Below are 72,089 nucleotides of genomic sequence, written 5' to 3' on the forward strand. Positions count from 1 at the left end.
GACTAAGAAGGACTGAAACTATTCAAATATGAGACCCTTATAATTACTCTCCTGGAACTATGATAATATAAAAATAAAAACAAAGTTTCAAAAAATAAATAATTTCAATGTATATTAATTTCCCAGTCACATAGTCACCATACCTGTTAATGGACAATCTGATTGTTGCAGAAATCTAATGTTTGACCTTTAGATGTACTGTACTTATTTCTCTTTTTTTGTGGCTTTCACCTTTATGGGGAGAGAGATGGGGGGAGGGGTGACATGCAGTAAGGGCCGTCGGGATCAGGAGTCGAACCTGTGGCACACTGCCAGACTGGATTGCCAGCCAAGGTGCCTGGACCGCTGAGCCACGGCCCAGGCCTTGATGTACTGTATTAAAGGGACATTTTCTGATTGCTGTATTTATCTATCATAGATAGAGTTAATTGTCTGGCTAATGATGATGATAGATCAATAAGTAACCAACCGCACAAAGCTTTCACTGTTTCATGTGTGTCACGCGTGCCTCAACGTTCCTGAGGTCATAAATACGATATCAACCAGCTTGTTGATTGGCCCAATGGTTAGGAGAAGTTAGGTTGGTTAGTCAGACAGACATTTGTTTTTCAAAAGATTCAGAATGTTGGCATTTTTAGAGTGAGGATAGATGGATTGTCTGGAGCAGGTTTTGTGTCCTTCAGATTCGCTGCATAGGAGTTGACTTTTCAAAGTTAAAATGTTGACCTTTAATTATAGCAGACTCATCAGGCTGATTGGGGTCATATTTGTTGTGCAAGTCATGAACACAACTTCCAATCATTGATGAAAATGTCATCCCTCCCCATTTATCATCTGACAGGAATTTGCTAAACCATGGCAGGATGAGAGAAATTATAATCCGGCACAATACAAAAACAATAGGTTTTGAGTCCTTCGGGGCTAAATAAAATAAAATCAGGCAGTAACGGTCGGAGATATAGGCGTAGTTAGGCTTTTCTAGTTAATTTTCTATTCAAGAGTCTAAATGTTTATGCGTTTCTTAATGTGCACGTTTGAATTTATGTAGGTGTGAGATGTAACAACTTCACTGGATATGCAAGTATTATGCAAACCAGGGTTATTGCTGTAATCACACTAATGATATGCATGCAAAAGCTTCAATTGAATTATAGACATAACCTGATTGTTCCCAGTAATCAGGCTATTTGTGTGTATGTAAATGCATGGCATGTGACAATGACCTTGGCTATAGACCTTGGATGAGGAAATATTCGGTTGAAAGGAGTTCTTGGTAATAGTCACATCACATTATTCACAGTAAGAAGAATAATCACCCTTTAGTTTACACATCTATATTTAAATAATTATGCATCATTAATCGTTCCAATCATTAACCACATTCTCACAGTCCCTATTGTGGGGGAAAACATTTGGCAAAAATGTCAGATCCATATGAACTTGTAGATCGGCTATTTTGACGAACAGGTTAGGAATAGAGGGGAAAGGAAGGGGCCTATTATAGACTATTGTGGAACTTCAGTCAATGAAGTATATGGTTTAGGTGTTTAACAGATTTGATGGTGTGACCTGCCACATGTTGCAAGGGTTCATAATACTATTTGGAGCGAGAGCCATTTGAAGGTAGTTGTCTAAAGTCCAACAACAACAAATGTGGAACATCGGCATAATCAAAAATTACATGTTTATCAGATCCACAAGAGAAGTAGTCCTTATCTGTGCTGTGCTTACCTGTACTTTGACTTTCAGGATAGGTAGGGTAGAGGTCGTCAGTGCCAGCTGGGAGGACCCGGGCCTACTGCTCAAGAACAAGCTCCACTCCACTTCTCTCTCTTTTTGTTTGTGTGTGTTTGCCTATAGGTAAGCAGACTATTGTTATTGCACTCAAGCGCTTAAATCGTTGAAAACGCTCTATTCTCCCCTCCAATTGGTCAGCAATTCAGAACTCTTCCCAAGGCATTTGTGCGCTTTGCCAACTGAAGTCTTCTTATTGAACAATATTCCTATAGAGATACGCAACCACACTCTTTCTAGTTATTTTGTGTTACTGTTACACCATGCACATAACACTCTTATGTCACCTATTTATCACCTAGGACAATGGAAGGAAACACAACATACACACATTTAAAAGATAAGTAAAACAATGTAGAAAAATATGTGCATTGTGGGGAGATGGAATTATCAATACCATCAGTAATGTAGAAGATGCATGATGAGATGAAAATGTGAATCATGTGGGTGTTGTATGGTATTACACAAAATAAGGATAATAAAAGCCAATACAACTAAACCCAAAGATAATGTCTTGCTGTGTCCCAAACAGAAACAAATCTGCCTCCAAGGACAGCATTTGAATGCAGGAAGGCATCAAGGCCTGTCCCATTCAGAATTAATTCAAGTCAACATAAAATGCTGACTGCTAAGGTGCCAATTCTGAAGACAGCACTGGAGTACAGTTCTCAGGGTAGGATGTCCACCGTTACATGTAAAATATTATTTGATTTAGTTTTTTAGCTGTTGTAAATGACTCAATTATTGCAGACATAACCTAATGTTAGTTTTGTTGTACTATCATTAATCAAAACGTTTTATTCTTGCTTATACCTGCTTGTGCTTGTAGAAACTAGTTTATTTTTTTAATTAAACTTTACATTTAATATTGTATTATAGTGAAAATGGGATGGCATATTAACATGGATACAGTACAGTACAGTAACTGTATCTAACATTGGCCTTTAAGACGATGGCTTATTATGTAAAGAAAACAGCTTTGACTGGATGTAAACCATGACAAGGTTCATGATGAGCTTCACTTCTTGGAAGCCTGCCTCAATCACAATCATTCCCATGCACCTCCACACAAAAATGCTACACTCTGAGGATGGCAGAAGCTAGCCTTCTGTAGTAAGGCAAACATTGCTTAAAGTCTGAGAGCACTGTGCCCATGCAGCACCTCAGTTGGCACTGAAAAAACCCTACTGTAGGGGATCAATCTTTTTTATGTCTTATCCTGCTTACCTCTTTCTACAACTTTCTCTTTTTTTGGAGTCCTGATGCCAAATGTCTGGAAGTCTTCTTGTGATTATGTTATGTTAATAATAACACATTTCCTTTGCTAGCTTGTTTATTTTGGTATGAGTCATTATTTTACTCACTACCAGAATGGGATTGTAAAAAGCAGCACAGATAAAAATATAACCATTTTTCAGGACAAGCTTGATACCTTCCTATACCTTAGTGACATTTGTAGCATTTGTGGTTCCCCCTATTGGTGAAAGTGAAATATATTTACCTTTTACATTGTTTAGAGGCCCCTCAATAAGTGTGATTAAAATTTGGGCCTGACTGACGCCAACTCACTTGGGGTCACTACCCCTGTCACTAAGGGTTTCTCCTGTAACACATAAAATAAATGTAGAATAAACGATACAACATAGAACAACGCAACACATGAATGAATCCCCTCCAATATACTGTACATGTATTTACCATATTAGAAATCACAACTAAACCAGAATTCAGTTGGACACTTCAGCTCAGGACTAACCATTTACCATTTATTGCAATGTTATTGCATTCAGATTGGTGGTGTGACTCTGCTCCTGTGATACTATAGATTATCTGCACGAGCATGACACAGAATGAGTTCACAAACCCCCCAAGCAGAAACTAAAATACAGTTATTACACGAACATAAAATGGAACCTTTTACCAGTCTGGACTGTCTGGTAACCACGGAGCAAAGAGGTGACCATGCTGAGCATCTAGTCTAGAATGAACTGCTTAAAGATGGAGTGCCATGATTTTTGTACTGTTTCTGTTTTGTATGTGTCTTCCCTGTATATTTTTGTTTTTTTCCTGAAAGCTGAAAGCCTTTGAGTCAAAAGGCCCAATCAAAAATACACAATTTCTGTGAGATTATTACCCTAACCCCTCCCCTAACCCCCCACAATTCTAACACTTTCTTCCACACTTTCTTCCTCCTAGTATAATCATACCTGATTATCATGTTTTATGGGGGGAAAAATCACGGCACTCCATCTTTAAAGACCACTTGAGTTGCAATGTGGGAATTAATGAGGCCTTGTGTGAGTTAGCTTGTAGCGAATGAGAATGAAGAAAGGAGAGTGAGGTTGAACGTGGAGACACAGACTGATTTATAAATATTTCGGTTTGGCGATTCTTTCTTTGCCAAACCGAGTGTGCATGGTCGGGCGAGTGTGCACGGTCCAGTGGTGCCTGGGATTAGCTGCTCACAGACACAAACGGGGCAAAAATGTAATCCCCGCCACCTGGCTGTTCCGGCCTGGCGGAGATAATAATATAGGATTTTCAAACCTGCCATTTGAGCGCTGCCTAAAGATGATGCATCACACATACAGTAGAGTACTGTAATGAAACCTCTCTGAGAAGATTCCTGTGGGATGACATACCATTGTTCATGCCAGAATTGAGAACAACTCAACGGATTTGTTTCATTTACTCAATAATTATTACTCCATTCCTTATTCACACTTCACACATGTTTCATATTGTTGCTGTCGGACAGAAACCTTGTATCTTCATATTTCAACATTTTATGTTTTTTCATAAATAAATTCCTTACTACTTAATCACACAAAAGTAGCAAAACATTTTTTTTAAGTTAAAGTGGTTAAGTCTGAGGGTTTTATAAATATTGAACCAATAAAAAGAGCTTCTGACTAAATCCATTGCAACAAAGGTTCTTTTAGTCCATATCCTGAAAAGTAACAGTTTTGGACATACAAGGTTTACACCCCACAGTGACGATATTATATTATATGAGGTCCACGGAGCACAATATACCCACTTCTATGAACACTCAAGCCCTCTATATTGATGGAGTAATGTGTTATTTTCTTTTTAGAGTCTCCCCCCAAGGAAATAGTGTGCTGGCAGTTGCCGTGCAACAGCCAATGGCATGATGAGCTTCAGTACATGCAGTGGTGCAGTTTGGACAATCATCCACAGTGCAGACGGTAAGAACGGAGACTGAAGAACAAAATAAAAAAAGATCCAAGGCACTCTTCTGGCAAAAAGTTATAAAGCCTTTATTAATATGACAGTTTCATGGTGAAAATATTTCAAACAATAAATGTGCATGTTAAGACATGGGTCACACCCTGCTACGCGTGGGCTGTAACCCAGCTCTGTCTTAATTGTTTTTAATATGGGGGGGGGGGTGTCTTTAAATAATAAAGACTTTTTCACTTTTGGTATTTCCTACCAAAGAGCACCTTCATTGTGCTTATTTGGACTTCCAAGAACATCAGATATTTTATAGACCGTTTTATAGCTTTTACAGCTTGTATTGACAGTTTACACACCTCCCCTTCCTATAGATTAAGAACTGTGAACAATCAAAGCTTAAAACAGCAATGGCTGCAGTTTTTTTATCAATTGGAGGGAGAGTTGGCCGAGTTGCACTTACCAATAAACTCTGTCCATTTGATGAGATAATCAATCTTCCCTCAGATGAGCGAGAGATAGAGATAGAGTGAAAGAATGAGTAAAAGTGTGGTTTCAGCAAAGATAATTCAAAGACGAGTTCCTGCCAGGCTTACTCTCCTCTATACATCTGTTTCCCTCTGCCACTTTCTCCTTTCCCTTCTCTCTGTCTAATTCTCCCTCCCCTTCTCAGTACTTGCTGAGCCGAGTGAAGGAGCTGGGAGCGTAGTGCGCGGAGTGCCTCCCTCCAGATCCCCCCCAGTGCTTATGAATGGGGAGCTGCCACTCTGCAGTCAGGCAGACAGGGAGCGATGTTGTGTCACTGCTTCTCTCCTATCAGCCACAGTATTGCAGTTCCTGAGACTTGGATCTGATCAAAGCTATCAGTGACCAACCAAATCCTGAGACGAGGACGTTTAAAAAAAAGTAAGGTAAGGAGTAAAGAAGGTGGAGAGGATAGGGGTGGACGTGCTGTGCTGTAAAGTGGTCAGGGGAAGGCTGCAGAAGTGGGCTGGGTTAAACTGGTACTGTAGTTTAAAAGGAGCTGGCTGTGGCTGCCTCCGTCTGTGCAGTTGAGGCAGTCAGGCTGGGAGGGGAACAGTGGAAGAACAGCCCCGGGGAAAGTGATCTCTCACATCACTGGATAAAGTGTATTTTTAGTCCACTCCTCCAACACTTATTTTTCTTTGTAGTTTGTTTTCCATTTCTCGGGTTGGAGAGAGAGAGACACACACAGAAGGAGGATCATAATGGCCAGGTTTCTGTGGGCAGCGGTGCTCCTGTTGCCAGTCCTGGGACTCTGTGAGGCTCTGCCAAGCCACTGGCTTCCCGGGGAGTATAACAGCACCGAGGACGACGCATCGAGATTTGTAAATGAATACAACACCACAGCTGAGGAGGTCATGTACCACAACGTCTTGGCCAGCTGGAACTATAACACCAACTTGACGGACCACAACTTTGAACTCCAGGTGGGTACAGACAGTATAGGTCAACAGCTCTGCAGAAATGCAGGGTGATTGGTTTAGACTTGAGTGCATACAGGTGTGTCACATAGATTGACATATGCTGATGATGTTGGCATGCTCTGAGTGGTGTGGCGTTTAGTTATTAAGAGGGGCGCTTTCCTGGACCGATTCCTTCTGATTACAAACACGCGTGGTCGGGGGGTTTCTGTGGAGAGCTAGGCCCCTGCTTGACTTGGAGCTCACCCCTATTCAGCCCTATCCAGAATTACATGCCCAGCTTCCTCCACAAAGCAGCCAACTCAGCTTGTGTGTTTGTGGAAGTAAGGAACGGATCCGAAAGCCTGTGGCCTCAAGCGTCTTCGAGTTTTGAATGAATTCTGGGAGGGGGGGGGGGGGGCTGTCTATTTGTTCGAGTGCCCAATTGAACAGTACTTACACCTCATGCTGAACATGAGGAATGAAAATGCCATTCCTACAGATTGAGACATTAGTTTTACCGTGCAATGCTATTCACTGACACCCCTTTTGCTTTAACGGCTTAGCCTACAGATGTTTGAAGTCACGATGAGTGCCTCTTTCTCTACAATCAATGTAACTATATTTTTCTCAGAGGCATTCCATGACCCATAAACATGCATGGCAGATGGCTTTAATTTTGCAGTCATGCTCGAAGTGTGTTTAAGTATATCCATAGAGAACCAGGAAGATTTTACACAGACTGTAAACTGGCAGTTGGGGGGACCAACAAAATTGCAGCGGCGTGCAGACTGCAGAGTGCTAGCCTTAGGACAGAGAGGAATGCACACACACACACACACACACACACACACACACACACACGCATGAATGACATAACTCATTTGTGTGCACATTACATATACCCACATGTACAGTACACACACTTGCAGGCAAAGGCACTGACACATTCTGTATGCATACACATACGCACATGCACGCACGCACGCACGCTCATGAAAGCAAGTGTGTGTGTGTGTGTGTGTGTGTGTGTGTGTGTGTGTGTGTGTGTGTGTGTGTGCATGGACAGCTGTCTCAACAAGATTTCAGTACACTAAGCAGGCTCAGGGAGGCAGACTCTAAACACGCGCTGAACACAACAGGTGTAACCCGCTCACCCCCCTGCAGTGGCAGTGTGAGGAGGGCATTGCGCTGTCCAGAGTACGTCCAGGATGTGAGCAGGCTGACTGACCTGTACGCTGCCAGCGATGAGCACTATTGTTCCAGACACTTCAAAAGATTTGATCAAAGAGAAGCCAAGTGTTGAACCCTATTGGCTCTGGCAGACAGAGTGAGCACACGCTGCGCCACTCAGCAAGACCTGACACCAAATGAGCATGAGACCGACACACTCACGTCAGTATTCCAATCAAACCTGCACCACCAGATATACAGTATCATTAGCTGTTAATGTAGGGTTTCATCCTTCCCAATTAGCCTGGTTTAAAAATCGATTACAGTTTGCACGGGAATGATAATGCCGTAGTGAGAGAGAGCACTTGGTGCAATGTGCCCCCATACACACACACATGCATGTCGCACGCACGCGCGCACACACACAAACACGCACGCGCGCACTCACGCACGCACGTGCGCGTCATTATTATTTTCTCAGTGCAAATGAGGTGCTGGGATCAGAGCCAGCCAGGGAAATCAAACAGCATGACGATCAGACCACAGGCCTCTCATCAGAATGCATAAAACCAAGATGTGTGGTGGGACTGGACATTAAACCTGCCAGTCAAATCCAAGCCTGAGCCTCTGTTACCTTCAAAGAAAATGATTTCAACATTCATCACACCACATACGGTTTATTATTATTATTATTATTTGTTTAATTATTATTGTTCAATATATAATGTTGCCCTGTGGGGAGTTCAGATGTAGTTTCTTTAATTACAAAATGTAATGTAGTATTTTATGGTGCATGTACAAGTGTAAATGTATATAAGAGTCCAACAGAATTGTTAAAGGAGAGATTAAATTTACCGCTCTGGCCTAAGTACAAATTAACTTTATATTGATGGATGGCTGAACCTTGTAACCGTGTTTAAATGTGTTGCAGATAGAGAGAGAAGAGATGAATAATCCTTATCGTTATTGTATGTGGAAGTAAAGTGAGAGAAACAATATATAATTTGGATGGAATGACTATGATAGACGAAAGGCAGGAAAAAGGGTAGGCCTATAATTATAGAGGAAAACACCAAAAACACCAAAACTCACCGAGAGTCACCGAGTTTCACCGTAACTCCTTTTTAATCAGTGGATTGTGGGAGTGTGACCGTTAAACAGAGTACTCACATATTTTTCTGAAGTAAAAGTAGCAAGATGACAGTGTAAAAATGCTTTGTAGAAAACTTACTTACTGTACAGCACCACGGAGCTATTTTTTGGTTTGTTTGTTTTGTTAAAGCTCTATTCCAATAGTTGTTCCTGTGTGTGTGTGTGTGTGTGTGTGTGTGTGTGTGTGTGTGTGTGTGTGTGTGTGTGTGTGTGTGTGAAGGTGAAGGTGAAGGTGGGGTATGCATACTGTGTGTACAATATATAAATGTATGCATACTGTGTGTACAATTTATAAATTCACATATGTGTACATTAGCGCAAATAAACCATGTGAGAAAATCAGCAAGGACATATTTACATATTTATTTTTGTTTGTTTGTTTGCTTGAGCCCTGGGCTTTGAGACACCTCAGGCACTTTGCCATTCTGCAATGGCACAAACATTCCAGTGCTGGGGGGTGGGGGTGGTGTTTGTTCTTCCTAATTCTTTCTGCCCTGCTCAAAAACACCTGCTGTCGTACAGTATGTGTCCTGCAGGGACAGGAGGGAGGGAGCTCCCTGTGGTGAGTTTGACCTTCTGCAGGGCTATAGCAGGTCCTGGGAGGTGCTGGTCCCATTCATGATGCTCTGGGCGATAGCGTAGTAAAAGGATGTTCTCTGAGACCTTGAACTTCCTCAGCGGCTTGTGGTTGGTACAGCCGTTGTCTGGTCTTCTTTGCTTTCATGTTATAGGCCCTCTGTGACGAGCACACCAAGGTACTTGAAATTGCTTAAAAAGAAAAACAAAGTCCACAGCACTGGTATTATTCCTCAGCTAAACAGGTCGAGCCCCCTGTCAGGTGTAAAGGAGCAACTTGGACACTCAGGCATGAAGGAAGCATGAGTTCAAGTCCGTTGCTCTCCCCTTGTCCCCCCTATATCTGGACTAGGTTGGTGGAGGGTGTGTAGAGCCCAGGATCACATTAGATGATTGACACAGGGGTGAAAAGTGGGATAAAAAATATATTAAGAATAAACGGGTCGAGCTGAGAAATATACCAGTGTTACAGACTTTATTGTTTTTCTGTTGAATCGCTGATTGCTCATCACCTGGGTGAGGTTGGATGTGCATGCACTATTGCCCTTGTCACTTAAAAAGGCTTACCCTCTTCACTGGTGTACAATGATCAAGAGAGGCATATAGGACTTCTGCCATAGAGAAGTCCACATTAATTTCCTTGGTCTTGCTGATGTTCAAGAAAGGGAAGTTTCCCAGGTTCCACTGTGACCGGTCTGCCACCTCGTCCAGATAGGCCCCTTCCTTGTGATTTGAGACCGGCCCACCACAGTCTACACTACAGCTATATGTCGTCAGTAAACTTGCAGATGGTATTTGAGCTGTTTCTGACAACACAATCATGGGTGTACAGCAGAGGGCTCAGTATGCAACCCTGGGGGACTCAAGTATAGAGATGTGACTACCCACCTTGCCCACGTGGGGTTTGGCAGACAATAAGTCCAGGACACAGGCACACACCGCAGGGTTCAATCCCAGGTCAGTCAGTTTGCTAGCTAGCCTGGTGGGGACTGTGACGTTAAAGGCAGAGCCGAAGTCAATAAATAACAGCGTAAGATAGCCCCCTTCACTGTTGTTGTTGAGATGGGAGAGGGTGGCGTGAAGCCTGCAAATTCATGTGCTTTGTTTCCTTACCTAAGCTAGGCTAGGCGTCAATGAAAACATTCTGATAGTACCCAAGTGACCTCTGTTTCCTGTGGTCAATATGATGTCACAGATCACTCAATTTAATAGAATGTTGATCATATGCAGTGATGTGATTGCACATGTTTTAACATACAGTGAGGATTCATGGTCAAGTCAAGGTCAAGTGAGTCCTCCGGGAAACTACATTACACGGATACGACAGTATCCATGTAATGTTCTCCCATTGGCCTTGCCTCAGCACATTTATCCAACACTACAGTTATGTAGTGAACAGGCCACAGATAAAGAAAGGTAGTGTACACGTGCAGTATATTGCTGTCCCGTGGTTTATTAGCACCTATACAAAGAACTGCTTTGCCCAGGAAGGGCTTCATCAGGTTCACTCACAGATAGCCATGACCTTTCAAGATGCCATAAAGACAAGCTTTTAGGCCACTGTCGGGGTCACACATGTTTATACTGTATGTACTTCGGAGTCATTTCCTTGGCTACTATCCTTGAGCTCTGGATGCTGTTACGGACATGTTCTTGCTCAAGTCTCTTTCCTACACTTGACTATTTCTTCATCCCAGAACTTGTCAAGATAACTAATGTGCAGTGCCACTGCACATTAGTTATCTTGTTATTAGTTATCTTACACCACTGCAGCAGTGGTGTAAGATAACTAATGTGCAGTGCCACTGCACATTAGTTATCTTGTTATTAGTTATCTTACACCACTGCAGCAGTGGTGTAAGATAACTAATGTGCAGTGCCACTGCACATTAGTTATCTTGTTATTAGTTATCTTACACCACTGCAGCAGTGGTGTAAGATAACTAATGTGCAGTGCCACTGCACATTAGTTATCTTGTTATTAGTTATCTTACACCACTGCAGCAGTGGTGTAAAGTAAGTACATGCACTCAAGTAGCCTACGTCTCCCACCACTGCTAATGTGCATAATGGTTTAGTTTTCTTTCTCTTTCATTCATTCATTCATTCATTGGAAATGAAAGTAGGTGGATAGTCAGTAGTTGTCCAATAACTTGCCTGCATGCAAATTATGGTCGGTATAGTAAGAGGAGAATTACAGAACAAGAAATTAGAGGCAATAGATTTTTACAGTGTGGCCGAAGGCCAAGCCGTCTAGAACGGGGTTCGTCAGTAGCCTACAGTATGAAAAGTAGACCAGTCAGAAACACACGCTGCTACGTGCATGGCATCACAAAAGAGAACCATCTCTGAAATACCAAGAATACCATATCAAGAAGATGTATCACAGTATCACATGTGTGTGTAAAAAATAATACTTTTATTCTCCAGTGAATTACTTAGTTACACAAACCATGCTCTTGGGAAGAACTTGTACTATATACAGTAAGCAAAGTATCTAAACATCGCTGTTTGTATTTGACGACCATCACCACACTAGTCACCAAGACTAGCCATGTCCACAAGCAGCTCACTTGTTCATGTGGGTACGATGCCATCCTAATTCTTCCTGTATAGTGTGGCTTTGTCAGAAATTGTCACTGAACACCAATTGTACACCAACTGCACACATACTGTACATAGTACCTTACTATTTATAACTAAAGATTGAACAGGGAGGCCATGGTGTTTTAGACATTATGTTGTCTTTGTCCAGGTGAATGCCTCTATGGAGGAGCAGGCCTTCACTGAGGCATGGGGAAAGAAGGCCAAAGATGTGTTCCCTCCAGAGCTTGTTAACCTGACTGGTGATGACCTGAAGCTAATGAAGAAGATCAGTGAACTGGGCACTGCAAACCTGCCAGAGAACGAGAGACAGGAGGTACGTCTTCATGTCTGGATATAGCCTAATGTACTGCTATGTCTGTGTGTGAAATACTGTGTGTAGCTAGTCAATGCCAGATTTCCTTAGAATTATATTTGTTATTAAATATAGTAGATGTACAGTACAGTGTATAGTACTGAAGTTTAACATTGATTGCTCCCCTTTTCTGTAACTTATTTCTAGTACAACACCATTCTTGGCACCATGGAAAAAATATATTCAACAGCCAAGGTGTGTCCAGATTGGCTAAATAATACATGCTGGAATCTGGAGCCTGGTAAGTTTGTATATATGAATATTTTATATTAAATTTACATTTTTTACAAAACACAGCACACATACAACTCCCCACATCCCTCCCCTCTCCCCATATACAAACAAACCCACATACATAAAGGACAAAATAAACCATAACAATCAAAATAAAAGAAGAACAACAAGAAGAGACAAATCTACTGTATATTAAATAGCTTCAGGAAATAATAGCTCTTTACTGAGATAACAATAGATACCAACCTACAGTATATAACATTAACATCTCTGATACAGGTAGGGATACATCTTCCATAAAATCCAAATAAGTTTGCCAAATCTTCAAATGTGTCAAATCTTCTCAAGAGGAACATAACTATTAACTTATACATTGCCATGTACAATGCAAAAAGGGGCCTTCTTCTGTATCACGCCTAAAACATACTGTATGTCTGACAGCTCTCTTCTGAGGTACATAATAAAGTTATAACGAGTCAGTCTATATCTTAAATTAATAGTAGCAGAGAGGCTATCATGACACTTAAATTAGACCACAAATGTTCAACAGTAATATTTAAATACGACTCCCACCTTTCTCTAGATTTGTGTATGCCCACTCTTGGGCATTGGATTCAGTAATAATAAGTACATTTTAGAAATTAATCTGTATCCTGGTAAATTTGTCAACGAATAATGTAGTGTATGTTCTGAATTCTGATTCAGATAATCGTGGAAACCAAAGTCCAAAACTGTTATTTTCAGGATTAAAAAGTAGCTCAGGAGCTTGTGGATCTGTTACTTTAGTTTAGATACTTCTGCTGCAGTATGATCAAGTAGGGCGTTAATTTATGAAAAAACACAAGTTAGAATATGGAGATAGGAGGTTTCTGCCTGACAGTGACAATGTACAATGTATGCATCTTGTGGAAACACTATCTTCATCCGAAACATTAACAATAAGAATAAGCCGCATGAAGCTGACTCAACAATGGCTAAGTGGATATGGGAACATGGGCTTAACAGCCCTAACCCTCGGAAAAACAACAGGATAGGAACAATTACCTCACAGATCTAAAAAGGAAGTGTTTTAGCTGTGCTTAATGGGGTGTACAGTTTATTGTTTATTTGGAATGGATCCCCATTAGCTACTACCTTAACAGTAGCTACTCTTCCTGGGGTCCACACAGAAATAAATTACATTACATAACATTTTTAAAAGGTTTTACATGACAGTATAAGAGAACAGTTAAAATCGTAAAAAGTTCAAAACTATCTCAACTAAACAAAAGTGCTCAGGTCAGGTAGGTTATTGTGGCCTCCTGGTGGCACTATAATAGGTCAATGTGAAAAGGTGGGCATTTCTTCCTCTGCCTAGTGAGAGTCTCACGGAAATCACACACTGGCACTGCGTTCATGATTTCAGGCATTTTGATCAAATGGTAAATCTTTACATGAATATAATTATTATACAACCATAGTTACATTTTCAGGTTTACAGGTGTTGAGTAGGGTTGGTGTGCACAGTCATTTTGACGGGCAAGTAAAACCTCCGGCTGCCTTAATAGTGTGTGAGATTTATAGATTCTGGGGCATAGATAATATATTAGCAGCTTTTAATCCAGAATTGGTTGATGTCACCATGTACAAATAAAATGAACAAACTGTACAAAAACAAACTTTCAAAAGGGCAAATTGCTGTCCAGAAGGCAAAAGGGCAGATGCTCTAGCACTAGCTAGTCAAGTGTCTATTTGTGCACCCCTGGGAGCTATGCAAATAGCAATATTAGCTCTCAACTCTTAACTTGCATGCCGTGACATCCATTCATTGACTACTCATTGCTCACTCAACATCCACCCTGGGCGCGTTCCTGTAGGTCTGGATGTTCTGGGTACCCCCACGCAGTAACGCTGTCATTTCTCAACCGTTTCGAACGCGGGGCGGCTTGCCGATTTTTTCTTTTTACAAACAATGGCCCAGCTCTTTGTTACAGGAGCCGATGCCAAAACATTGTTGTGAACAATGTAAATTGGTATACTGTACAGTAGGTATGAAAAAAAGCTGCTCTGAATTATAAATGGGCTTATTATGACCCTAACTGGTTTCATAATCTTGCAAAGTAAAGTAAACATAAAAGGGTGGAACAGGGTAATTCTAAGTATCTCTTTGTGCAAGCCTTTCACAAAACAACCAACCACTCCATTATAATAACAAATAGAGACCCGAGAGGCTATCTCCTTTTCCCACCCAGCTATCAATGTTCTGTGGCCTTCGACTCTCCTCTTTTCCTTGCCTTCATTTCCTACGCCCAGCCTTTTGAAGATATATGTTGTTTTAGGCCACACTAAGAATGCCAAGGCTAATCTTTTGGCCAATGTGTCTGTTCTGTTTCTTTTCCTGCTGACAAAGAGCATTAACTCATCTAAACACCAATGCATGTTAAAAAAAAATTGGAGGGCATGCTATTTGTACAATTTACATTAGAATTGAGATATTAACCCATTTAGGACTGAGACTGATTCAAAAAATCTTAAAAATTCTAGATCCTGATCTGTTTTCTGAAAAACATAAAATATTGTTAAAAAAATAATGTTGCTATACTGTACCTCAAAATGGGTTCCGTCCTAAATGGTTAAGCAGACACTTTGTAAGAGTGCCTTACAAAATGCAAGTTCAGAGTGAATGGCATGTAGAACAGAGAGAATGGCATTTACTTTATTTACCTTCCTTTTACACCATTTTATTGAGGTAACTACTGTTCTGTCTTATCTATAACTATAAAGGAACACTACCGCCTTTTTTTTGTGTGTGTGAACGAATTGTATTGGATCCCTTCAATGAATTGATGTCTATGCTGTAGATGTGTTGAATGATGAGTTTTGTTAAGCTTGTGGTGTCCGAATGCAGCAGTTACCTGTAGTGTACTGTAGTTTCAGTGTTTAAAGGTGTGTTGGATTGGCTTATTTTGATCTCCCCTGCAGAGCTGACAGAAATTATGGCCAACTCCAGGAGTTACAGGAAGCTGCTGTATGCATGGGAGAGTTGGCACAATGAAGCAGGAGTACCTCTTCGAAAGCATTACCCCAGATTTGTACACCTCGGCAACAAGGCATCTGTGGCCGATGGTATGAACCATAACTATGATCTCTGTTCCTGAAAGTACACAATTAGTGGAAGACTATTAGAATTGTATTGCTTATTATTATTCTGATATATTTCTGATAGTTAACATATGACAGCAAATGTTTTATGTGATTCCTTCTTTATTTCTGTCATGATAACCAAGACAAAGAGAAAATAATAAATGTTATCATTGTGTCATGTCAAGGTTATAAAGATACTGGTGATTACTGGCGTTCTTGGTACGAGAAGCCCACCTTTGAAGAGGACCTGGAGAAGCTGTACAAGACTGTAGAGCCCCTCTACCAGCACCTGCATGCATTTGTACGCCGCAAACTCTACAATCAATATGGAGACAAATACATCAACCTTAAAGGACCCATCCCTGCTCATCTGTTAGGTCAGTGGTTGTCAAACATTTTCACATACAGCACCCCCAAAAATGGACATGTGGAACCCCATTTGAAAAGTGATTTGTGAGCTTGTTGATCGGCTATTTCCGCTACTGTAGCACGACACTCTTGTGAGACAAAGCTCTGCATTCGTTTCCCCCCAAAAATTGCATTTCTAGTAGTAGCTGCTTGTATTAGATACTGTTAATTAAGATAGTCTTAATTAATTACCTATAATTCTTATTCTATTCATGCTTTAATACAGGGAATAAATAGAGGCAGAGCCTTGACGACAAACTATACTTAAAATATCTATGCTCAAGGTTTATGCACAATAGAAATAATTATTTCAATCCAAGAAGCGTCTGAACTTTATTTGTTATTTTAGATACTAGACTAGAGTATTTACTTGAGTATATCGTCTCTGTCTGGTGGAAGCTTCATATGTCCAAAACTGGACATTATGAGCATGAGCGTTGGGCATTAATTTATGAAAAGGTTTCTGCCTGTCCACCACTGTGACACAAACATGTCTCTCCTTCTGGCTCTTCCTCCAGGGAACATGTGGGCTCAGACCTGGAACAACGTTTACGGCATGATGATCCCATTTCCTGACGAACCCAATGTGGATGTGTCTGAGACCATGAAATCACAGGTGAGAGTTGTGGCAGACCATCGAGACCATGTAGTACATTTTGTGCCAATGCAAGACACTAGAAAAGTATTGCCATTTAAAAAACAAAACAAAACTGAAGTTTACTTTGTGTCTTTCGACACAGTATGCATTCTCAAGTTATAATTATTGCCCACATGTGTTTTTCCCCAGCTGAATTTGGAATAGCTTAGGCCATATTTAAACACATACATAATATTATACATTACATACAACATACAGTACATGCATAAATATATACACACATACAGTTTGTATAGAGAGTTGAAGGCAGTCATCTTTGTCTGAGCTTATCCAACGGATGGCAACAATTAATGCTAATTAATGATTAACACTTTAAGGGGAAGGCAAACTTGGGAAACCACCCCATTGGCAGTGGGTGTGTTCACTGGCACACTGGCATACGTGTGAGAGATAGGTTTTTTTTAGATGTCAATTAAATTGAAGTCCCCTCACATCGGTGTGCAAATTACATCCTACACATTCAGGACTGACTGGGGAGGGAGTCTGGGGGATTTTTCATAGGTTTCATAGGTTTTCATGTTAAAGAAAGAAAAAAAATAATAATAATTAGAATATACTGTATATAAGACGCCCTGAAAGCGAGAAGCGACCTCCCCCTAAAGGGCGAGCACTGGCGCTTTGGCATGGGGGCCAGATCAACATATGGAATTAAATCTGTACTGGCCATATATGGAGCGTGTCTAGGGTTTGATAAGGTCAGATCAACATATGGGCCCAGCCCAGGTAGGGCCGGGCCTTAATTTTCGGGCCGGTTGAGAACTCTAGTTTTCGCCGGCTGCCGGGCACGGCTGCATTAATAACTTTGTCTAGAGTTTGAATGGACAGGTCAAAAAGGAGACATCGAAGATGAAGGACGGGTGTTGAAGATCAACATATGGAATGTCAGAGCAGGTCAGCTCCATATATGGAGATCTAAGGGTTTGAGGTCAGATGTAGAGTTGCTGGCTGGCTATATGCAGATCTAGGTGATGATCCAGTCTTCTCCATGTATGGTTATTCAGGGTTGGTGATGTCAGTGTCGTGATCTTCATATATGGCGACGGCCATATATGGTCACAATAATATATAATTGATGTGGTGTCATAATAACAATGTAATGTTGATATGGGACACTGACTATCAAGAAAAGAAAAGCATGGCACTTCATGTCAAAATGGTTGACGATGCCGACCCCTGGAGCAGACTTTATTTACTGGCGATGAGATAATAGTTGGCTGTGAACCTGGCAGGCTGGCAGCTTCATCTTTGTTGGTTCACAGCCATTCTGTGAACCATAAAAGGTTGCTGTTTTCTGCTCTGTGTTTTTGTTGCTTTGCGCCTGGATAAACTCCAGTGTCTCATCTCCTGAATTGCAGCAACTTTGTTGGATGGCTGTTTTGTCCATGGTGATTTTGCAGTGCCACTTTAACAGTGCCAGATTTACAGTAGTAGGGGCCCCTGGGCTAGACAAAATTTCAGGGCCCCCTCAGGGGTCTCCACTGAGTCAAATTACTAACAAGGGTGAGTAAATAATTACTAACACAGGTTCTTCTTATGCCATTTCCTGAAAAGTAACAGTTTTGGACATACAAGGTTTCCACCAGACAGTGACGATATTGTAGCCTGCAGTGCATGTGACCTCATACACCTCTCTCCCTCCTCCTCCTCCATCAGGGCTACAATGCCACACACATGTTCCGTGTTGCTGAGGAGTTCTTCACCTCTCTGGGTCTCATCAAGATGCCCCAGGAGTTCTGGGACGAGTCCATGCTGGAGAAGCCGAAGCCTGAAGAAGGTCGAGATGTGGTGTGTCACGCCTCCGCCTGGGACTTCTACAACCGCAAAGACTTCAGGTTAGTGTGATGTAACTCTTTATTCTTACCCGAGTTACAGCTGTACTTGGAGGTTTTTTTTTCTACACCAAATCTCAGATCTACAAATTACAGATCTACAAGCTCACAACGTGTGGCAAATGTTCCCCCCAGAATAGGGATGTGAGGTTTCAAGTGTTTAACCACATACTTCCAAACTGGCATCCCTATTTTCGGCATCAGAAATAGTAGGTTGGCTATTTCCGACACAACATACAAAGGAAGTATATATAGAGCTTAAAGCTGCAATTCAAATACTAATACTAATACTGTTTTTAGTGAATAAAGCGTTATTTGAACCAATCTATAATAGTAGTAATAATAATCAATAATAATAATCAAGAAGCATGTTTTCGTACGGTATATCAACAACTCAATTTCTGGGTAGCTCAGTTGGTAGATCACTCTCCTTTGAGCTAAGGTTTTGATCTCCAAGCCAACTCACATCGACTCCTACGTGTTCTTGGCAGATACCAACAATAAGACCTACCTACTAACTAACATAATTTACTTTTATAATCAACTACTAAACCAATAAGTCAGCTGATTAACCACTTAAGTCCTGTTTTATACTGTGTTGTATGACGGTGGCATGCAAAAGTTGCAAACATGATAGCGAATAACGAGAATTGCATGTAATAATCAATGAAATGTAACCGAGGAAGTAATTGTGGTATTGTTTTGAAGTCACATGGCTCAGGCCCTACTATAACTATAACCTGCATGCTTCCTTTGTCTGTAGGATCAAGCAGTGTACCACGGTGACAATGGAGCAGCTCTTCACCGTGCACCATGAGATGGGACATGTGGAGTACTACCTGCAGTACCAGGACAAACCTGTGGGCTACCGCCGTGGAGCCAACCCAGGCTTCCATGAGGCTATTGGGGATGTGCTGTCTCTGTCCGTCTCCACCCCCAAACATCTGGTTGAGATCGGCCTGCTGGACAATTCCACCAATGACACTGGTATTAATGACCCCATATGGTTGACTGGAGTCCCTCAGGGCTCCACACTAGTGGATTTTTATTTTTTCCTGTTATTGTGGGGAAAGTGGTAGTCTGATATCTCACCTCTTCAGACTTCACCTTAGCCCGTAGCACTTGCCCCTAGCCTCGACGACCTTGCAGGCGTATGCAAAGGCTACAATAATATTGTAGCCTTTGCATACGCCTGCAAGGTCGTTGAAAGGTCATCTAAATGATTTTCGCGTTTAGTTTTCATAGTCAAATCGAGGCAAAATCCCTAGGCCATGATAAGATGGCCTATCAGTCATTTAAATTAGTTATTGGCTTTGTTTACGCACATGGGAAGGCTAAACAATGCATTGTTTTTCTATACAGGAAATCAAGATCAGAGAGACCTCAACTACCTGTTGAAGATGGCCCTAGAGAAAATGGCTTTCCTGCCCTTTGGCTACCTCATAGACCAGTGGAGATGGGGGGTGTTCAGTGGGCAAACGCCACCAGAACGATACAACGCTGAGTGGTGGCACCTCAGGTAATCCTTTTCAATTAAATAAAAATATGTTTGGTAACTTTTATTATTGTTGTTTAATAATTTTAAGGCCTTACACTTACTGGGTTTGTCAATAAACGTGTTCCTGAATCTAGGATGTATATCGCCACTATCGGTTGTTAACGTTGGTTGTCCAAAATCATCACTTTTCAGGAAATACCAGAAATGTACCTGTGGTGGACCCATTGTAGTATTATTATTGTATTATTTGGTCCCAGGCGCTTGTTAACACTACTTACTAAACTACACTAAACTCAAACAAACAAGTTGCAATGTGACGCATTGTGAGCTTGTAAATCGGTTATATATCTTCGCTACTTTTGCGCAACACTATTGTATGACTAAGTAGGGCAACAATTTATGATAAAATGAAAAAGAAAAGAAAAGCATGGCAGTAAAAGGTTTCTGTCCCACAACAATGATATACTGTATTCTACTGAGTCATGCAGTGGTTCCCAAACCTTTTAGCTCGAGACCCAAAAGAGAAATTTGATGTCTTGTCTTGTCTTGTATTGTATTCTTTGTATTATTTGTATTATTTTTGTATTCTTGTATTCTTTTGTATTATTCTTTTTTCTCTTTACTTTTTTTATCTACTCACGAAACCATACAAATGGGTCCACGACCCAAAAATGACTCCCAGCGGGAAACGCTGCCATACAGTATGGAGACAGAAAGGATCATTTTGAGTTGCCACACACCAATGTGTTGTGAATCCGCCTTGCCCTTCTCCTGTTCCATTTTAAAGGACAAAGTACCAAGGAATCTGCCCACCGATCAAGCGTACAGAGGAACACTTTGATGCTGGAGCAAAATACCACATTCCTGGCAACACACCCTACATCAGGTATAGTACCATCGACCAGCAGCACTGCATAGTAGAATATAAGCCAAATGTAGCAACATATTGTTTTTTCTCTTTATTATTGTTACTTATTTTTGTGACATCAATATTACAAAACCTATATCCAGGTGTCATTTCTTCCACTGTCCACAGATTTCTTCTTTCTTTTTCTATTATTTTTTGTGTGCAGTTAACCAATTTCACCTGGATCAGGATTTAATTAACACATTTTTCTGAAGACAAAAAGACAAAGACAAAGTTTACACTTTTGCATGACATACATGTAGATATCAGTGACTATATCGAATCTATCCACTTCTGCATCGTGGGGGGTTTGGTATGCAACCAACACAAAATGCCAAATAAATATTCATGAGGTCGTCTTGCCTGAAAATCTCCCAACACCTAATATTGTAACAGTTCTACAATGATAGCACATTTGAGCTACTGATTTCATTTTAATGCTAACATGTATTTTCCACTTTTCAGTGCAGATCGAATCAATCTTGTGCTGTAAAGGTTATAAATGTAAATTTTAAGTTAAAACTGATATTTGAATATTTTTTTGGAAAGCTGATGACTTTCACGCCACTACATTTCTTTTCAGTATTTTCACTACTTTTGAAAATGTCTGATTTCGTTTTTATTTGTTTTTTCATCATAATTTGAGTACTTGAATACTTATTTATTTGAGTATGTACTTTTTGAGTATGTCCCCTACTGCATAAATTACCTCAAAATGCAACTTGGTATGAATGAGACAACTCAGCAACCGACTGGCTCCCCTGCAGGTATTTTGTCAGCTTCATCCTGCAGTTCCAATTCCACGAGAAACTGTGCGAGGCAGCCAACCAGACTGGTCCCCTGCACACATGTGACATCTACCGTTCAGAGGCAGCCGGAGCCATCTTAGAGTAAGTGCTCTTATACAGGAGTTTACTTATTTCACAAACATCATAGAATATCAAAATATGGGTGACTTGCCGTACAGTTCAGTATGGGTGTCATAATTCTTAACCACTTGGACCCTAGTGTCCCTATTCTGACTTTCTGAGGGAAAACCGGAAGTGACGGTTCATAGATATTGTACAATGAAAAATTTAGTAATTAACACAATGATTGAAATAGTTTTAAATACGTTTATATTTGTATTTATTGACACTGAAGTAGAATTATGTTTGTCACCTCTCTCTCCTCTGCAGTGCTGGCACTCCTCTCTAGATTGGAGGGGCCAAGTACTGTAGAGGAAGAGGGGTGTTTGTTCATGTTTATGTCTTATTTTTGTTAGGCTCTGTAAATGAATTGGGCCTGTGAAATGTAAATGTCTATTTAATATTCCTTTAATGTATAGGGAGGTGGCAGATTAGTGAGATTACTCATAGGCTTAGTTAGCCATGTGGTGAGTTACCACTTACTAAGTGACCACTTACTAATTAGAGGATGGTGTGCCCCACCTGTTTAAGTGCAGGATTGCTGCAGGTGAAGGCAGTTCAGTCTCACTTGAGGCAGGTTGAGTAAGAGGCAACAGGGGAGAACTGCAAGCCAGGGAAAAGCCTGTAACAGTTCCTGCTTGTCTCTTGAGTGTATATAGTTTTCAAGTGTTCATTTTGTTTTATTGGAATGTGGTTTTGGCCAGTATTATTTATTTGTTGTACTTTGTTACTGACTTGCACTGCACTTTCAAGGTACATAAAAATGTACTTGTGGACCTGTCTACTTCATGGAGCCTCGACCAACGGCTGGCAAATATCTGATATACTAGCCATGGTTCATGACTCTCGTATTCATACGAGAGTCATGGCTTAACTGCACCCTGTTTTTGGCGCTCGCTACATTTACAAAAAATACGTATATATAAACATTCGGATTTCAAATATAAAATACTCACAATTTGTCCCACGGGTGTTAGTTAGTTGCTGCACCAGCGATTAGAATTGCTGCATCCCGCGTTGTTTAATAAAAAGCATTTTTATCCGAACTGTTATTTTGCCATTGGCTTTCAACTACGCGCCCCTATCGGTCAGGAGGAGGGTGGCACTCGGTGTGTTCGATATAGGTACGCTGACCGCCCTGCCAATACAGACTAATAGGTGAGTGCGCCCCCGGTGTGCAACTGTGGATTTCCCAAACGAACCCCGTTTGAAAAAAGTAGCCGGGGCGCTCGGATAAAAATGCTTTTTATTAAACAACGCAGGATGCAGCAATTCTAATCGCTGGTGCAGCAACTAACTAACACCCGTGGGACAAATTGTGAGTACTTTATATTTGAAATCTGAATGTTTATATATACGTATTTTTTGTAAATGTAGCGAGCGCCAAAAACAGGGTGCAGTTAAGTCATGACTGTCATGATAATCATCATGGCAGTCATGTTTCAGGGCTACTGATACAGTATACAAGCCCCCTTTCCCCCTTCCCCTTTTAGCCGTTTTCATTTGATTTTATACATTGGCTAATGGCTAATTATTTTTGACCATTTTCTTGAAATCTTGAAAGTATATTTGGTGTAGAGGGAAATGCTAATAGACCTATTATAGAGCCCCAGGGTTTAAGTTGTAAATAAAACATGTCCATGTGTATGCAGTCCTTTTGACTTTTGTTTTCACACCTGTAAATCTGTGACGTGACAATTAAGTTGAAGTGAGAAAAATTCCATGTTGCAGGAAGGTGCTGAAGGCTGGCTCTTCTAAACCCTGGCCTGAAGTGCTCCAGGAGGCCCTGGGCACTAGCGAGATGGACGCCGGTGCCCTGATGAGATACTTTGATCCCGTCATCACATGGCTCAAAGAGCAGAACAAAGAAGAGACCGTGGGGTGGCCTGACTTCAACTGGGTCCCACCTGTGCCAGAGGGCTACCCAGCGGGCGTTGGTAATAGAGCCTATAGCTGACGGTTTAATGGAGATTAAGAAATAAAGTACATGGCACCCAAAATCTCCATTGTTTAAGCTTCGACCTAACACAAACACACCAGTGAATCATCCCATGACCTTGAACCTGTCCTCCCAGATAAGAACACGGATGAGGAGCAGGCCAAGAAGTTCCTTGAGGAGTACAACAGCACAGCGGAGGTGGTGTGGAACGCCTACACCGAGGCCTCCTGGGCGTACAACACTGACATCAATGACGCCAACAAAGACGCCATGGTGAGACCCTCAAGGCTAAACTATGCTTTGTCAGATGACCATGACGCTTGGCGTATAAAAAAAAAGACCCTGTTGACGTACACTTGGGTTCTCAAAGTGGGGTCCAGGGACCCCCAGGGATCCTTGGGGAGGGGCTCCCGGGGGTCCCCAGCAAAATGTGTTGATACAGCATCACAATCATTTATCCATATTTTATACGTAGCGGATATATAGCAGCAGATATACAAGCTTGCAGCGCGGCCCGAAGTAACACAAGCTTTTATATTTGCTATTTTTGAGCAGCGGCTAGATCGGCTACTTTTGTGTGTCATTGTAATATGACGATGTAGGGCATTATATCATCATCATCATCATCATCATCATACTATAATTCAGTCAATGTCTGAGTGTGTGTGTGTGTGTGTGTGTGTGTGTGTGTCTGTCTGTGTGTGTGTCAGAAACAGCGCGTTATCTCATCATTGCCTGCACCAATCACTCCCACTTTTCACACAGGCATTGACCATATGAATATGGAGGTCTTAACGGAGCCATTTTTTTTCCGATTTGACACATAATGATTAATAATTTATTAGTGAATTAAAACGCACCCGGGCGCAGTACCCCCCGTGGGGGGGGGGAATATCTCACAACGGGTAAGGGCTAGTATATATATAGGTGAAATATGGAGATACAAGGTACATGTACCTTCCTGACAGCAACAATATGGTCTTTGTTGCTGCACTGGTGACCCCTGTGGGTTGAACGCTGCCTCTGCAGTGGGGGGAGGATCTACAGAGGACCCCCATAAATAATTTGTGTGTTAAGACTTTTCTAAATTAATATTTTTCACAATTCAAGATTTCACATGTTTTTCAAAATAACCAAACTACAATCCCCCTGGGAGACCCTGGACCGCACTGTCTGTCTGTCCACTATGCATCACTCCATCCTCACACACACAAACTCATACTCTTAGTCTTTTTCTTTATTCTGTATGTATAGCTGGAGAAGAATCTGGAGATGTCAAAACACACCCTGGAGTATGGACAGAAGGCACGCAACTTTGACACCACAGACTTCCAGGACGCGTCGGTCAAACGCATCGTCAAGGAACTCAGTGACATCGAGAGCGCAGCGCTACCCCCACCACAACTAGAGGAGGTAAGGGAAGGAAAGACCTCAGGGATGTTTTGGACAATAAGAAGACACAATGCGTCGCATAGCGAGCTTGTAGTTCCCCCCAGAATATGGACACTGGGGTTCAAGTGGTTAAAGGAGAATTCCATACTAAAAGGCTTTCTTACCTTTCTTTGTAGTCGTTACGTCCCCACCAAAGAGGTCCAGGTGTTATTTTGTGCAAAATCTCCTTATTGGCTATTTCCCCTACCATAAGCCCTAAATTAATTAGGATTGCATTGAATGGGAATTGAATGGGGCTATGGGGTGTTGTGCTAATTCGCTTATTTCCATCGCTCAAAATTATAATTTCTTTGTATATGTCCTCTCTTCATAATGTAAATAATATCCCAAGTGGCACACTTTACTACTTATTTTGATGGAAATAAGCGAATTAGCACAACACCCCATAGCCCCATTCAATTCCCATTCAATGCAATGCAATTCATTGAGGGCTTATGGTAGGGGAAATAGCCAATAAGGAGTTTTTGCACAAAAAAACACCTGGACCTCTTTGGTGGGGACGTAACAACTACAAAGAAAGGTAAGAAAGCATTCTAGCATGGAATTCTCCTTTAATGTTCAACTTTGCTATTGACTGAATTTTACTTGATTGCAAGCCAGTGTTGCGCACCAAAAATAACATCTACATAACACACAAGGCACATTGTGTCACCTTTGGCCTTTGCAGTATAACAATCTACTATCTACCATGGAGACCAAATACAGTGTTGCTGAGGTTTGCAGAGAGAATGGGACCTGCCATCCATTGGATCCAGGTACGATCACAAACCTCTCAACATTTTAGAGGTTTTTATGTTCTATAATGTGATTTGTGTACACTTTGGAGAAATTGTTGTTTGTATGCCTGTTGAGGGGAAACAGAACTTAATGTTAATAGCTTAATGAATAACATTGAACAATGGATGGTGAGCAGGGCCGCTTTTAGGGTAGATCGAATGGTGCCGTCGCACTAGGCCTCGCGCATGTGAGGCCTCGCGCATGGCAGCGTTTTTTTTTTTTTTTTTTTTTTATAAATAAAAATAAACACTTTCCATCTCAGATATTTCACATGACAGATTTGAGTGCCTCCCTCCCAGCCCCAGGCTCCTCTATTCTATACTCTTCTATAGGCTCAGCCGCTCAGTCTGCGTGAATTTCTTTGCACACCGGCCGGCTTTTTGCACCGGCCATCATTTGGTTACATACAGTTCCATGCAGTAATCCTTTTTTAGTATGGTAAACAATAAACATTGCAGGCAATGCATTTTGATTTAATTGTAAGAGGGAGCGTATCAACACACAGGTGTAACCACGACATGTTCTGATTGAGCATGGGGAAGCAGCGGACAAATACATGATTTCATTATAAACTGTAGGCCTATGTACCGGTAGATTTTCACCCAATGAAAATTTACACTTCACAGATTATAGGCCATTTGGAATTAGAACAATCGGTTAAAGATTGACCGAGAATAACACGATTTAAATATCAACCTTTTTGTTGCGGACTTGTTGCGCCGAGGTGTTTTATAGTAGGCTACTATACTTGTGAGGACCTGGCTGCACGCCCCGCCGCGCACCGAAAATGGATGATCTGCAAACTCAACATGGTGAACACGCATATAATAATATAAATGAGGGCTGAGGCTGATTAAGTTTGCATATAACGGCCCATGGGCCGTTATATGTATAGGTATACATACCTATACATATAACGGCCCATGGGCCGTTATATGTATAGGTATACATACCTATACATATAACGGCCCATGGGCCGTTATATGCAATAGGTATATGCTATAGGTATTACTTTTGCTGCGAGCGCAGGGCCTCGCACAGAAATCTCGCACAGGGCCTCGCATTTCTCCCAGACGCCCCTGATGGTGAGCTACAGTAGTTGGAAAGTCGCCTGGTATACCACCCGTTTGTAGAATTCAATTTAATTTTCATTCTGAAAATTAAATTGAATTCCATGACCGGGTGGTTTACCAGTGAAGTAAACTTTATTTTCGGAGACAAAGTACAAACGCAACAACCATGGCATAGCCCATTCCTTCAGCCTCTGGGCTTGGGGAACACTAACACACATACAAACATTTAGTTGGGTCTTAAACACAAACGTGCATGTCAAGGAAAGGGTTTTAGGACCGCCTAAAACCAACTGGTGAACATCTCCATATTAGGACAGTAGGTGTTCTAACTTGCTCCAAGGAACACCAGACCAACTGTTTGTTGTCTTCAATAGTGGCCAGTATAGCTATTTCAGTGGAATGCCAGCTGAAGACTCCCTGGGCTGCCTATAGGCGTCAACATTTAGTGAGAGAGAGCAGCAACTTAGTTTAAACTAGAAAAAGTGCCCTTCTGGGCACAGGTCTCTACCAGGAGGATAGGAGTGTGTGTGTGTGATGTTTGGCAAAATGTTTAGGAGCAATATAAAGTAAACGTGTGTGACGCGGCTTGGCCTGTTGTAGCGCCACCATGAGGCTGATTTGAAAACTGTAAAGTGGCATTTCTTCCAAAGCCTGGTGGGAATATGCTTGCACAGTTTCACCACAATCGGACGCTGCGTTGAGTAGTTCTCCTCCTCCATCAAAACATCACTGCCATTCTTCTATCACATTGTTCTACATTATGGCTTTTTCCTACTTTCTGTTCCATTGCATTTGCTCATTGCTGTCACTTATATTGGCTATGCGGCCATTAAGCGAAGTATTAATGTATTAAGCGAAGTTTTGGCCAATCAGTTGAGGTTGGCCAATCAGAGACTTATACTGGCCATTGTGGCCAAGTGGAACACTTGGTGACACTTCGCCAATCCATGAAGCCAACTGTTTGGGTTGGCCAATCAGGGAAGATGATGCATCTCCCAAAAACGCAGATAATTAATGCACCCTCACGCCAGACCAAGAAGACGCTCTCTGAGCTTTTAGGGGAACATCAAGGATGAACTCTCTAATTCTCTACCACTGGCCCCCAGTAATTTAAGGTGTTTTTCCCCTCAGATCTCCAGAAGATCATGGCCGAGTCCAGAGACTACAATGAACTGCTCTTTGCCTGGAAGGGCTGGAGAGACAATGCCGGCAAAGTCCTGCGCAAGGATTTCGAGAGATATGTTGAGTTGGCCAACCAAGCTGCAAAAGCCAATGGTATGGCCTATACGTAAAAGCACTGCTTCTCACAAAGTCTGCACTCCTATGAGCTCACACAGTAAAATGTATGCGTTAATGTATCCATTATGTGTACAAATGACCCACTCAGAGTGACTTAATTTAACACTGGGGATTTTACAGTTTGAGATTGCCTTTTTATAAACATTTGTTACCATGTCTGGCTGTAGATCACGCTGACAATGGGGCTTATTGGCGATCGTTGTACGAGACAGAGACCTTTGAGCAGGACCTAGAGGCTCTGTGGCAGGAGCTGCAGCCACTCTATTTGAACGTGCACGCATACGTGCGCAGAGCTCTCTACAAAAAGTATGGTGCTGAGCGGATCAACCTGAAAGGACCCATTCCTGCTCATCTCTTGGGTGAGTGCTGTCACTTGGTAGACATTCATTCATCCATTCATCCAGTGTGCCCCACAATATCAATTTTCAGTAATCACCTAGATTTGAACCCTGGTCTCCCACATAGGAAGACAAACATCTACCATCCGCTAAGTCAAAGGGGAATCCACCCTTGCCTGGGAAAATATTAGGTGTATGAGTATATTGGACCCACAATTTAGGCTGTAAACATGCCATGTTTTATCCATTTGGGCAATACATCACAAGTGGTTTTACACTGGCGTTAGACATTGTACTGTTTAAATATTCAACTGATGTGCCATATTAAAAGGAGCAGAGGAGCCAGGTCAGAGGACAAAAGCAGCACTTCAAGAAATATTCCACTAAGGAATCCAACATGGATTCTTCACTATGGCCAAGAGTCTCTTTTATGTGTGAGCATGCCCCCATTGATATCCCGTTGTTGGCCGTACATGCTCTCGGGTTTAGATGGGATTTAATATGCTTTCAGAGGCGTCAAGCGTGACAATTGTGGGTGACAGGTCCACATGGCGAGGGATTGGACCGATTCACAGTCTCAAATCCCACTGGGTTTAACATTGGCAGAGTGGAAGATAACTGCCCACATGACTTCAGTTTCCTTTGCTGTGCAGTGTGCAGGGAGGAGGGTTAAATACCAGGTCTGTGCTGACTGTCTTGTGTGCTCTCAGGGAACATGTGGGCGCAGACGTGGTCTGGCATCATGGACCTAGTCATCCCCTTCCCTGACGCTACGCAGGTCGATGCCACACCGGCCATGGTCGCACAGGTGAATACAACAACGTGTGCGACGAGCATGCATGCAAACGTGCATGTGTGCGAGCGACCTGCTCCAAAATCTACCAAACATTGTGAGCTTCATGGCTCCGTTTTCATACTGTACAATGTGTACATAACCATCTATTTTATGTTGTAAACTCTGAAGTCACTTTTTCTAAAAATAAAAACTGTTTGGTTGAGTTCAATACGTAATGTGACATACTGTACTTTACACGGCAGCATGTTTGTATTACAGAAATAATACTGGCATGTGAGAGAGCTGAGAATGTGTGCCCTTTGACGACATTGTGGTCAAACCACACACACGCACGCACATGCGCGCACATGCGTGCGCGCACACACACACACACACACACACACACACACACACCCGCCCCCGGACAATTGTTCAAATCCTGCCAGAAGACATCCTCATGTGCCTGCATTGCACTGTTCGTCTCAGCTTTGCTACTGTCTGCCTCAATGGAGACACATTGTCATTCTATTTTTGGTGAGACCGCAAACAGCCCTATAGTGGTTCCCAAACAGTGGGTTTTGGCTTTTCTAAAATAGAATAAAACAATTTATAAAAATAAATAAATCAAAAGAATGTCATTAAGAAGTAGTCAAACAAACTAGCAATGTGATGCGTTATGAGCTTGTACTGTAGGTGTGTGCTATTTTCACTACTATTGTGTGACACTCTTGCACGATGAATTAGGGAATTAATTTACAAAAAAAGCATTAAAAGTTGAAATATGGACAAATTATATGCATCATGTATAATATTCTATACAGATTCATAATGTAGGCCTACATGTGTGTACACTGTCAGCATTACATGTCACGTTCTCCTTCTTTACACCTGTGATGTGACAGTAAAGTTTGATTCTGATTGTGATTCTCTCCACTGAACTGACGTCTGCAGGGCTGGAACGCCACCAGGATGTTCCAAGAATCGGACAATTTCTTCACGTCTCTGGGTCTGATTCCCATGCCCCAGGAGTTCTGGGACAAGTCCATGCTGGTGAAACCGGACGACAAAAAGGTGGTGTGTCACGCCTCTGCCTGGGACTTCTACAACCGCAAGGACTTCAGGTTAGAACTCAACAGTGGTGGACAATAAAAGTACATTTACTCAGCTCATGACTTTCACATCGCTACATTTCAAATAGAGATACTATTGTTGGACTCCACTACGTTTCAAGGAAGCGATCCAAACTTACAAAAATATATTATGAATAAACCACTTAAGCTCTATTTTAAATATAGTGGTGGTGATGGTGTGACGTTGTAGATTGGTTATTTTCAATCTTCACTATTTTTGAAAATGTCTTAGAATTAGCATTTTCGAAATGTCAGTACTGTAATCCATTGATTGCTTTGGTAATTTGTACTTTTGAATTCTTGAGTATAGACTGTGATTTGGTCCATCAGTCCACTAAATAATGGAATGTACCTGAGAATAGAAAAGCTTTCTGCTTTTAAGACTGGCAAGACCACACGTTTCAATTAAAGTTCTTAATGGGCCTTAAAATTAAGGCAGAAGCCCTAACTGAGCGGTACGGTTTATGTACATATTGTCTTACTACAGGTATATAAAAATGATGTGCCCCCTCAACATTTTCAACTGCCCCCGGGCCTGAACAAATACACTGAAACACCTAAAACATATCCCATTCGAAAGCCTTCATCGAAAATGACACATCAGACACCTTCCTGTTCAACTGTCCCTTTCAAGCAGTGCGCTCTGTGGTTACCATGGACGACCGCATCACGTACCTCTTCCTCGTTGTTGTTTTCCTCGCTGAACAGGATCAAGCAGTGCACAGTGATCACCATGGACGACCTCATCACCGTGCACCATGAGATGGGCCACGTGCAGTACTTCCTGCAGTACAAGGACCAGCCCGTGTCCTTCCGCGGCGGCGCCAACCCCGGCTTCCACGAGGCCATCGGCGACGTGCTGGCTCTGTCCGTGTCCACGCCCAAGCACCTGGAGGAAATAGGCCTCTTGGAAAATGTGGAAAGCAACCATGGTGGGTGACCGAACAGGACCTGAGATGTCTCTGCTTGGGCCACCTTTTCCTGTGCACACAAAATGTCTTCGGCAAAAATAGCTGATCTACAAGTAGATTGGCTATGTCTGGAATTTTTTCCCCCAGAATATGGATGCTGGGGTTCAAGTCGTTAAGGTTGAGCTGATTATTGTATGGTAAAGTCTTTTACAAAAGGATAGTAAAGCACCTTGTCCACCCAACAGCTAATTCAGTCGTGGCACTTCTCCCATCTTTCCATATCATCAGAGAGTACCATCAACTTCCTGATGAACATGGCCCTGGACAAGATTGCCTTCCTGCCCTTCGGTTACCTGATGGACCAGTGGAGATGGAAGGTGTTCGATGGACGAATCCCCAAATCTGAGTACAACAAAGAGTGGTGGAACCTCAGGTAAACAACACCAGGATTTTACTGTGTACACTATCACAGGGCAATTTCAGACAGTTGGAATCCTCTGGATTTTCATGCACACAGATGAAATCGTCAAATACTGCTCCAGCACCAAATAAATATCTACAAAGGTAGATTTAATCACTTTCGGTACATATTAGACCTTTTCCATTCAGATATAGATGGAACGCAGAAACAACACACTCTGAAGAACCAACACCACAGACCACCTCTCAGACAGGAAGCAGCACATGCAACAGCTTGAATTAATTATTCACTTTGATAATCATGCTTCGATAACATTTATCATGCTTTATCTTCTCCTCACAGAATGAAATACCAGGGCTTGTGTCCGCCAGTAACCCGTACAGAAGAAGATTTTGACCCCGGCGCAAAGTTCCACATCCCTGCTAACGTTCCCTACGTGAGGTAGGTTATCCGCAGTGATGGACAGTAATAATGAAGTACTGTACTTAAATACATATTCCGAGTGTACCGTTTGTATTCCACTACATTTCAACACAAATTGACAGTATATATTTCTAGATTCCTGGGAAATCTTAGAATTTTGGGGGGGAAATTAAATACATTTATTACAGCGATGCATTGATACTACTACTTTGCAATTTGTACTTTTGAATACTTAAGCATTTTAAAAGCCTATATTTGACCAGGCGTATGTGGCCACGCACGCACGCACACACACACACACACACACACACACACACACACACACACACACACACACACGCACGTCACGCACACAGCCACCCACACACATGCACACCCACACACACACACACACACACACACACACACACACACACATAAACAATCAATTACAGATGGATGATAAGATTGACTCACAGTAAACATGTGCACGTAGGCTAGAGAACATGCTGCTTCTGTTCACATGTGGAAATTGAATCTGCACCACCTGTTTTTTATTAGGAATAACGGTTAAGTTTTGTTTTACTGGATTGGAAACAGACACGGTTTTCATTCTGCGCATATTTTCATGACGTGTGTGTGTGTGTACGTGTGCTTGCACCTCACCCCCTTTTTTCCAAAATAAATGTATGCTTTGGAAAATGGTCAGAAATAATGCAAAGTACGGTGTACATGCATGGTACTGTACATCATTATCAGACCTAACTTTACCCTTCAACTATGCCCACAATCACTGTGCGTGGTCATGGTGGTATTCAGTGTTTTTGTTTTGTAAATTGTACAGTTTTATGTTTTTTTTTAGTGCTGCAAGAACGTGGATGTCAATAAACGGATTGCATATCCAAACAGCTTTGGACATTGAACATGCCGCACATGTCAAGCTAAAGTCAACCCAGTTGCTTGCAGGTTTTCTATCTGAAAATACACATTTTAACATGAATCATTAGAAGAGAAAACACACTGATGATAGTGCTGTCATGAAGTCTATGAGGCCATCTATGAAATCTATGAAAACCTTTGTACAGTATATAGTGTGGGGTGGGGTCCCTGCTCAACACTGTCTCAGCTAAGGGGTCCTTGGCCTGAAGACCCCTGCTCTATAGGTAACCATGTGACTCTGTCTCCATCAGGTACTTTGTCAGCTTCGTCATTCAGTTCCAGTTCCATGAGGCTCTGTGTAAGGCTGCTAACCAACCATTACCTCTACACACCTGTGATATTTACAAGTCCAAAGAGGCTGGAAAGCTGCTAGGGTAAAGAGACGCACGCACGCACACACACACACACACACACACACACACACACACACACACACACACACACACACACACGCTTATTTACTTATTTATTTCATCATCTTTATTAAATTACTGATAAAATCAATGAATTAGTTTTGAATCCATGGAATTTGGAATTTTCTTTGAAATAATAATAATTAAAAACTAAATGTAGTAAAGCAAAAAGATAAAGGGACCCACAATGGGCGACCCAGTGTTTGGGGAAACAGTGCTCTGGCATACAGATTGGACAAAATAAATTTGTATTCACACAGAAACGTTACGTAATGCAGCTATATGTACTGTCTGTATGTATGCACAGTATGTATAGTGAAATATGTGTATCAGCGCCGTGACTATACTCTCTGACCCACCATGAGTAGCACTGAACCTTCTCCTCAGTCCAATGTGACCCTGTGGTCTTGGCAGGGACGTGATGAAGCTCGGCTTCAGTAAACCTTGGCCAGAGGCGATGCAACAGATGACCGGACAGCCCAAAATGAATGCCACGTCCCTGATGAAGTACTTCCAGCCTCTGATTGAGTGGCTCGAGGTGCAGAACGCCTACAATGGGGAGACGCTGGGATGGCCAGAGTATGACTGGATGCCCCCGAGTATGTCCCACATGCAAAAACGCACGCACGCACAAACGCACGCACGAACACATGAGCATGCACGCACGTACGTACGTATGTATTTATACAATGGTAGTAGCAGTGGTGACATGGAGGTTTTTTGGGGGTGGTGGTGGTGGTACGGTATTGTACGGTAAATCGTAGTAAAGGTTAAAAAAAAGTGTAAAACTTCTCAAGGAACTGAAAAAGGTGTAGGACAGGGATCCCCAATTAATTTTCATCAAGGGGAACCCTGGTGTAGAATATAATAAAAATAATGGATGTCAACACACTGCAGATGTAATCTTGGGGGGGAAAACTATGTTTTAAAAGATATCCTAGTCCTAATTACATTTGCATTGTTGAATACCACAGATACTGAAGCCATAATGCTGTGTTGCTTTTCTGTGTATACTGTATGAGGACACTCACCGTTGGTAAACCTGTTATACAAAGTAACCTTTTGATTTGGGTACTTGGCACGTCATGAATCTAGGGGAGAGGGGGGTGTCGCGTTCTAGCATGCACACGTGCGTGCACCATACCGTGCACTTCACTGTGCACTGTACCGTGCACTTCACTGTGCACTGTACCGTGCCGTACCTGTGCGTGAACTAATTACTGGCCACCCGCCATGGTACCCCATGCTACGACCAAAACACCACTGGGTAGTGGTAGATGTAGTACTGTATACTGTAGTCACATAAACCCTGTACCTTGGAAAATACTGTATTCCCATGGCCTCTATTCTAGGCCCCTTCAAATCGCCCCCACCAAAATCCTATCTACAAGTGAGCTTGTAGATAGATTTCCAGCGAATGTTAGCCCCAGAATAGGGTTGTAGCAACTCATAATGTAATAACGGCTCGTAATGTAAAAAACTTTCATAATGTAATCACGACTAATTTAGCTGTAAAGTGTTACATTGTAATAATCAGTATCAGTATAATAACTCTTTAGGAGGATGAAAGACATAAGAATGAAAGTATTAAAACTTCTCACTTTGGGCATGGAGAGAGACATGTCCCATTTATTGCGTGCACACACTCACACTGACAACCAGTGGTGGAAAAAGGTGGTATCAATGCTGCAATATAGAACTACTCTGTTACAAGTAAAAGTCTGGAATTCAAAATGTATATGTTTCAAGTTTTCAAATGAGAAAAGGTCAGCAAGAAAATATTCTGCTCTCCCCTAGGGGGTGCTGTAGTACTTCCCCATGGCCTTAAAGGGACACTAAAACCTTTTTGCAAAAAAATTATATGTTAATGGACTTTAGAAGATCTTTTAACCGATTTTTTAAGATTTTTTATGAATGACATTACACAAGCGATCCGTTTTTCATATAACAGAATAAAGTTGTTCAGGCATTAACGTGAATGGAAACGCCAAAGTGATTTCTTGATTTCAAGCATCGGAACTTGGAAATGACAAGCTTGTTCATATTTTAACGCGATTTAACTCTTCCATTGGACCCCAATGGAAATATTACACAAACGATGATCAATAATATCACTCTTGAGAGCGTAAAATGAAACCAAATGGACCCGTAAGGGTTCATTTGTTTTCATGAAACCATGGACAGTGCCATAGATTCAGTGATAATAGACAGTTTTGTCAATAGACAGAGCTGTCAAAAATTTGATTACAGCGATCCCGTTGTATATCATTATAAAAAAGACAAAGACGTTAAATGACATGCATACAACTGTTTATATAGCGTATTTTTATGTCTTATTAGGTTTTGATTATCTAGTTTTATAAAAACTGCTGCTCACTCTGACAGTTGACTCTGTGTGTGTGTGTGTGTGTGTGTGTGTGTGTGGTACAGCTGATAGTGCACCTACAGCTGCTGCTAAAGTGGACTTCCTGGGTCTGAGCGTGGACCAGGAAGCTGCCGTGGCTGGCCAGTGGATCCTGTTGGTCGTCGGCATGGTCCTGCTGGTCGCCACCATCCTATTGGTCTACAAGAGCAGGAAGTCAAACAGTAAAAGGTCTTCGTCCGAAATGGAGCTAAAGTCGTAGTCGTGATAAAAGCTGTCTAACGCAGCGATTCTCAACCTCCGGGCCCGGGGCCGTGAGGATATTGCATGTGCCCCCTCCCCTCCCCAAATACACTAAGATTTAAACACTTGAACCCTCTAGACTTAGTAAACTGGACCTGAGTTGCAACTGCACTTGGACTGATTTTTTTCCATCTTTACCAAATCGCTTCAACAAAAAGTTGTGATCTGCTATTTTGTTTTGTTCCAAGAATAAGCATGCTCTGGTTCAAGTAGTTCAAAAAAAGCCTTTTTTTTTTAACCTTGAAATTTGTGTTTTAATTGTGAAACCGATAGATAAGAACTTACAGTATACAATGTTAGTTCCACTGATCCAAGCCGCAACACGTGCAATCAATCGACTGATTTAAAAAAGCAACATGCTCTGAAAATCCACCTTTGGCTGCCTGGTCAGATGGGTGGGCCCGAATGCTTTTGTAAGTGGGCCCTGATCCAGAAACGGTTGAGAACCACTGGTTTAACCTATGGCTAAAGTGAGGCTTACTGTAGCTATAGCACAATACCAACCTCAGTGTGCACCTTTGTTTGTTGTTTGTTTGTTTATGTGTACTGTACAGTACAACGGATCAAATTAGCTTTTCTTTTTGTTCTGCCTTTCTTATGTGTCTTGTATATGTATTGTATACATTTGGAGTCCGATTATTTTGGCAAAGCAAAATTACCATACTGTTTTGTAATTTATTTGAAATATTTTAATGCTGATGGGGTGGGAGGGGCAATGTTTGAAAATGAATGTTTGTAAACTCTTTAATTGTGTATGCATTTTCAAATATTTGATTTTCAGTGAATCCTCTTGCTTTTCTAGAATAAAGAATTATATTTATTTTGTAGAGTGGACTGGGAAAGAAATACACAAAGACAAATAACCAGAACAGAAAACATGTCATGGATTTGGTGTCTAACACCATCACACATATAATGCTCTCATACTGGAAGTTGTGTAATCAGCTGTGCACATCTGCCTCCAAAGTGCATATTGGTCAAGTCAAACAGACGAACCAGAGTGGTTTTACAAAAGGGGTCTTCAACGTTTTTCAGGCCAAAATGACCCTCAGCTGAGGCTCACAATGCCGTGTTGCATTGTGAGCTTGTAGATCGGCTATTTTTGGTATGTTTCCCTCAGAATATAGGGACTGTAGGGTTCAGTTAGTTAATGTAAAAAGAAACTTCGTACCACAGGAACCCTCCTGTAGTAACTCTGAGGACCCTAGGGGTTCCGGAACCCCTGTTGAACACCCCTGGTCTACAGTATTTTAGGCGTATAAAATATATTTAGACAAATCATATCCAACTGCTCAGGGTACCACTAAAACAAATATGGAGTCAAAAATATTCTTAAATAGATAATACAAAAAATAAAACATGTATTGTATTATGTATGACCCTAAACTCATATTATGTAGGTGTATAATCTTCTTAGGCCTATAAAGGTCAGGTCAAGGTCCCTCTCGCCAAAGTCAAAGTCACCCATTGATGCTGATTGCCAAGCAGGGAGGCTGCGTCCCATTTTTACAGTCTTTGGTATGACTGACTGGCCGGGGATCAAACCCTGACCTCCCACTTTCAGGGCGGACACTCTAACTACAAGGGCACTGTCTGGCACCCTCTCATCCAAACAGGTGTCCAAGCAGGCAGCAGATATGGTCAGTGGTCACTGGTTGACACGCACCGTTTTCCCCTAACCTTTGACATGCAGCTGTTTGTTGTTCAGTTCAGTTCAGTTTTACCCACTGGTGCAAGGATATACACATCACATTATTTTCTAACTCAAAATAACTAGAAACCTAGAAACTCCATTCACACTTTTTATAATTCAGCTGTTATTATGTGAACACTCGTTTGAGTAATATGGTTAATGGAGGGGGGGTGGGGTGGTTGATCGGGTACGTTGGAAGCCTGTTTGATGTTGTCATGAGAGTAAGGAAGGAGCACTGGTGGAATTCAAAATGACCTTGAATAAAAAGTACAACAGTATTGGCATTAAAATGTACTTCATGTGTACCAAAAGTAAAATTAGCCTATACTCATTATGCAGAATGTCCCATATTTCTACGTTTTCTAAAATGGTAAATGGTGGGGTGCGGTGGCTTGAGCTGAAGTTGGATCCATAATCATGTATTTAAGTCATCAGCTCGTGCACGCCACCTTTTGGTCACACGACCACACTGCTCTAGAGACAGTGTTTGTTACAACAAGCTGTTTGTTTTAATATTAAACACCTCGGAATGCAACTTTTATTGACATGTAGGCCTACATGGAGTTAATGAGAGTCGTCAGTGTTTTTACCAGGCTGGTGAAAAACCAAACAATACAATAAGCTGTGGAAACTCAGGTGAGTGCACGGTGTTAGCCTACTGTTAGCTTATCTCAGTGCTTTTCAACCCTTTTCACATCAGAGTCCATTATTTAAATGTTGTCGTTGGATAAGAGTTTGTTTAAACTGTAGACGTGTCATGGAGGCCTGGTTTAAACTGTAAACGTGTCATGGAGGCCTGGTTTAAACTGTAGACGTGTCATGGAGGCCTGGTTTAAACTGTAGACGTGTCATGGAGGCCTGGTTTAAACTGTAGACGTGTCATGGAGGCCTGGTTTAAACTGTAGACGTGTCATGGAGGCCTGGATTAAACTGTAGACGTGTCATGGAGGCCTGGTTTAAGCCGACTGTCAAAAGGCTCATGGAGAGGCTCATCAATCCAATCAGGCCTGATTGAATGGCAGGTTGTTCCCTGGCCGCACAGGTGTGGGAGGCTATATAAGTGGTCTAGCTGCACTCATTTCCCAAAGCCCAGATCACCAAACCACTGCTGCCTGTCTCACAAACATAAACCTCCACCTTCTACCACCAACCTGTGTGTCCAAGAGCAAACGCAAGTCAGAAACGCTGTGGAACAGCAACTGTTTGTTCTTCACCTCATCATGGACTCACTGCACTGCCCATGTGCTTTGTGTCAACTGTTTGTTCCAGTTTACTATGGGATGACCAGCAGTTCAGCTTTGTTATTTCCTTTGGTTTATGGAAACTGGAATGTGGACTATCAGACCTATCATGTTTGGCCTGCCTAATTGGGCATCATGTGTGATGCCCAAACACACACACACACACACACACACACACACACACACACACACACACACATATATATATATATATATATATATATATATATATATATATATATATATACACACATATATATATATATATATATTATCTATGTATGTTTATATATATTTTTTTTTATATGATTGATTGATGCTTTCTTTATATCTATCTGGCCTACATTAGTCCTGATTGATTATTTATATAGATTATAGTTTCTCATATTTAATCCCATATTTGATGCTTTAAGATATTACATATATATTATTATTATATGTCTTATTTGATGCTTAGGATATATATATGATATACATATATATATCTGATTTATGAATGTTTTTACCAAGTGCATCCTGACTTGATGATTAATTACCTTGAATATGGATTGAGCTGCCAGTTATGATTTGTTTGGATATGTTTATAATTCCAAATATTGTATATTTCTGTTTCCTTTGTACAGCACACACACACACACACACACACACACACACACACACTCATCAAAGATACCACAAAGGTTCTCTGTCTCCGGCGCCTCCTCTCCTTATATGGTCAGCCTGACCCGTGACCATCACCTGTTCACCACTGTCAGTCACTAACCTGAACATGCATGATTTATTCATGGAAATTATTGTTTTCCACCAGTGCTTCTCAAAGTGGGGTGCCAAGGGTGTTGAGTTTTTTGTTGATTATTAGTTTTGTTTGAGTTTCTTTTAGTTTTGTTTGAGTTTTTTGTTGATTTTTAGTTTTGTTTGAGATTCTTTTAGATTTGTTTGAGTTTTTGGTTGATTATTAGTTTTGTTTGAGTTTTGAACCAGTAACCTTTGGATTGTAAACCTTGGATGTATCTTTTGAGCCACGATGGGCTGTAAGCTATAATCGGGAATGTAATACTTAACCCACTTTCGAGAATTTTGATGGACAGTGAAAATGTTAGGTTTGAACCCTGTCCCTCTGGTTTCTAAGTTCCAGGTTTATCTTCTGCGCCACACTGACATGTCAGATCTATCGGCGAACGTCTTACTTAACCCACCTTTCAGAAATTAGATCGACTGAAAATGTTCTTCTACAAGAGTACAAAATTGGAAAAAGGTCATCACTGTATTTGAACCAGGAACCTTCTGGTTGCAGGGCCAGTGTCCTAACCAGTTCACCACCATGACTCATGCCGAACTGATGCTATTGCACAGTCTACAGTGAAAGATTGGATAAAGAGGCAAAGAGGAAAATGCCCATGCTGGACTTGAACCCAGAACCTTCTGTTTGCAAGGCCTGAATTGTAACCATTGCACCATCATAGCTCATGTGGAATTGATGCTATTGCATGCTCTGCAGTGATAGATTGGATGAAGATGCAAAGAGAAAAATGCTCATGTTGGGTTTAAACCTCAGTGTCTTGCTCAAGGACACTTCGACACCAACTCTGGGGAAGCCCGGGTTTGAGTTGTCATGTGACACATTTTTTAACCTACAACTTTCGGTTTATAAATCCTTGTCTTTATGTTTATGCCACAAAGGCATGTGAGATGCATGGTGCAGAGTTCTGTCTCCATGCCCCCAATTACCCAGGTCTAAGTAGTCACTGATTAGCCCCTCCCCTATAAAGCCTGGTGGCCATGCTGGGCTTTCCTGTTTGGTCTTTCTTTGTTTGCACTGACTGAGCAAAGTAGGAAACTGCTTGACTGTTTGTAATTGTTTTAGCCTAATGTTTCGCAGGCATCCCTTCTCTACACATCAGTGTTGATGACCAAATGTGCAGAAAGGTTGCCTTTGTGATCTGTACCTTCATATTGTGGTTCTAACAGAGTTCTACTTATAGGCTTGTCTACTCTTGCCATTGTGGAACACATCAACAGTGTGGTTACCTTAGCACGTTTAATGGATTCCCAAGTTGAATTTACTGAGCTGTTCTTACTCTGCCATGGTCACATGTATACAATTTCCATAGTCCTGTTGTTACCCCAAATTGTTGTTGGTTTTTGTATTTAATTGTTTGGTATTTGTTGCAATAAATACATGAAATGGATTGAAGTTGGATTCAATTTAAAAAAGGTATCCTTGAGTCACTAGCTCAAAACAGAATGCAGTTCACAAGTATGGAGCTCAGCCTATAATTGATTTGATTGACATGCTGCATGCCATGAGTCTATAAAGTGGTATTTCTTTTTACATGAAATAAGCTACTCTAAGATGAGCTGTGGTCATAACAGCACTGTTTGAGAAACTAGTTGAAAACACTTTAATTACCATTTTATTGTAACAGTCTAAAGTGAGAACAGCAAATGTACTTAACAAAATCTGTAAAAAAATATATACTAATCACAAAACACTTTAGTTTATCTTTTTAGTTTTTTATTCAGCTTATCAAAGAAGTGCTGTGGTCACAGCACTGTTGTGAGAAAACTGTTGAAAACTTTATATCCAACTTAATTGTTTAAATAATAAAGTCTGGAGTGAGAACAACAAAAGTAATGTATTAAACAAAACAATTATATTTCTGGTTGATTAAAAGTGCAAAGGTTTTGGTCATCTAAAACTAAGACTAAGAGATGACAATAACTGGTATGCAATGTAATTACATTATGGCAAACTAAACATCTTGTTTGCTCAATGAAAGAGTAAATGTGGGAAACAGAGTAAAAATGTTCCCACAGATGGTTTTAAACAATAACCTAAATCTCAGTTGAGTCGTCATGAACCCTGATCTCATATACCTTTAGAATAATCATTCTGGCAGGGGTAGAGGTGTCAGAAGTGGATTTTCATCCCTTGACCTGTCACCTCTGCCTTCAACCTTAAATACAACCTCCAAATTCTTATTAGTGTGAATTGCCTAGTGGTGCAAGAGGAAAGCATAGGTCTCACAAGCTGAAGGTGGTGGGTTTGAATCTTTCTCAGGGTAAACCTTCATTTTTGGGCTTTTTAAGGCAAAGAGTGCCGAAATCCGGCCTCCCTCCTCCCGCTCTCTTTTGGCTCCGGTGGGAGGGGGAGGATCTTTTTTTGGAACCCGCCTCTGGGGCGGGATTTTTTTATGAGCCTGCCTCCTGGGGGTGGAGCTTAAGAAATTTACATATTAAGCAAAGTGATTTTATTTAACTAATTGTATTGTCTTCTTCAGATTAATTTGATTGAAACATTTTATTATTTGTTTTTATTGAGATATTTGAGTTTTGTTTTTATTTGAGTTTTTTTATGACACTTTATTTGAGCTTTTTGGTTTCAGTTGATTTTTGTTTTTGTTTGACTTTTTGGTTGAGTATTAGTTTTGTTTGAGGTTTGAACCTATGACGTTTGGTTTATGAAGCCTAGTTTTTATCTATTGAGCCACACTGGCATGTAAGATATAATCGGGAACTCATATTTAACCAGCCTTTTAGAATTTAGATGGATATTGAAAATGTTCTTCAGGAGACTTGAACCCTGTATGTCCTGTTTACAAACCCCCGGTTTATCACCTGCGCCACACTGGCATGTAAGGTACAATCGGGAACTCATATTTAACCAGCCTTTTAGAATTTAGATGGATATTGAAAATGTTCTTCAGGGGACTTGAACACTGAATGTCCTGTTTATAAACCCACGGTTTATCACCTGCGCCACACTGGCATGTAAGGTACAATCGGGAACTTATATTTATACTAAACACTGCTCATTGAAATATTAAATGCGAGTGCAGAATAAAGTAGTTCCAACCTAAATCTCATTTGTTGTCATAATGAACCCTAATGATTAGAGATTGTATGACAAGTTTGCTTTGAAACGCATTTAGGTTAGGCATTTGTATTGTTGTGGTTGATGATTTTTGTTTATTGCTTTTGTTTTGTTATTTGACATGTTTTGTTGTTTCAGTTTTTATATTGACTCATTTTTGAGTTTTTTGTTGATTATTAGTTTTGTTTGAGTTTCTTTTAGTTTTGTTTGAGTTTTTTGTTGATTTTTAGTTTTGTTTGAGATTCTTTTAGATTTGTTTGAGTTTTTGGTTGATTATTAGTTTTGTTTGAGTTTTGAACCAGTAACCTTTGGATTGTAAACCTTGGATGTATCTTTTGAGCCACGATGGGCTGTAAGCTATAATCGGGAATGTAATACTTAACCCACTTTCGAGAATTTTGATGGACAGTGAAAATGTTAGGTTTGAACCCTGTCCCTCTGGTTTCTAAGTTCCAGGTTTATCTTCTGCGCCACACTGACATGTCAGATCTATCGGCGAACGTCTTACTTAACCCACCTTTCAGAAATTAGATCGACTGAAAATGTTCTTCTACAAGAGTACAAAATTGGAAAAAGGTCATCACTGTTTTTGAACCAGGAACCTTCTGGTTGCAGGGCCAGTGTCCTAACCAGTTCACCACCATGACTCATGCCGAACTGATGCTATTGCACAGTCTACAGTGAAAGATTGGATAAAGAGGCAAAGAGGAAAATGCCCATGCTGGACTTGAACCCAGAACCTTCTGTTTGCAAGGCCTGAATTGTAACCATTGCACCATCATAGCTCATGTGGAATTGATGCTATTGCATGCTCTGCAGTGATAGATTGGATGAAGATGCAAAGAGAAAAATGCTCATGTTGGGTTTAAACCTCAGTGTCTTGCTCAAGGACACTTCGACACCAACTCTGGGGAAGCCCGGGTTTGAGTTGTCATGTGACACATTTTTTAACCTACAACTTTCGGTTTATAAATCCTTGTCTTTATGTTTATGCCACAAAGGCATGTGAGATGCATGGTGCAGAGTTCTGTCTCCATGCCCCCAATTACCCAGGTCTAAGTAGTCACTGATTAGCCCCTCCCCTATAAAGCCTGGTGGCCATGCTGGGCTTTCCTGTTTGGTCTTTCTTTGTTTGCACTGACTGAGCAAAGTAGGAAACTGCTTGACTGTTTGTAATTGTTTTAGCCTAATGTTTCGCAGGCATCCCTTCTCTACACATCAGTGTTGATGACCAAATGTGCAGAAAGGTTGCCTTTGTGATCTGTACCTTCATATTGTGGTTCTAACAGAGTTCTACTTATAGGCTTGTCTACTCTTGCCATTGTGGAACACATCAACAGTGTGGTTACCTTAGCACGTTTAATGGATTCCCAAGTTGAATTTACTGAGCTGTTCTTACTCTGCCATGGTCACATGTATACAATTTCCATAGTCCTGTTGTTACCCCAAATTGTTGTTGGTTTTTGTATTTAATTGTTTGGTATTTGTTGCAATAAATACATGAAATGGATTGAAGTTGGATTCAATTTAAAAAAGGTATCCTTGAGTCACTAGCTCAAAACAGAATGCAGTTCACAAGTATGGAGCTCAGCCTATAATTGATTTGATTGACATGCTGCATGCCATGAGTCTATAAAGTGGTATTTCTTTTTACATGAAATAAGCTACTCTAAGATGAGCTGTGGTCATAACAGCACTGTTTGAGAAACTAGTTGAAAACACTTTAATTACCATTTTATTGTAACAGTCTAAAGTGAGAACAGCAAATGTACTTAACAAAATCTGTAAAAAAATATATACTAATCACAAAACACTTTAGTTTATCTTTTTAGTTTTTTATTCAGCTTATCAAAGAAGTGCTGTGGTCACAGCACTGTTGTGAGAAAACTGTTGAAAACTTTATATCCAACTTAATTGTTTAAATAATAAAGTCTGGAGTGAGAACAACAAAAGTAATGTATTAAACAAAACAATTATATTTCTGGTTGATTAAAAGTGCAAAGGTTTTGGTCATCTAAAACTAAGACTAAGAGATGACAATAACTGGTATGCAATGTAATTACATTATGGCAAACTAAACATCTTGTTTGCTCAATGAAAGAGTAAATGTGGGAAACAGAGTAAAAATGTTCCCACAGATGGTTTTAAACAATAACCTAAATCTCAGTTGAGTCGTCATGAACCCTGATCTCATATACCTTTAGAATAATCATTCTGGCAGGGGTAGAGGTGTCAGAAGTGGATTTTCATCCCTTGACCTGTCACCTCTGCCTTCAACCTTAAATACAACCTCCAAATTCTTATTAGTGTGAATTGCCTAGTGGTGCAAGAGGAAAGCATAGGTCTCACAAGCTGAAGGTGGTGGGTTTGAATCTTTCTCAGGGTAAACCTTCATTTTTGGGCTTTTTAAGGCAAAGAGTGCCGAAATCCGGCCTCCCTCCTCCCGCTCTCTTTTGGCTCCGGTGGGAGGGGGAGGATCTTTTTTTGGAACCCGCCTCTGGGGCGGGATTTTTTTATGAGCCTGCCTCCTGGGGGTGGAGCTTAAGAAATTTACATATTAAGCAAAGTGATTTTATTTAACTAATTGTATTGTCTTCTTCAGATTAATTTGATTGAAACATTTTATTATTTGTTTTTATTGAGATATTTGAGTTTTGTTTTTATTTGAGTTTTTTTATGACACTTTATTTGAGCTTTTTGGTTTCAGTTGATTTTTGTTTTTGTTTGACTTTTTGGTTGAGTATTAGTTTTGTTTGAGGTTTGAACCTATGACGTTTGGTTTATGAAGCCTAGTTTTTATCTATTGAGCCACACTGGCATGTAAGATATAATCGGGAACTCATATTTAACCAGCCTTTTAGAATTTAGATGGATATTGAAAATGTTCTTCAGGAGACTTGAACCCTGTATGTCCTGTTTACAAACCCCCGGTTTATCACCTGCGCCACACTGGCATGTAAGGTACAATCGGGAACTCATATTTAACCAGCCTTTTAGAATTTAGATGGATATTGAAAATGTTCTTCAGGGGACTTGAACACTGAATGTCCTGTTTATAAACCCACGGTTTATCACCTGCGCCACACTGGCATGTAAGGTACAATCGGGAACTTATATTTATACTAAACACTGCTCATTGAAATATTAAATGCGAGTGCAGAATAAAGTAGTTCCAACCTAAATCTCATTTGTTGTCATAATGAACCCTAATGATTAGAGATTGTATGACAAGTTTGCTTTGAAACGCATTTAGGTTAGGCATTTGTATTGTTGTGGTTGATGATTTTTGTTTATTGCTTTTGTTTTGTTATTTGACATGTTTTGTTGTTTCAGTTTTTATATTGACTCATTTTTGAGTTTTTTGTTGATTATTAGTTTTGTTTGAGTTTCTTTTAGTTTTGTTTGAGTTTTTTGTTGATTTTTAGTTTTGTTTGAGATTCTTTTAGATTTGTTTGAGTTTTTGGTTGATTATTAGTTTTGTTTGAGTTTTGAACCAGTAACCTTTGGATTGTAAACCTTGGATGTATCTTTTGAGCCACGATGGGCTGTAAGCTATAATCGGGAATGTAATACTTAACCCACTTTCGAGAATTTTGATGGACAGTGAAAATGTTAGGTTTGAACCCTGTCCCTCTGGTTTCTAAGTTCCAGGTTTATCTTCTGCGCCACACTGACATGTCAGATCTATCGGCGAACGTCTTACTTAACCCACCTTTCAGAAATTAGATCGACTGAAAATGTTCTTCTACAAGAGTACAAAATTGGAAAAAGGTCATCACTGTATTTGAACCAGGAACCTTCTGGTTGCAGGGCCAGTGTCCTAACCAGTTCACCACCATGACTCATGCCGAACTGATGCTATTGCACAGTCTACAGTGAAAGATTGGATAAAGAGGCAAAGAGGAAAATGCCCATGCTGGACTTGAACCCAGAACCTTCTGTTTGCAAGGCCTGAATTGTAACCATTGCACCATCATAGCTCATGTGGAATTGATGCTATTGCATGCTCTGCAGTGATAGATTGGATGAAGATGCAAAGAGAAAAATGCTCATGTTGGGTTTAAACCTCAGTGTCTTGCTCAAGGACACTTCGACACCAACTCTGGGGAAGCCCGGGTTTGAGTTGTCATGTGACACATTTTTTAACCTACAACTTTCGGTTTATAAATCCTTGTCTTTATGTTTATGCCACAAAGGCATGTGAGATGCATGGTGCAGAGTTCTGTCTCCATGCCCCCAATTACCCAGGTCTAAGTAGTCACTGATTAGCCCCTCCCCTATAAAGCCTGGTGGCCATGCTGGGCTTTCCTGTTTGGTCTTTCTTTGTTTGCACTGACTGAGCAAAGTAGGAAACTGCTTGACTGTTTGTAATTGTTTTAGCCTAATGTTTCGCAGGCATCCCTTCTCTACACATCAGTGTTGATGACCAAATGTGCAGAAAGGTTGCCTTTGTGATCTGTACCTTCATATTGTGGTTCTAACAGAGTTCTACTTATAGGCTTGTCTACTCTTGCCATTGTGGAACACATCAACAGTGTGGTTACCTTAGCACGTTTAATGGATTCCCAAGTTGAATTTACTGAGCTGTTCTTACTCTGCCATGGTCACATGTATACAATTTCCATAGTCCTGTTGTTACCCCAAATTGTTGTTGGTTTTTGTATTTAATTGTTTGGTATTTGTTGCAATAAATACATGAAATGGATTGAAGTTGGATTCAATTTAAAAAAGGTATCCTTGAGTCACTAGCTCAAAACAGAATGCAGTTCACAAGTATGGAGCTCAGCCTATAATTGATTTGATTGACATGCTGCATGCCATGAGTCTATAAAGTGGTATTTCTTTTTACATGAAATAAGCTACTCTAAGATGAGCTGTGGTCATAACAGCACTGTTTGAGAAACTAGTTGAAAACACTTTAATTACCATTTTATTGTAACAGTCTAAAGTGAGAACAGCAAATGTACTTAACAAAATCTGTAAAAAAATATATACTAATCACAAAACACTTTAGTTTATCTTTTTAGTTTTTTATTCAGCTTATCAAAGAAGTGCTGTGGTCACAGCACTGTTGTGAGAAAACTGTTGAAAACTTTATATCCAACTTAATTGTTTAAATAATAAAGTCTGGAGTGAGAACAACAAAAGTAATGTATTAAACAAAACAATTATATTTCTGGATGATTAAAAGTGCAAAGGTTTTGGTCATCTAAAACTAAGACTAAGAGATGACAATAACTGGTATGCAATGTAATTACATTATGGCAAACTAAACATCTTGTTTGCTCAATGAAAGAGTAAATGTGGGAAACAGAGTAAAAATGTTCCCACAGATGGTTTTAAACAATAACCTAAATCTCAGTTGAGTCGTCATGAACCCTGATCTCATATACCTTTAGAATAATCATTCTGGCAGGGGTAGAGGTGTCAGAAGTGGATTTTCATCCCTTGACCCGTCACCTCTGCCTTCAACCTTAAATACAACCTCCAAATTCTTATTAGTGTGAATTGCCTAGTGGTGCAAGAGGAAAGCATAGGTCTCACAAGCTGAAGGTGGTGGGTTTGAATCTTTCTCAGGGTAAACCTTCATTTTTGGGCTTTTTAAGGCAAAGAGTGCCGAAATCCGGCCTCCCTCCTCCCGCTCTCTTTTGGCTCCGGTGGGAGGGGGAGGATCTTTTTTTGGAACCCGCCTCTGGGGCGGGATTTTTTTATGAGCCTGCCTCCTGGGGGTGGAGCTTAAGAAATTTACATATTAAGCAAAGTGATTTTATTTAACTAATTGTATTGTCTTCTTCAGATTAATTTGATTGAAACATTTTATTATTTGTTTTTATTGAGATATTTGAGTTTTGTTTTTATTTGAGTTTTTTTATGACACTTTATTTGAGCTTTTTGGTTTCAGTTGATTTTTGTTTTTGTTTGACTTTTTGGTTGAGTATTAGTTTTGTTTGAGGTTTGAACCTATGACGTTTGGTTTATGAAGCCTAGTTTTTATCTATTGAGCCACACTGGCATGTAAGATATAATCGGGAACTCATATTTAACCAGCCTTTTAGAATTTAGATGGATATTGAAAATGTTCTTCAGGAGACTTGAACCCTGTATGTCCTGTTTACAAACCCCCGGTTTATCACCTGCGCCACACTGGCATGTAAGGTACAATCGGGAACTCATATTTAACCAGCCTTTTAGAATTTAGATGGATATTGAAAATGTTCTTCAGGGGACTTGAACACTGAATGTCCTGTTTATAAACCCACGGTTTATCACCTGCGCCACACTGGCATGTAAGGTACAATCGGGAACTCATATTTAACCATCCTTTTAGAATTTAGATCATTGAAAATGTTCTTCAGGGGACTTGAACCCTAAATGTCCTGTTTACAAACCCCCGGTTTATCACGTGCGCCACACTGGCATGTAAGGTACAATCGGGAACTTATATTTATACTAAACACTGCTCATTGAAATATTAAATGCGAGTGCAGAATAAAGTAGTTCCAACCTAAATCTCATTTGTTGTCATAATGAACCCTAATGATTAGAGATTGTATGACAAGTTTGCTTTGAAACGCATTTAGGTTAGGCATTTGTATTGTTGTGGTTGATGATTTTTGTTTATTGCTTTTGTTTTGTTATTTGACATGTTTTGTTGTTTCAGTTTTTATATTGACTCATTTTTGAGTTTTTTGTTGATTATTAGTTTTGTTTGAGTTTCTTTTAGTTTTGTTTGAGTTTTTTGTTGATTTTTAGTTTTGTTTGAGATTCTTTTAGATTTGTTTGAGTTTTTGGTTGATTATTAGTTTTGTTTGAGTTTTGAACCAGTAACCTTTGGATTGTAAACCTTGGATGTATCTTTTGAGCCACGATGGGCTGTAAGCTATAATCGGGAATGTAATACTTAACCCACTTTCGAGAATTTTGATGGACAGTGAAAATGTTAGGTTTGAACCCTGTCCCTCTGGTTTCTAAGTTCCAGGTTTATCTTCTGCGCCACACTGACATGTCAGATCTATCGGCGAACGTCTTACTTAACCCACCTTTCAGAAATTAGATCGACTGAAAATGTTCTTCTACAAGAGTACAAAATTGGAAAAAGGTCATCACTGTATTTGAACCAGGAACCTTCTGGTTGCAGGGCCAGTGTCCTAACCAGTTCACCACCATGACTCATGCCGAACTGATGCTATTGCACAGTCTACAGTGAAAGATTGGATAAAGAGGCAAAGAGGAAAATGCCCATGCTGGACTTGAACCCAGAACCTTCTGTTTGCAAGGCCTGAATTGTAACCATTGCACCATCATAGCTCATGTGGATTTGATGCTATTGCATGCTCTGCAGTGATAGATTGGATGAAGATGCAAAGAGAAAAATGCTCATGTTGGGTTTAAACCTCAGTGTCTTGCTCAAGGACACTTCGACACCAACTCTGGGGAAGCCCGGGTTTGAGTTGTCATGTGACACATTTTTTAACCTACAACTTTCGGTTTATAAATCCTTGTCTTTATGTTTATGCCACAAAGGCATGTGAGATGCATGGTGCAGAGTTCTGTCTCCATGCCCCCAATTACCCAGGTCTAAGTAGTCACTGATTAGCCCCTCCCCTATAAAGCCTGGTGGCCATGCTGGGCTTTCCTGTTTGGTCTTTCTTTGTTTGCACTGACTGAGCAAAGTAGGAAACTGCTTGACTGTTTGTAATTGTTTTAGCCTAATGTTTCGCAGGCATCCCTTCTCTACACATCACTGTTGATGACCAAATGTGCAGAAAGGTTGCCTTTGTGATCTGTACCTTCATATTGTGGTTCTAACAGAGTTCTACTTATAGGCTTGTCTACTCTTGCCATTGTGGAACACATCAACAGTGTGGTTACCTTAGCACGTTTAATGGATTCCCAAGTTGAATTTACTGAGCTGTTCTTACTCTGCCATGGTCACATGTATACAATTTCCATAGTCCTGTTGTTACCCCAAATTGTTGTTGGTTTTTGTATTTAATTGTTTGGTATTTGTTGCAATAAATACATGAAATGGATTGAAGTTGGATTCAATTTAAAAAAGGTATCCTTGAGTCACTAGCTCAAAACAGAATGCAGTTCACAAGTATGGAGCTCAGCCTATAATTGATTTGATTGACATGCTGCATGCCATGAGTCTATAAAGTGGTATTTCTTTTTACATGAAATAAGCTACTCTAAGATGAGCTGTGGTCATAACAGCACTGTTTGAGAAACTAGTTGAAAACACTTTAATTACCATTTTATTGTAACAGTCTAAAGTGAGAACAGCAAATGTACTTAACAAAATCTGTAAAAAAATATATACTAATCACAAAACACTTTAGTTTATCTTTTTAGTTTTTTATTCAGCTTATCAAAGAAGTGCTGTGGTCACAGCACTGTTGTGAGAAAACTGTTGAAAACTTTATATCCAACTTAATTGTTTAAATAATAAAGTCTGGAGTGAGAACAACAAAAGTAATGTATTAAACAAAACAATTATATTTCTGGTTGATTAAAAGTGCAAAGGTTTTGGTCATCTAAAACTAAGACTAAGAGATGACAATAACTGGTATGCAATGTAATTACATTATGGCAAACTAAACATCTTGTTTGCTCAATGAAAGAGTAAATGTGGGAAACAGAGTAAAAATGTTCCCACAGATGGTTTTAAACAATAACCTAAATCTCAGTTGAGTCGTCATGAACCCTGATCTCATATACCTTTAGAATAATCATTCTGGCAGGGGTAGAGGTGTCAGAAGTGGATTTTCATCCCTTGACCTGTCACCTCTGCCTTCAACCTTAAATACAACCTCCAAATTCTTATTAGTGTGAATTGCCTAGTGGTGCAAGAGGAAAGCATAGGTCTCACAAGCTGAAGGTGGTGGGTTTGAATCTTTCTCAGGGTAAACCTTCATTTTTGGGCTTTTTAAGGCAAAGAGTGCCGAAATCCGGCCTCCCTCCTCCCGCTCTCTTTTGGCTCCGGTGGGAGGGGGAGGATCTTTTTTTGGAACCCGCCTCTGGGGCGGGATTTTTTTATGAGCCTGCCTCCTGGGGGTGGAGCTTAAGAAATTTACATATTAAGCAAAGTGATTTTATTTAACTAATTGTATTGTCTTCTTCAGATTAATTTGATTGAAACATTTTATTATTTGTTTTTATTGAGATATTTGAGTTTTGTTTTTATTTGAGTTTTTTTATGACACTTTATTTGAGCTTTTTGGTTTCAGTTGATTTTTGTTTTTGTTTGACTTTTTGGTTGAGTATTAGTTTTGTTTGAGGTTTGAACCTATGACGTTTGGTTTATGAAGCCTAGTTTTTATCTATTGAGCCACACTGGCATGTAAGATATAATCGGGAACTCATATTTAACCAGCCTTTTAGAATTTAGATGGATATTGAAAATGTTCTTCAGGAGACTTGAACCCTGTATGTCCTGTTTACAAACCCCCGGTTTATCACCTGCGCCACACTGGCATGTAAGGTACAATCGGGAACTCATATTTAACCAGCCTTTTAGAATTTAGATGGATATTGAAAATGTTCTTCAGGGGACTTGAACACTGAATGTCCTGTTTATAAACCCACGGTTTATCACCTGCGCCACACTGGCATGTAAGGTACAATCGGGAACTCATATTTAACCATCCTTTTAGAATTTAGATCATTGAAAATGTTCTTCAGGGGACTTGAACCCTAAATGTCCTGTTTACAAACCCCCGGTTTATCACGTGCGCCACACTGGCATGTAAGGTACAATCGGGAACTTATATTTATACTAAACACTGCTCATTGAAATATTAAATGCGAGTGCAGAATAAAGTAGTTCCAACCTAAATCTCATTTGTTGTCATAATGAACCCTAATGATTAGAGATTGTATGACAAGTTTGCTTTGAAACGCATTTAGGTTAGGCATTTGTATTGTTGTGGTTGATGATTTTTGTTTATTGCTTTTGTTTTGTTATTTGACATGTTTTGTTGTTTCAGTTTTTATATTGACTCATTTTTGAGTTTTTTGTTGATTATTAGTTTAGTTTGAGTTTCTTTTAGTTTTGTTTGAGTTTTTTGTTGATTTTTAGTTTTGTTTGAGATTCTTTTAGATTTGTTTGAGTTTTTGGTTGATTATTAGTTTTGTTTGAGTTTTGAACCAGTAACCTTTGGATTGTAAACCTTGGATGTATCTTTTGAGCCACGATGGGCTGTAAGCTATAATCGGGAATGTAATACTTAACCCACTTTCGAGAATTTTGATGGACAGTGAAAATGTTAGGTTTGAACCCTGTCCCTCTGGTTTCTAAGTTCCAGGTTTATCTTCTGCGCCACACTGACATGTCAGATCTATCGGCGAACGTCTTACTTAACCCACCTTTCAGAAATTAGATCGACTGAAAATGTTCTTCTACAAGAGTACAAAATTGGAAAAAGGTCATCACTGTATTTGAACCAGGAACCTTCTGGTTGCAGGGCCAGTGTCCTAACCAGTTCACCACCATGACTCATGCCGAACTGATGCTATTGCACAGTCTACAGTGAAAGATTGGATAAAGAGGCAAAGAGGAAAATGCCCATGCTGGACTTGAACCCAGAACCTTCTGTTTGCAAGGCCTGAATTGTAACCATTGCACCATCATAGCTCATGTGGAATTGATGCTATTGCATGCTCTGCAGTGATAGATTGGATGAAGATGCAAAGAGAAAAATGCTCATGTTGGGTTTAAACCTCAGTGTCTTGCTCAAGGACACTTCGACACCAACTCTGGGGAAGCCCGGGTTTGAGTTGTCATGTGACACATTTTTTAACCTACAACTTTCGGTTTATAAATCCTTGTCTTTATGTTTATGCCACAAAGGCATGTGAGATGCATGGTGCAGAGTTCTGTCTCCATGCCCCCAATTACCCAGGTCTAAGTAGTCACTGATTAGCCCCTCCCCTATAAAGCCTGGTGGCCATGCTGGGCTTTCCTGTTTGGTCTTTCTTTGTTTGCACTGACTGAGCAAAGTAGGAAACTGCTTGACTGTTTGTAATTGTTTTAGCCTAATGTTTCGCAGGCATCCCTTCTCTACACATCACTGTTGATGACCAAATGTGCAGAAAGGTTGCCTTTGTGATCTGTACCTTCATATTGTGGTTCTAACAGAGTTCTACTTATAGGCTTGTCTACTCTTGCCATTGTGGAACACATCAACAGTGTGGTTACCTTAGCACGTTTAATGGATTCCCAAGTTGAATTTACTGAGCTGTTCTTACTCTGCCATGGTCACATGTATACAATTTCCATAGTCCTGTTGTTACCCCAAATTGTTGTTGGTTTTTGTATTTAATTGTTTGGTATTTGTTGCAATAAATACATGAAATGGATTGAAGTTGGATTCAATTTAAAAAAGGTATCCTTGAGTCACTAGCTCAAAACAGAATGCAGTTCACAAGTATGGAGCTCAGCCTATAATTGATTTGATTGACATGCTGCATGCCATGAGTCTATAAAGTGGTATTTCTTTTTACATGAAATAAGCTACTCTAAGATGAGCTGTGGTCATAACAGCACTGTTTGAGAAACTAGTTGAAAACACTTTAATTACCATTTTATTGTAACAGTCTAAAGTGAGAACAGCAAATGTACTTAACAAAATCTGTAAAAAAATATATACTAATCACAAAACACTTTAGTTTATCTTTTTAGTTTTTTATTCAGCTTATCAAAGAAGTGCTGTGGTCACAGCACTGTTGTGAGAAAACTGTTGAAAACTTTATATCCAACTTAATTGTTTAAATAATAAAGTCTGGAGTGAGAACAACAAAAGTAATGTATTAAACAAAACAATTATATTTCTGGTTGATTAAAAGTGCAAAGGTTTTGGTCATCTAAAACTAAGACTAAGAGATGACAATAACTGGTATGCAATGTAATTACATTATGGCAAACTAAACATCTTGTTTGCTCAATGAAAGAGTAAATGTGGCTCAATGAAAGAGTAAATGTGGGAAACAGAGTAAAAATGTTCCCACAGATGGTTTTAAACAATAACCTAAATCTCAGTTGAGTCGTCATGAACCCTGATCTCATATACCTTTAGAATAATCATTCTGGCAGGGGTAGAGGTGTCAGAAGTGGATTTTCATCCCTTGACCTGTCACCTCTGCCTTCAACCTTAAATACAACCTCCAAATTCTTATTAGTGTGAATTGCCTAGTGGTGCAAGAGGAAAGCATAGGTCTCACAAGCTGAAGGTGGTGGGTTTGAATCTTTCTCAGGGTAAACCTTCATTTTTGGGCTTTTTAAGGCAAAGAGTGCCGAAATCCGGCCTCCCTCCTCCCGCTCTCTTTTGGCTCCGGTGGGAGGGGGAGGATCTTTTTTTGGAACCCGCCTCTGGGGCGGGATTTTTTTATGAGCCTGCCTCCTGGGGGTGGAGCTTAAGAAATTTAGATATTAAGCAAAGTGATTTTATTTAACTAATTGTATTGTCTTCTTCAGATTAATTTGATTGAAACATTTTATTATTTGTTTTTATTGAGATATTTGAGTTTTGTTTTTATTTGAGTTTTTTTATGACACTTTATTTGAGCTTTTTGGTTTCAGTTGATTTTTGTTTTTGTTTGACTTTTTGGTTGAGTATTAGTTTTGTTTGAGGTTTGAACCTATGACGTTTGGTTTATGAAGCCTAGTTTTTATCTATTGAGCCACACTGGCATGTAAGATATAATCGGGAACTCATATTTAACCAGCCTTTTAGAATTTAGATGGATATTGAAAATGTTCTTCAGGAGACTTGAACCCTGTATGTCCTGTTTACAAACCCCCGGTTTATCACCTGCGCCACACTGGCATGTAAGGTACAATCGGGAACTCATATTTAACCAGCCTTTTAGAATTTAGATGGATATTGAAAATGTTCTTCAGGGGACTTGAACACTGAATGTCCTGTTTATAAACCCACGGTTTATCACCTGCGCCACACTGGCATGTAAGGTACAATCGGGAACTCATATTTAACCATCCTTTTAGAATTTAGATCATTGAAAATGTTCTTCAGGGGACTTGAACCCTAAATGTCCTGTTTACAAACCCCCGGTTTATCACGTGCGCCACACTGGCATGTAAGGTACAATCGGGAACTTATATTTATACTAAACACTGCTCATTGAAATATTAAATGCGAGTGCAGAATAAAGTAGTTCCAACCTAAATCTCATTTGTTGTCATAATGAACCCTAATGATTAGAGATTGTATGACAAGTTTGCTTTGAAACGCATTTAGGTTAGGCATTTGTATTGTTGTGGTTGATGATTTTTGTTTATTGCTTTTGTTTTGTTATTTGACATGTTTTGTTGTTTCAGTTTTTATATTGACTCATTTTTGAGTTTTTTGTTGATTATTAGTTTAGTTTGAGTTTCTTTTAGTTTTGTTTGAGTTTTTTGTTGATTTTTAGTTTTGTTTGAGATTCTTTTAGATTTGTTTGAGTTTTTGGTTGATTATTAGTTTTGTTTGAGTTTTGAACCAGTAACCTTTGGATTGTAAACCTTGGATGTATCTTTTGAGCCACGATGGGCTGTAAGCTATAATCGGGAATGTAATACTTAACCCACTTTCGAGAATTGTGATGGACAGTGAAAATGTTAGGTTTGAACCCTGTCCCTCTGGTTTCTAAGTTCCAGGTTTATCTTCTGCGCCACACTGACATGTCAGATCTATCGGCGAACGTCTTACTTAACCCACCTTTCAGAAATTAGATCGACTGAAAATGTTCTTCTACAAGAGTACAAAATTGGAAAAAGGTCATCACTGTATTTGAACCAGGAACCTTCTGGTTGCAGGGCCAGTGTCCTAACCAGTTCACCACCATGACTCATGCCGAACTGATGCTATTGCACAGTCTACAGTGAAAGATTGGATAAAGAGGCAAAGAGGAAAATGCCCATGCTGGACTTGAACCCAGAACCTTCTGTTTGCAAGGCCTGAATTGTAACCATTGCACCATCATAGCTCATGTGGAATTGATGCTATTGCATGCTCTGCAGTGATAGATTGGATGAAGATGCAAAGAGAAAAATGCTCATGTTGGGTTTAAACCTCAGTGTCTTGCTCAAGGACACTTCGACACCAACTCTGGGGAAGCCCGGGTTTGAGTTGTCATGTGACACATTTTTTAACCTACAACTTTCGGTTTATAAATCCTTGTCTTTATGTTTATGCCACAAAGGCATGTGAGATGCATGGTGCAGAGTTCTGTCTCCATGCCCCCAATTACCCAGGTCTAAGTAGTCACTGATTAGCCCCTCCCCTATAAAGCCTGGTGGCCATGCTGGGCTTTCCTGTTTGGTCTTTCTTTGTTTGCACTGACTGAGCAAAGTAGGAAACTGCTTGACTGTTTGTAATTGTTTTAGCCTAATGTTTCGCAGGCATCCCTTCTCTACACATCAGTGTTGATGACCAAATGTGCAGAAAGGTTGCCTTTGTGATCTGTACCTTCATATTGTGGTTCTAACAGAGTTCTACTTATAGGCTTGTCTACTCTTGCCATTGTGGAACACATCAACAGTGTGGTTACCTTAGCACGTTTAATGGATTCCCAAGTTGAATTTACTGAGCTGTTCTTACTCTGCCATGGTCACATGTATACAATTTCCATAGTCCTGTTGTTACCCCAAATTGTTGTTGGTTTTTGTATTTAATTGTTTGGTATTTGTTGCAATAAATACATGAAATGGATTGAAGTTGGATTCAATTTAAAAAAGGTATCCTTGAGTCACTAGCTCAAAACAGAATGCAGTTCACAAGTATGGAGCTCAGCCTATAATTGATTTGATTGACATGCTGCATGCCATGAGTCTATAAAGTGGTATTTCTTTTTACATGAAATAAGCTACTCTAAGATGAGCTGTGGTCATAACAGCACTGTTTGAGAAACTAGTTGAAAACACTTTAATTACCATTTTATTGTAACAGTCTAAAGTGAGAACAGCAAATGTACTTAACAAAATCTGTAAAAAAATATATACTAATCACAAAACACTTTAGTTTATCTTTTTAGTTTTTTATTCAGCTTATCAAAGAAGTGCTGTGGTCACAGCACTGTTGTGAGAAAACTGTTGAAAACTTTATATCCAACTTAATTGTTTAAATAATAAAGTCTGGAGTGAGAACAACAAAAGTAATGTATTAAACAAAACAATTATATTTCTGGTTGATTAAAAGTGCAAAGGTTTTGGTCATCTAAAACTAAGACTAAGAGATGACAATAACTGGTATGCAATGTAATTACATTATGGCAAACTAAACATCTTGTTTGCTCAATGAAAGAGTAAATGTGGGAAACAGAGTAAAAATGTTCCCACAGATGGTTTTAAACAATAACCTAAATCTCAGTTGAGTCGTCATGAACCCTGATCTCATATACCTTTAGAATAATCATTCTGGCAGGGGTAGAGGTGTCAGAAGTGGATTTTCATCCCTTGACCTGTCACCTCTGCCTTCAACCTTAAATACAACCTCCAAATTCTTATTAGTGTGAATTGCCTAGTGGTGCAAGAGGAAAGCATAGGTCTCACAAGCTGAAGGTGGTGGGTTTGAATCTTTCTCAGGGTAAACCTTCATTTTTGGGCTTTTTAAGGCAAAGAGTGCCGAAATCCGGCCTCCCTCCTCCCGCTCTCTTTTGGCTCCGGTGGGAGGGGGAGGATCTTTTTTTGGAACCCGCCTCTGGGGCGGGATTTTTTTATGAGCCTGCCTCCTGGGGGTGGAGCTTAAGAAATTTAGATATTAAGCAAAGTGATTTTATTTAACTAATTGTATTGTCTTCTTCAGATTAATTTGATTGAAACATTTTATTATTTGTTTTTATTGAGATATTTGAGTTTTGTTTTTATTTGAGTTTTTTTATGACACTTTATTTGAGCTTTTTGGTTTCAGTTGATTTTTGTTTTTGTTTGACTTTTTGGTTGAGTATTAGTTTTGTTTGAGGTTTGAACCTATGACGTTTGGTTTATGAAGCCTAGTTTTTATCTATTGAGCCACACTGGCATGTAAGATATAATCGGGAACTCATATTTAACCAGCCTTTTAGAATTTAGATGGATATTGAAAATGTTCTTCAGGAGACTTGAACCCTGTATGTCCTGTTTACAAACCCCCGGTTTATCACCTGCGCCACACTGGCATGTAAGGTACAATCGGGAACTCATATTTAACCAGCCTTTTAGAATTTAGATGGATATTGAAAATGTTCTTCAGGGGACTTGAACACTGAATGTCCTGTTTATAAACCCACGGTTTATCACCTGCGCCACACTGGCATGTAAGGTACAATCGGGAACTCATATTTAACCATCCTTTTAGAATTTAGATCATTGAAAATGTTCTTCAGGGGACTTGAACCCTAAATGTCCTGTTTACAAACCCCCGGTTTATCACGTGCGCCACACTGGCATGTAAGGTACAATCGGGAACTTATATTTATACTAAACACTGCTCATTGAAATATTAAATGCGAGTGCAGAATAAAGTAGTTCCAACCTAAATCTCATTTGTTGTCATAATGAACCCTAATGATTAGAGATTGTATGACAAGTTTGCTTTGAAACGCATTTAGGTTAGGCATTTGTATTGTTGTGGTTGATGATTTTTGTTTATTGCTTTTGTTTTGTTATTTGACATGTTTTGTTGTTTCAGTTTTTATATTGACTCATTTTTGAGTTTTTTGTTGATTATTAGTTTTGTTTGAGTTTCTTTTAGTTTTGTTTGAGTTTTTTGTTGATTTTTAGTTTTGTTTGAGATTCTTTTAGATTTGTTTGATTATTAGTTTTGTTTGAGTTTTGAACCAGTAACCTTTGGATTGTAAACCTTGGATGTATCTTTTGAGCCACGATGGGCTGTAAGCTATAATCGGGAATGTAATACTTAACCCACTTTCGAGAATTGTGATGGACAGTGAAAATGTTAGGTTTGAACCCTGTCCCTCTGGTTTCTAAGTTCCAGGTTTATCTTCTGCGCCACACTGACATGTCAGATCTATCGGCGAACGTCTTACTTAACCCACCTTTCAGAAATTAGATCGACTGAAAATGTTCTTCTACAAGAGTACAAAATTGGAAAAAGGTCATCACTGTATTTGAACCAGGAACCTTCTGGTTGCAGGGCCAGTGTCCTAACCAGTTCACCACCATGACTCATGCCGAACTGATGCTATTGCACAGTCTACAGTGAAAGATTGGATAAAGAGGCAAAGAGGAAAATGCCCATGCTGGACTTGAACCCAGAACCTTCTGTTTGCAAGGCCTGAATTGTAACCATTGCACCATCATAGCTCATGTGGAATTGATGCTATTGCATGCTCTGCAGTGATAGATTGGATGAAGATGCAAAGAGAAAAATGCTCATGTTGGGTTTAAACCTCAGTGTCTTGCTCAAGGACACTTCGACACCAACTCTGGGGAAGCCCGGGTTTGAGTTGTCATGTGACACATTTTTTAACCTACAACTTTCGGTTTATAAATCCTTGTCTTTATGTTTATGCCACAAAGGCATGTGAGATGCATGGTGCAGAGTTCTGTCTCCATGCCCCCAATTACCCAGGTCTAAGTAGTCACTGATTAGCCCCTCCCCTATAAAGCCTGGTGGCCATGCTGGGCTTTCCTGTTTGGTCTTTCTTTGTTTGCACTGACTGAGCAAAGTAGGAAACTGCTTGACTGTTTGTAATTGTTTTAGCCTAATGTTTCGCAGGCATCCCTTCTCTACACATCAGTGTTGATGACCAAATGTGCAGAAAGGTTGCCTTTGTGATCTGTACCTTCATATTGTGGTTCTAACAGAGTTCTACTTATAGGCTTGTCTACTCTTGCCATTGTGGAACACATCAACAGTGTGGTTACCTTAGCACGTTTAATGGATTCCCAAGTTGAATTTACTGAGCTGTTCTTACTCTGCCATGGTCACATGTATACAATTTCCATAGTCCTGTTGTTACCCCAAATTGTTGTTGGTTTTTGTATTTAATTGTTTGGTATTTGTTGCAATAAATACATGAAATGGATTGAAGTTGGATTCAATTTAAAAAAGGTATCCTTGAGTCACTAGCTCAAAACAGAATGCAGTTCACAAGTATGGAGCTCAGCCTATAATTGATTTGATTGACATGCTGCATGCCATGAGTCTATAAAGTGGTATTTCTTTTTACATGAAATAAGCTACTCTAAGATGAGCTGTGGTCATAACAGCACTGTTTGAGAAACTAGTTGAAAACACTTTAATTACCATTTTATTGTAACAGTCTAAAGTGAGAACAGCAAATGTACTTAACAAAATCTGTAAAAAAATATATACTAATCACAAAACACTTTAGTTTATCTTTTTAGTTTTTTATTCAGCTTATCAAAGAAGTGCTGTGGTCACAGCACTGTTGTGAGAAAACTGTTGAAAACTTTATATCCAACTTAATTGTTTAAATAATAAAGTCTGGAGTGAGAACAACAAAAGTAATGTATTAAACAAAACAATTATATTTCTGGTTGATTAAAAGTGCAAAGGTTTTGGTCATCTAAAACTAAGACTAAGAGATGACAATAACTGGTATGCAATGTAATTACATTATGGCAAACTAAACATCTTGTTTGCTCAATGAAAGAGTAAATGTGGGAAACAGAGTAAAAATGTTCCCACAGATGGTTTTAAACAATAACCTAAATCTCAGTTGAGTCGTCATGAACCCTGATCTCATATACCTTTAGAATAATCATTCTGGCAGGGGTAGAGGTGTCAGAAGTGGATTTTCATCCCTTGACCTGTCACCTCTGCCTTCAACCTTAAATACAACCTCCAAATTCTTATTAGTGTGAATTGCCTAGTGGTGCAAGAGGAAAGCATAGGTCTCACAAGCTGAAGGTGGTGGGTTTGAATCTTTCTCAGGGTAAACCTTCATTTTTGGGCTTTTTAAGGCAAAGAGTGCCGAAATCCGGCCTCCCTCCTCCCGCTCTCTTTTGGCTCCGGTGGGAGGGGGAGGATCTTTTTTTGGAACCCGCCTCTGGGGCGGGATTTTTTTATGAGCCTGCCTCCTGGGGGTGGAGCTTAAGAAATTTACATATTAAGCAAAGTGATTTTATTTAACTAATTGTATTGTCTTCTTCAGATTAATTTGATTGAAACATTTTATTATTTGTTTTTATTGAGATATTTGAGTTTTGTTTTTATTTGAGTTTTTTTATGACACTTTATTTGAGCTTTTTGGTTTCAGTTGATTTTTGTTTTTGTTTGACTTTTTGGTTGAGTATTAGTTTTGTTTGAGGTTTGAACCTATGACGTTTGGTTTATGAAGCCTAGTTTTTATCTATTGAGCCACACTGGCATGTAAGATATAATCGGGAACTCATATTTAACCAGCCTTTTAGAATTTAGATGGACATTGAAAATGTTCTTCAGGAGACTTGAACACTGAATGTCCTGTTTATAAACCCACGGTTTATCACCTGCGCCACACTGGCATGTAAGGTACAATCGGGAACTCATATTTAACCATCCTTTTAGAATTTAGATCATTGAAAATGTTCTTCAGGGGACTTGAACCCTAAATGTCCTGTTTACAAACCCCCGGTTTATCACCTGCGCCACACTGGCATGTAAGGTACAATCGGGAACTTATATTTATACTAAACACTGCTCATTGAAATATTAAATGCGAGTGCAGAATAAAGTAGTTCCAACCTAAATCTCATTTGTTGTCATAATGAACCCTAATGATTAGAGATTGTATGACAAGTTTGCTTTGAAACGCATTTAGGTTAGGCATTTGTATTGTTGTGGTTGATGATTTTTGTTTATTGCTTTTGTTTTGTTATTTGACATGTTTTGTTGTTTCAGTTTTTATATTGACTCATTTTTGAGTTTTTTGTTGATTATTAGTTTTGTTTGAGTTTCTTTTAGTTTTGTTTGAGTTTTTTGTTGATTTTTAGTTTTGTTTGAGATTCTTTTAGATTTGTTTGAGTTTTTGGTTGATTATTAGTTTTGTTTGAGTTTTGAACCAGTAACCTTTGGATTGTAAACCTTGGATGTATCTTTTGAGCCACGATGGGCTGTAAGCTATAATCGGGAATGTAATACTTAACCCACTTTCGAGAATTGTGATGGACAGTGAAAATGTTAGGTTTGAACCCTGTCCCTCTGGTTTCTAAGTTCCAGGTTTATCTTCTGCGCCACACTGACATGTCAGATCTATCGGCGAACGTCTTACTTAACCCACCTTTCAGAAATTAGATCGACTGAAAATGTTCTTCTACAAGAGTACAAAATTGGAAAAAGGTCATCACTGTATTTGAACCAGGAACCTTCTGGTTGCAGGGCCAGTGTCCTAACCAGTTCACCACCATGACTCATGCCGAACTGATGCTATTGCACAGTCTACAGTGAAAGATTGGATAAAGAGGCAAAGAGGAAAATGCCCATGCTGGACTTGAACCCAGAACCTTCTGTTTGCAAGGCCTGAATTGTAACCATTGCACCATCATAGCTCATGTGGAATTGATGCTATTGCATGCTCTGCAGTGATAGATTGGATGAAGATGCAAAGAGAAAAATGCTCATGTTGGGTTTAAACCTCAGTGTCTTGCTCAAGGACACTTCGACACCAACTCTGGGGAAGCCCGGGTTTGAGTTGTCATGTGACACATTTTTTAACCTACAACTTTCGGTTTATAAATCCTTGTCTTTATGTTTATGCCACAAAGGCATGTGAGATGCATGGTGCAGAGTTCTGTCTCCATGCCCCCAATTACCCAGGTCTAAGTAGTCACTGATTAGCCCCTCCCCTATAAAGCCTGGTGGCCATGCTGGGCTTTCCTGTTTGGTCTTTCTTTGTTTGCACTGACTGAGCAAAGTAGGAAACTGCTTGACTGTTTGTAATTGTTTTAGCCTAATGTTTCGCAGGCATCCCTTCTCTACACATCAGTGTTGATGACCAAATGTGCAGAAAGGTTGCCTTTGTGATCTGTACCTTCATATTGTGGTTCTAACAGAGTTCTACTTATAGGCTTGTCTACTCTTGCCATTGTGGAACACATCAACAGTGTGGTTACCTTAGCACGTTTAATGGATTCCCAAGTTGAATTTACTGAGCTGTTCTTACTCTGCCATGGTCACATGTATACAATTTCCATAGTCCTGTTGTTACCCCAAATTGTTGTTGGTTTTTGTATTTAATTGTTTGGTATTTGTTGCAATAAATACATGAAATGGATTGAAGTTGGATTCAATTTAAAAAAGGTATCCTTGAGTCACTAGCTCAAAACAGAATGCAGTTCACAAGTATGGAGCTCAGCCTATAATTGATTTGATTGACATGCTGCATGCCATGAGTCTATAAAGTGGTATTTCTTTTTACATGAAATAAGCTACTCTAAGATGAGCTGTGGTCATAACAGCACTGTTTGAGAAACTAGTTGAAAACACTTTAATTACCATTTTATTGTAACAGTCTAAAGTGAGAACAGCAAATGTACTTAACAAAATCTGTAAAAAAATATATACTAATCACAAAACACTTTAGTTTATCTTTTTAGTTTTTTATTCAGCTTATCAAAGAAGTGCTGTGGTCACAGCACTGTTGTGAGAAAACTGTTGAAAACTTTATATCCAACTTAATTGTTTAAATAATAAAGTCTGGAGTGAGAACAACAAAAGTAATGTATTAAACAAAACAATTATATTTCTGGTTGATTAAAAGTGCAAAGGTTTTGGTCATCTAAAACTAAGACTAAGAGATGACAATAACTGGTATGCAATGTAATTACATTATGGCAAACTAAACATCTTGTTTGCTCAATGAAAGAGTAAATGTGGGAAACAGAGTAAAAATGTTCCCACAGATGGTTTTAAACAATAACCTAAATCTCAGTTGAGTCGTCATGAACCCTGATCTCATATACCTTTAGAATAATCATTCTGGCAGGGGTAGAGGTGTCAGAAGTGGATTTTCATCCCTTGACCTGTCACCTCTGCCTTCAACCTTAAATACAACCTCCAAATTCTTATTAGTGTGAATTGCCTAGTGGTGCAAGAGGAAAGCATAGGTCTCACAAGCTGAAGGTGGTGGGTTTGAATCTTTCTCAGGGTAAACCTTCATTTTTGGGCTTTTTAAGGCAAAGAGTGCCGAAATCCGGCCTCCCTCCTCCCGCTCTCTTTTGGCTCCGGTGGGAGGGGGAGGATCTTTTTTTGGAACCCGCCTCTGGGGCGGGATTTTTTTATGAGCCTGCCTCCTGGGGGTGGAGCTTAAGAAATTTACATATTAAGCAAAGTGATTTTATTTAACTAATTGTATTGTCTTCTTCAGATTAATTTGATTGAAACATTTTATTATTTGTTTTTATTGAGATATTTGAGTTTTGTTTTTATTTGAGTTTTTTTATGACACTTTATTTGAGCTTTTTGGTTTCAGTTGATTTTTGTTTTTGTTTGACTTTTTGGTTGAGTATTAGTTTTGTTTGAGGTTTGAACCTATGACGTTTGGTTTATGAAGCCTAGTTTTTATCTATTGAGCCACACTGGCATGTAAGATATAATCGGGAACTCATATTTAACCAGCCTTTTAGAATTTAGATGGACATTGAAAATGTTCTTCAGGAGACTTGAACACTGAATGTCCTGTTTATAAACCCACGGTTTATCACCTGCGCCACACTGGCATGTAAGGTACAATCGGGAACTCATATTTAACCATCCTTTTAGAATTTAGATCATTGAAAATGTTCTTCAGGGGACTTGAACCCTAAATGTCCTGTTTACAAACCCCCGGTTTATCACCTGCGCCACACTGGCATGTAAGGTACAATCGGGAACTTATATTTATACTAAACACTGCTCATTGAAATATTAAATGCGAGTGCAGAATAAAGTAGTTCCAACCTAAATCTCATTTGTTGTCATAATGAACCCTAATGATTAGAGATTGTATGACAAGTTTGCTTTGAAACGCATTTAGGTTAGGCATTTGTATTGTTGTGGTTGATGATTTTTGTTTATTGCTTTTGTTTTGTTATTTGACATGTTTTGTTGTTTCAGTTTTTATATTGACTCATTTTTGAGTTTTTTGTTGATTATTAGTTTTGTTTGAGTTTCTTTTAGTTTTGTTTGAGTTTTTTGTTGATTTTTAGTTTTGTTTGAGATTCTTTTAGATTTGTTTGAGTTTTTGGTTGATTATTAGTTTTGTTTGAGTTTTGAACCAGTAACCTTTGGATTGTAAACCTTGGATGTATCTTTTGAGCCACGATGGGCTGTAAGCTATAATCGGGAATGTAATACTTAACCCACTTTCGAGAATTTTGATGGACAGTGAAAATGTTAGGTTTGAACCCTGTCCCTCTGGTTTCTAAGTTCCAGGTTTATCTTCTGCGCCACACTGACATGTCAGATCTATCGGCGAACGTCTTACTTAACCCACCTTTCAGAAATTAGATCGACTGAAAATGTTCTTCTACAAGAGTACAAAATTGGAAAAAGGTCATCACTGTATTTGAACCAGGAACCTTCTGGTTGCAGGGCCAGTGTCCTAACCAGTTCACCACCATGACTCATGCCGAACTGATGCTATTGCACAGTCTACAGTGAAAGATTGGATAAAGAGGCAAAGAGGAAAATGCCCATGCTGGACTTGAACCCAGAACCTTCTGTTTGCAAGGCCTGAATTGTAACCATTGCACCATCATAGCTCATGTGGAATTGATGCTATTGCATGCTCTGCAGTGATAGATTGGATGAAGATGCAAAGAGAAAAATGCTCATGTTGGGTTTAAACCTCAGTGTCTTGCTCAAGGACACTTCGACACCAACTCTGGGGAAGCCCGGGTTTGAGTTGTCATGTGACACATTTTTTAACCTACAACTTTCGGTTTATAAATCCTTGTCTTTATGTTTATGCCACAAAGGCATGTGAGATGCATGGTGCAGAGTTCTGTCTCCATGCCCCCAATTACCCAGGTCTAAGTAGTCACTGATTAGCCCCTCCCCTATAAAGCCTGGTGGCCATGCTGGGCTTTCCTGTTTGGTCTTTCTTTGTTTGCACTGACTGAGCAAAGTAGGAAACTGCTTGACTGTTTGTAATTGTTTTAGCCTAATGTTTCGCAGGCATCCCTTCTCTACACATCAGTGTTGATGACCAAATGTGCAGAAAGGTTGCCTTTGTGATCTGTACCTTCATATTGTGGTTCTAACAGAGTTCTACTTATAGGCTTGTCTACTCTTGCCATTGTGGAACACATCAACAGTGTGGTTACCTTAGCACGTTTAATGGATTCCCAAGTTGAATTTACTGAGCTGTTCTTACTCTGCCATGGTCACATGTATACAATTTCCATAGTCCTGTTGTTACCCCAAATTGTTGTTGGTTTTTGTATTTAATTGTTTGGTATTTGTTGCAATAAATACATGAAATGGATTGAAGTTGGATTCAATTTAAAAAAGGTATCCTTGAGTCACTAGCTCAAAACAGAATGCAGTTCACAAGTATGGAGCTCAGCCTATAATTGATTTGATTGACATGCTGCATGCCATGAGTCTATAAAGTGGTATTTCTTTTTACATGAAATAAGCTACTCTAAGATGAGCTGTGGTCATAACAGCACTGTTTGAGAAACTAGTTGAAAACACTTTAATTACCATTTTATTGTAACAGTCTAAAGTGAGAACAGCAAATGTACTTAACAAAATCTGTAAAAAAATATATACTAATCACAAAACACTTTAGTTTATCTTTTTAGTTTTTTATTCAGCTTATCAAAGAAGTGCTGTGGTCACAGCACTGTTGTGAGAAAACTGTTGAAAACTTTATATCCAACTTAATTGTTTAAATAATAAAGTCTGGAGTGAGAACAACAAAAGTAATGTATTAAACAAAACAATTATATTTCTGGTTGATTAAAAGTGCAAAGGTTTTGGTCATCTAAAACTAAGACTAAGAGATGACAATAACTGGTATGCAATGTAATTACATTATGGCAAACTAAACATCTTGTTTGCTCAATGAAAGAGTAAATGTGGGAAACAGAGTAAAAATGTTCCCACAGATGGTTTTAAACAATAACCTAAATCTCAGTTGAGTCGTCATGAACCCTGATCTCATATACCTTTAGAATAATCATTCTGGCAGGGGTAGAGGTGTCAGAAGTGGATTTTCATCCCTTGACCTGTCACCTCTGCCTTCAACCTTAAATACAACCTCCAAATTCTTATTAGTGTGAATTGCCTAGTGGTGCAAGAGGAAAGCATAGGTCTCACAAGCTGAAGGTGGTGGGTTTGAATCTTTCTCAGGGTAAACCTTCATTTTTGGGCTTTTTAAGGCAAAGAGTGCCGAAATCCGGCCTCCCTCCTCCCGCTCTCTTTTGGCTCCGGTGGGAGGGGGAGGATCTTTTTTTGGAACCCGCCTCTGGGGCGGGATTTTTTTATGAGCCTGCCTCCTGGGGGTGGAGCTTAAGAAATTTACATATTAAGCAAAGTGATTTTATTTAACTAATTGTATTGTCTTCTTCAGATTAATTTGATTGAAACATTTTATTATTTGTTTTTATTGAGATATTTGAGTTTTGTTTTTATTTGAGTTTTTTTATGACACTTTATTTGAGCTTTTTGGTTTCAGTTGATTTTTGTTTTTGTTTGACTTTTTGGTTGAGTATTAGTTTTGTTTGAGGTTTGAACCTATGACGTTTGGTTTATGAAGCCTAGTTTTTATCTATTGAGCCACACTGGCATGTAAGATATAATCGGGAACTCATATTTAACCAGCCTTTTAGAATTTAGATGGATATTGAAAATGTTCTTCAGGAGACTTGAACCCTGTATGTCCTGTTTACAAACCCCCGGTTTATCACCTGCGCCACACTGGCATGTAAGGTACAATCGGGAACTCATATTTAACCAGCCTTTTAGAATTTAGATGGATATTGAAAATGTTCTTCAGGGGACTTGAACACTGAATGTCCTGTTTATAATCCCACGGTTTATCACCTGCGCCACACTGGCATGTAAGGTACAATCGGGAACTCATATTTAACCATCTTTTTAGAATTTAGATCATTGAAAATGTTCTTCAGGGGACTTGAACCCTAAATGTCCTGTTTACAAACCCCCGGTTTATCACGTGCGCCACACTGGCATGTAAGGTACAATCGGGAACTTATATTTATACTAAACACTGCTCATTGAAATATTAAATGCGAGTGCAGAATAAAGTAGTTCCAACCTAAATCTCATTTGTTGTCATAATGAACCCTAATGATTAGAGATTGTATGACAAGTTTGCTTTGAAACGCATTTAGGTTAGGCATTTGTATTGTTGTGGTTGATGATTTTTGTTTATTGCTTTTGTTTTGTTATTTGACATGTTTTGTTGTTTCAGTTTTTATATTGACTCATTTTTGAGTTTTTTGTTGATTATTAGTTTTGTTTGAGTTTCTTTTAGTTTTGTTTGAGTTTTTTGTTGATTTTTAGTTTTGTTTGAGATTCTTTTAGATTTGTTTGAGTTTTTGGTTGATTATTAGTTTTGTTTGAGTTTTGAACCAGTAACCTTTGGATTGTAAACCTTGGATGTATCTTTTGAGCCACGATGGGCTGTAAGCTATAATCGGGAATGTAATACTTAACCCACTTTCGAGAATTTTGATGGACAGTGAAAATGTTAGGTTTGAACCCTGTCCCTCTGGTTTCTAAGTTCCAGGTTTATCTTCTGCGCCACACTGACATGTCAGATCTATCGGCGAACGTCTTACTTAACCCACCTTTCAGAAATTAGATCGACTGAAAATGTTCTTCTACAAGAGTACAAAATTGGAAAAAGGTCATCACTGTATTTGAACCAGGAACCTTCTGGTTGCAGGGCCAGTGTCCTAACCAGTTCACCACCATGACTCATGCCGAACTGATGCTATTGCACAGTCTACAGTGAAAGATTGGATAAAGAGGCAAAGAGGAAAATGCCCATGCTGGACTTGAACCCAGAACCTTCTGTTTGCAAGGCCTGAATTGTAACCATTGCACCATCATAGCTCATGTGGAATTGATGATATTGCATGCTCTGCAGTGATAGATTGGATGAAGATGCAAAGAGAAAAATGCTCATGTTGGGTTTAAACCTCAGTGTCTTGCTCAAGGACACTTCGACACCAACTCTGGGGAAGCCCGGGTTTGAGTTGTCATGTGACACATTTTTTAACCTACAACTTTCGGTTTATAAATCCTTGTCTTTATGTTTATGCCACAAAGGCATGTGAGATGCATGGTGCAGAGTTCTGTCTCCATGCCCCCAATTACCCAGGTCTAAGTAGTCACTGATTAGCCCCTCCCCTATAAAGCCTGGTGGCCATGCTGGGCTTTCCTGTTTGGTCTTTCTTTGTTTGCACTGACTGAGCAAAGTAGGAAACTGCTTGACTGTTTGTAATTGTTTTAGCCTAATGTTTCGCAGGCATCCCTTCTCTACACATCACTGTTGATGACCAAATGTGCAGAAAGGTTGCCTTTGTGATCTGTACCTTCATATTGTGGTTCTAACAGAGTTCTACTTATAGGCTTGTCTACTCTTGCCATTGTGGAACACATCAACAGTGTGGTTACCTTAGCACGTTTAATGGATTCCCAAGTTGAATTTACTGAGCTGTTCTTACTCTGCCATGGTCACATGTATACAATTTCCATAGTCCTGTTGTTACCCCAAATTGTTGTTGGTTTTTGTATTTAATTGTTTGGTATTTGTTGCAATAAATACATGAAATGGATTGAAGTTGGATTCAATTTAAAAAAGGTATCCTTGAGTCACTAGCTCAAAACAGAATGCAGTTCACAAGTATGGAGCTCAGCCTATAATTGATTTGATTGACATGCTGCATGCCATGAGTCTATAAAGTGGTATTTCTTTTTACATGAAATAAGCTACTCTAAGATGAGCTGTGGTCATAACAGCACTGTTTGAGAAACTAGTTGAAAACACTTTAATTACCATTTTATTGTAACAGTCTAAAGTGAGAACAGCAAATGTACTTAACAAAATCTGTAAAAAAATATATACTAATCACAAAACACTTTAGTTTATCTTTTTAGTTTTTTATTCAGCTTATCAAAGAAGTGCTGTGGTCACAGCACTGTTGTGAGAAAACTGTTGAAAACTTTATATCCAACTTAATTGTTTAAATAATAAAGTCTGGAGTGAGAACAACAAAAGTAATGTATTAAACAAAACAATTATATTTCTGGTTGATTAAAAGTGCAAAGGTTTTGGTCATCTAAAACTAAGACTAAGAGATGACAATAACTGGTATGCAATGTAATTAAATTATGGCAAACTAAACATCTTGTTTGCTCAATGAAAGAGTAAATGTGGGAAACAGAGTAAAAATGTTCCCACAGATGGTTTTAAACAATAACCTAAATCTCAGTTGAGTCGTCATGAACCCTGATCTCATATACCTTTAGAATAATCATTCTGGCAGGGGTAGAGGTGTCAGAAGTGGATTTTCATCCCTTGACCTGTCACCTCTGCCTTCAACCTTAAATACAACCTCCAAATTCTTATTAGTGTGAATTGCCTAGTGGTGCAAGAGGAAAGCATAGGTCTCACAAGCTGAAGGTGGTGGGTTTGAATCTTTCTCAGGGTAAACCTTCATTTTTGGGCTTTTTAAGGCAAAGAGTGCCGAAATCCGGCCTCCCTCCTCCCGCTCTCTTTTGGCTCCGGTGGGAGGGGGAGGATCTTTTTTTGGAACCCGCCTCTGGGGCGGGATTTTTTTATGAGCCTGCCTCCTGGGGGTGGAGCTTAAGAAATTTACATATTAAGCAAAGTGATTTTATTTAACTAATTGTATTGTCTTCTTCAGATTAATTTGATTGAAACATTTTATTATTTGTTTTTATTGAGATATTTGAGTTTTGTTTTTATTTGAGTTTTTTTA

General features: G+C 39.7%; 1 protein-coding gene across 1 annotated transcript; it reads left to right on the top strand.

Moving 5' to 3' along the window:
- Nucleotides 1-6,049: 6,049 nt before the first annotated feature.
- ace (angiotensin I converting enzyme (peptidyl-dipeptidase A) 1) lies at nucleotides 6,050-37,195 on the top strand. Its single transcript, XM_080789001.1, has 25 exons — nucleotides 6,050-6,443; nucleotides 12,073-12,237; nucleotides 12,424-12,517; nucleotides 15,472-15,615; nucleotides 15,819-16,010; nucleotides 16,560-16,657; nucleotides 18,353-18,531; nucleotides 19,292-19,515; nucleotides 19,891-20,047; nucleotides 20,814-20,912; nucleotides 21,701-21,823; nucleotides 23,573-23,778; nucleotides 23,917-24,053; nucleotides 25,035-25,193; nucleotides 25,900-25,987; nucleotides 28,214-28,357; nucleotides 28,549-28,740; nucleotides 29,430-29,527; nucleotides 30,446-30,615; nucleotides 31,333-31,556; nucleotides 31,824-31,968; nucleotides 32,299-32,397; nucleotides 33,549-33,671; nucleotides 34,125-34,309; nucleotides 36,141-37,195. The coding sequence occupies exons 1-25, from the start codon at nucleotides 6,222-6,224 to the stop codon at nucleotides 36,332-36,334; spliced, it is 3,861 nt and encodes a 1,286-aa protein (XP_080645127.1). The 5' UTR covers nucleotides 6,050-6,221; the 3' UTR covers nucleotides 36,335-37,195.
- The last annotated feature ends 34,894 nt before the right edge of the window (nucleotides 37,196-72,089 follow it).

This window comes from Protomyctophum bolini (assembly GCF_963924005.1).
Source record: "Protomyctophum bolini genome assembly, chromosome: 18".
Lineage (NCBI taxonomy): Eukaryota > Metazoa > Chordata > Actinopteri > Myctophiformes > Myctophidae > Protomyctophum > Protomyctophum bolini.

What these genes read in the sequence shown, in the direction of transcription:
- ace (XM_080789001.1), top strand. Translation starts at nt 6,222, where the DNA reads ATGGCCAGGTTTCTGTGGGCAGCGGTGCTCCTGTTGCCAGTCCTGGGA. An exon ending in CATTCCTGCTCATCTCTTGG is followed by an intron (nt 28,741 to 29,429) that starts GTGAGTGCTGTC and finishes GTGTGCTCTCAG; the next exon opens with GGAACATGTGGGCGCAGACG. An exon ending in AAAGAGTGGTGGAACCTCAG is followed by an intron (nt 31,969 to 32,298) that starts GTAAACAACACC and finishes TTCTCCTCACAG; the next exon opens with AATGAAATACCAGGGCTTGT.